This window comes from Chelon labrosus, assembly GCF_963514085.1.
Source record: "Chelon labrosus genome assembly, chromosome: 1".
Classification (NCBI taxonomy): Eukaryota; Metazoa; Chordata; class Actinopteri; order Mugiliformes; family Mugilidae; genus Chelon; species Chelon labrosus.
In genome coordinates this window covers 19,013,736-19,085,824 of record NC_140337.1, presented here as the reverse complement: position 1 = coordinate 19,085,824, position 72,089 = coordinate 19,013,736, and the positions used below count along the sequence as shown (strand labels likewise).

The 72,089-nt window shown below is 43.7% G+C and overlaps 2 protein-coding genes across 2 annotated transcripts; both read right to left on the bottom strand.

Moving 5' to 3' along the window:
- Positions 1-19,513: 19,513 nt before the first annotated feature.
- Positions 19,514-44,707, bottom strand: tmem102 (transmembrane protein 102). The gene is made up of 6 exons (XM_084553083.1): positions 43,887-44,707; positions 42,420-42,631; positions 25,525-25,869; positions 23,094-23,287; positions 22,703-22,915; positions 19,514-22,619 (listed from the first exon to the last, which is right to left on the bottom strand). Exons 2-6 carry the CDS (start codon positions 42,619-42,621, stop codon positions 22,020-22,022), a joined length of 1,554 nt encoding a protein of 517 aa, XP_084409209.1. The 5' UTR covers positions 42,622-42,631; positions 43,887-44,707; the 3' UTR covers positions 19,514-22,019.
- Positions 44,708-52,741: 8,034 nt separating this feature from the next.
- Positions 52,742-57,953, bottom strand: tmem256 (transmembrane protein 256). The gene is made up of 4 exons (XM_084575020.1): positions 57,824-57,953; positions 55,749-55,786; positions 55,173-55,253; positions 52,742-53,413 (listed from the first exon to the last, which is right to left on the bottom strand). The coding sequence occupies exons 1-4, from the start codon at positions 57,903-57,905 to the stop codon at positions 53,270-53,272; spliced, it is 345 nt and encodes a 114-aa protein (XP_084431146.1). The 5' UTR covers positions 57,906-57,953; the 3' UTR covers positions 52,742-53,269.
- Positions 57,954-72,089: the final 14,136 nt, after the last annotated feature.

The window sequence follows — 72,089 nt, the reverse complement described above, 5'->3', positions numbered from 1 at the left end:
TTTAATCCGTACCAAAGTCAAGGAAACATTAGCCTACAATCAACCAATTTTTAACTCAAATCAAACGGCGTTATCTTTAATAGCAACTGACTGTTCAGCATATCTTTTGGAGATGTAGAGTGAATCTCACATGGATAAGGAGTAAGAAGTACCCTGTGAAAGTCGCAACCACAGCTGTCCTTATAGCACATTATATGCCTATAGTGTTAAAGTATAGGTCTGTGTTCATGTGTCCAAGGTCTGTAGTGATTGATGTTCCTTCATTGGCCTCGGGGCTTTGGGGACCACAGATATGACCTCTGCAGAGGTGAGTGGATCAGCAGCCCTGTAAGACTGACTGCCTTACCTGGAGGAACGCTCGAGATGCCTCCCGTGACCTTCTCCTGTATGGAAAACACATGGGACACTTGGTACACGGGGGTGAACTCAGCTTGTGTGTTTCAGCGCGTGCACCCTGACACACGTGTCCCAACATTATGTCAGTTACACACCAGTACACAAACACATCCCAAAACATCTACTAGTGGACATTCCTTATCTTCCTACAAGGGTAATGGACTGATAACCAAAATGCACCGCATCCCTTCCTCTGAATAAATGCCCCTGAAACGCACCAATCCTAGCAGAGTGTGTCCCCTGTGATGTCATTCTAACCCAATCGTTCCGATACATCTCGTGCGCTACCCTTGAGACGCACATGTGCGCACGGATCGTTTGGAGATCCTAAACACGCAGACCTACAGAAAAATATAATCCCTAATTTCTGGCATTTACCACACGTCATGAGTAATCTAGCCCGCACACATGTCAGCATCCCCAAGGTCAGTCTATGCGTAAAGCTTTGTGCGTGCTAGGTTACTTTAGAAGTTGTGAGCCGTCTGCCTTTTCCTTGGGTGTGCATCCATGATAGTAGATAAAAAGAACTTACACAGTGAAGTCAGTGTTAACACCTAGAAAAGGGACACACACACGCAAACCTGGAGGTGTTGGTCCTAAATCTTCATCAGCAGTTGCCGGCTCGCCTGAGGATCAGAGCAGAGAAAACTCACTGACTAATGGCTTTATATTAGAGAATGTGTGGCGAGGAGGTAAGAGTGTGTGTGTGTGCACATGTATGGGTATGTGTGTGTGTGTGCGCATTCATCTGTGTGAGGATGTACGTTAGTAGCAATGTTCCAGCGGGGATTAGCTTCAAACCAATCAGGACAGCACGGTGTGATTAACCCCAGTGTGATTTAACAAACCGGGGACTTGCACATTCACAAAGCAAACATCCCCCTGCGGATGATACACACAAACACGCACACACCTGAAGGTATGACTGTTCACAGTTTGAAACTTTGATATCTGAATCACCACAACCCATTCCCATGCCCCAAAGCTCTGTCAAACCTTTAAAGATTTTTATTCTTTTAATTTTAACCAATTATATTTTAAAGCTGCACTAATCAAGATTTTATGTTTGTTAATTATGGACTGGTTGAATATGTGTCATGTGAAAGCAGTTTCTAGTTGCAATGAGTAAACAGAGAATTATTAACCCACTCTAGAGTACCCCTGGGCTGCTCCGTTTTAGCGTTTTTCAACTCATTGTTTCGGTTTTACGGCTCCGTTTTGTTTCAGTTTCACTGCTCCATGCACCTTTGTGTTCAGCAAGAGAGAGAAGCTCTTGTGGACTCGGTACGGTGGACGCTAGCAGGCAGACAGACAAAGGTAGCGGCCAAATGATTAACGCAGCGGCCCATTTGGCAGCCAAAGAGGCAAATCTTCCCCCAGAATGAGTTGGAAGTCTGCTGGAAGTGTAAAAAGACAACCGTTTGTTACACCAAAACTGCCATTGGTTAAGATAAGCTAGCTGGTATCTGATCATCCATGCACACATGATTTTTTTTTTTTGCCCCACTAAACTTGGATGGGTTCATCAAAGGTTCACGATCAGGGGCCCATGAGCCTTGTAGGATTTGCAAACAAAGGGTTGTCCTAAGTACATATGATGTATATTTTATAGCGCATGGTAGACTGGGAACTCCTCCCGCACTCACTGGAAGCAGAGGGGAAGCCTTACTATTATTATTGGTCTGTGCCCTAGGGTCTGTTGCCAGTTTGCTTTATTATAGCAACATTGCCTTGCAGATTTGGGCAACTACATTGGTACGGATGACCCCCAGAATAAGGCTCAAATCGTAGTATATATTGGTTATCCTTTGTCACAGTGTGATACATCCAGGTTTTCAAACTGAGGTTATTATTATTCTCACATTTGATTCCCATAAAATAACAAAACAGTAAAACACTGAGTGGGCAGATCACTGACAAACTTTTAATCTCCAGTTCCATGGTCTTGTACGTCCAAGTCAAAGGAATCCAATCCATAGATCCCAATCCAGCCTCAAGTCGTTGAGCCACTAGCTCAGCAATAGATTTCAATTGCATTTATTGATCTTCTCTCGATTGTTTGTGGTTTTGTCTTTGTCCGCTTCAACAGATACTACCATTTGCATTTTGATATTGACAACACTGCTTTGATTTATCTGCATGCATAATAGCGTCACAGTAGTCGTCTGACCTTCCTTAGCGCTTTCTCCTTAGCTCAGGTTGTTCCTTGGCAGCGTCCCCCTTTGGCGCTGGCTGAGGGGTGGTGAGCTGTGACAAATGACATTACAACTGATTGGTTAAAATAATTGATTGATGGGTTCGATGATCAAGTGATTGACCTCTAATTAAAACTGGTTCACAACTAGAGGCTAAATGCCCCGAGATAAGGAAAAAGGCTGGTAGATGATTTAATTGTAATCCTGTAACCCATTCAAGACCTGAACACATCTGTCACCGCAACCCCATGCATACTTCAAGACTCGCTTGTTCCAAAGAGGGTCTATGAGCACCCTGAGCAGAAGTTAGGAATTTTTTCTTTATCAGCTTGAATTGGCAAATCATCAAAATACTAGAATAAAAGCAAAAACTGCAAGGATAGTTGCACAAGTCTGACATTGTTAAGTCAACTGGCTAACACTTGTAGTACTTTTGAAAAGTACTTCTGAAAGTGAACCTTTTCACCAAACCTAATCATGAAAACAGTACCAGCAATATTGCAAACTAAGAACTGAGCAGCATCCAAACATGGCTGACTTGCTAGGCAGTACAATCACAACCGAGAGCCACAAATATTATCAATATTAATAGTAGTTTGGAATTTCTGTTCCCCGGAAAGTCTGATATTTGTTGTGCTTTTTGTTTATTATGTCTTTATTTACCTCCAGGGGAAAAAAAAAAAACATATTTTCCACTGTTGATACAAAGACTGTATATTAATCACTCTTTATTTTACTTAAAGGACCAGTGCATGGGATTAGTGACACCTAGTGGTGAGGCTGCAAATTGCAGCCAACTGAGCTTTCCTCATCACTCCCTTGTCAAAACAGAGGAAATCAGGAGCCAGTAGCTACTTGCTAAAATGATGTGATCCTCTTAGTAGAGATGTAAAAACACAGAAGGACATTTCTAGAGCCAGTTTGTGGTTGTTTTTATGTGGAAATTGTAGAGACATGGCGGAATCCATAAAGAAGACCTGCTCCCAATTTAAGACAATGAAATCACAACGATTCATATTTTCTAGTGATTATACACTAATGGAATCATAATTAGGAACACTATATACACTACACCCTGATCTTTTAAGATACAATGAAATGCAATAGGTTCATTTTTGATCATTTTAAAAGCCAGTCCCCTTCGTTTTCAAGTAAACCATACAGGAGAGGTTTCAGTTTGACTTTGATATTTAGTCATTCTTAGCTCTGGCATCAGTGCAGCAACTGTGCAGGACTGCATCATCACTTAAATTCACTCAATAACGCCATGCAGTTTCTATTCATACACTCTGTTCCCTCCCTCCCGTCTGTGACTGGCTGTCTTCCCTCCTCCTACTTTCATTGACAGAATGCGAGGCAGGCATCGTGGCTGCTTTTTCTTTTTTTTCTTTTTTTTCCCTCCCTCAGTGAGTGTATAATGCTTTCTGGCCCTCTGTCACACACTCTACAGCCCCTCTCTGCAGGTGTCCCTCCCCTTTCTGTTTCATTCACAGCGCAGTGCCGATACAAGATGACTCATCCTATATGAAAGACGTGGATTGCTCTCTGTGTTCATCCCGGCACTCGCTTCTCTTCCAGCCTCCCTTGCTCTCACTGTCCTTCCCGCGGTCTCCGTCACTCCCTCCACCCCGCTGCACCCCCATTCCCTACACCGCTCCCTCCTTACTCCGTCTATGAGGCACCGATCCGTGGCTCAGCTCCGTCACATGCAGATGCTGATGGACAGGAGGGGTAAGTGGCTGCGACAAAGGAGCACATGTTATATATGCAGATGGAGCCGTCCGACTGTCACCTCATGTCACCTCGCGGCAACTGCCTGTTACTGAACACATCACTCGACGCCTCAGTGCCAGAGACTGGACAGAAGAGTCAGAGTCCTTTTACTTTCAGGCTTCATTTGTGCTTACATCTGAAATTAAAGCATCTTGGTCAAAATCAAGAAGTATAACACCGTATGCCCATGATATCATTGCGAACGTGACTTGTGACGTTGTTTCTAAACATGATCAGTAGGCGTTAACAAGACACACACATATATTTTTAAAAAGAAGCAAATCAGTATAAACTACTCACTCAGATTTAATATCCATAATCGTCAAACGAGGACCTCTAGTGGAGAGAACATCTAACGGAATCCTTTAATGTGAACAGAAAACACAGAAGAAATCCGATTTGATCTTTCTTTATCAATTATGCTGCTAATAGCTGTGGATAACAGGAATTAATTGTTTATAAAGAATCTGTGATTTGATGATTTCTACTACAACCTTTTCAACCTCTACGTCCACGACTTCCCTTTAGAACAAAATACTCGTAAAGCAGATCGATTGAAACTTATTTTTTCTACAGTTTTTGTGCACCCACACACGTTTGTGATGGAAAACATTGCCACAGTCATCTTAGTTTAAAAACTTTAAAACAAGTGAAATAAATTACCATGTCTTACACAGCATTTCCACTACAGCAGAACTGTTTTGGTCGTGGTTCAAGAACCATTCAGAACATTTCTAATAAAAACAGATAAGACTTGTTCTCTTGGGGAACCAGTTTTTTTTCCTTAACAGGGAAAACCAAAAAAAGTAACTATGGAAAAGTTCTGCAAATAAAAATATTGTACATCTCATTCATACTGCATGTAAGATTAATTTAGTCACTGAAGTAGTACTATGTTGTCTGGCTGAAACTAGTTTGGATTGAAGAAAAAGAGTATTTTCCCACATCTTCTTTTGCTACACTTGGGCTAAACACTGGTATATTCACAGATATCGTTACAAAGCTCCACTTCTAATTATAAGACCGTCAACTACAACATATCTGCACGGTTACATAATTATCATTCAGTGTTACGCATTCTTGTCTGAAAGGCTTCAAAGAGTGTTTTTTCCCCCGGAAGACTCATTCATATTCAATGTGTGAGAAAACGCGTTCCTTTCTGTTTGCGGGGCGTGAATGTCTTCTGCATGAAGGGTTTGATACGCCCGTGTTTGATTAAATGAGCCGCATGATGTTTCATGCTGGTGAACCATCTCAAGAAGTTCTGTTCCTGAATTCAGAGTCGTATGGCGGGATTACAGAAAAATAAATAAATAAATGAAACATTCCTGGGAACTATGATGGAAAAAATGATAAATATGAAGGCTTGCATAAAGGTGCAGCATCTTAAATGGTTTTATTTTGTGACCCAAGTACTGCCAAAACTGCTTAACCATTAATGGGCTCAACCCTTCTCCCCATCCTAATCATTTATCTACAGTCCCTTATATAGTGGAAGCAACAGAAGCGAGATAATTTGCAGTGTTTTCATCGTCTTTCCATTTACATGCTGCACACGCAGATGCAAAAGTGTGTGTCTGTCGCATGTTCGCCGGTCGGTGTGAATAGCTTTCTGCACTTAGTAGGTAGCGTTGTGTCGGTGTGTCCATGTGTCCTTTTCTAATAGCAATCCTGCCGTGGATATCTCCGTACTGCAGTTCTGTTCCGTAATTTATGTTTGTGTTGTAGAAATGTTTTGTGTTGTAAGCACAGATTGTAAAAATGATGGATTGCCCACAATAAAACACCACGACGCTGCGCATGTATGCACGCAGGCACGCATGCATCTTTCTACCTGCCGCTGTGCTGTTTTCATAATGATAGTTTGCGCCACACATAAAATGTAATGGTTCAGAGCATTACTCCATATGAAACCTACATATTCCTTTCCTTTTCGGTGCCTTTCATCTGTTTCCATTATCTCTCCCTGGAGCATTCCACCTCTTCCAGTCAGTCTGTTTTCCTTCTTTCTTTACTTTGCCCTCCCATCCGATTGCCCAAACAACAACAACAAAAAATAAAAAAAAATTGCATACAAAAATTGATTACCTGCCTTCTTAAATCATATCTGAAATGTATTTCATTGAATCCAGATATAAGCTCTGCAGGAGGATGTTAGTGTGTGTGCAAATACATGAGCATGTGCACACACATATGCACATTTCGGGCAAAGAACAATTTTCTAAGAGCACAACAATAAACACATGCACAGACAAATGTCCCACTCCATTAATTTCCGCCCTCCTTCTGTGCCTTTTTAACTCAGTGTCAATAAGAGCTGGGACAACACATGCAGATTTATGCTTTCCCAAAAGTGGACCAATGCTTTTGGTCCTAAAATAAAAATAAAAAAAGGTCTTTTTTGAAAATGCTGCCAAGAAGGGAAGTGATAGATGTCTACCAAATTGCTCCCCGGATGCTACGAATGGATGGGTCAAATGCAGAGAAAGAATTTTCCCATGAAGGATCAATAAAGGAATGATTCTATTCGATTTTAATCCAATTGTCCAGACCTGGATCTTCAAAATCCTTTCTCTGAGAGTTAATACACATACATCTGCCGGTCCTCAAAATTAAAATAAGCTCTCAGAGAGTAATTTAAAGCATAACCAACAGCAGGCCGGGTCCCATGTTGTGTAACACCAAGATCCAGATCCAGTGTTGGAAACATACACACAAAAATAAGGGCATTGTATCCATGTCAAAGACAGAGATGGACGTGCACGGACGACTCACACACAAATCAATTACACCTTTGCTCAAGAACACGTGCACCACGAGCTAAGCGCACACACTCCCCTATCGAGGACCTGCGCTTGCTCAGAATGTGAATGAAATAAGACACGTGGTAAAAGTTAAATGGATTTCTAATGCGATGCTGTGTGCCTCCACTTTCAGGCAGAGCGTGTGTCCTTGTGTGTGTGTGTGTGACAGAGCGAGAGCGAGAGAGAGAGAGAGAGATAGAGAGAGAGAGAGAGAATGATTGAGTGATGCAGGAATCTGTGTGTGAAGTTGTGGGTTACATTCCTATTCATGTCAGAGAGCTCCTATGTGTGTGTGTGTGTGTGATGGTGTGTGTGTGGAGAGGAGGAGAAAGGGAATGGGTGGAAAAGAGGAGATTTCAAAATCACGCACAAACACACACACACACACACACGGGTATTATTCTGAGTCCTATTAAAGTAAGTGCATGAATAAATACAGCTCTGTTGCGGAATTATTCATGTTTGTTCGGTCCTGGCCTGGGCTGGCCTGAGCAGTCCATGTAGGGGGGAGAAAGGGTCGAAGGAAGAAAGGGAGGATGATTAAAGAATGAGGAGAAGATGATGGCAGGAGGTTAGCCCGGAGGGGAAAGATGATAACTGACAGTTCAAAGGTTAATAGCTCAGGCTTGGAATAGCGGAGGGGTTGTGCGCAGGAATGCTGCAGGTGGCCGTACGCGCGTGAAGATAGATGCGACCTCATGGGTTTTTTTAAAGGTCTGGCAATGATGCTATAATAGAATATAAATATGCAAAGCATAGTTTGACTCAACGTGCGTCAGCAAAGCCACAGCTTTACATAGCCTGTAGAAGCTAATGAATCATCCCAATCTGTTTTCGTAAATAAACTGTAAAAGATGCTTTGGGGAAACATTTGCAGTGAGGTCATGAAATGAGGACAAACATCCTTGACATGCTGCAGATCATTACACAATTTTTATTGATCCCTATTGGGGTGTGTGTGGGGGGGGTATATTTTATTCTATAATTAGCCCTCACGCTGGGGTCAGACGCCCCCCCCCCCCCCCCATGTCACTCCAGTGTAACGTCTTTATGTTCTGTCAGTAAACTTTGCTCAAGTAATTTCACTTCAAAGATACCGAGGCCGTGACCAATTTTCCTCGCTGGTCTCCGATTCCCTTCTTGACGACAGTAATTACACACGGATTTAATTAATGTGGGAACAGGAAGGGAGGAGTAAGGGGGGGTCTTTGAACTGTATGTTTGGAGTAGACGGAAAAAAGAGAGCGAGAGATTAGTGAGCGAAGGCTGAGTGGGTTATTTTAGATCACAAATGTGAGCCAGTAATGTGTGGCGGCCTTTCATCTGTCCCTCCTGTCCAGTCACACATGTGGTGGTGGGGTGGTGTGGGGGTTCAGTGTGTATTTGCCTCGTCATCCCACGTGCCTTTGTTTGTTGGCTATCACTCCGTCTCCCGGCCCCTCCGGGTCGGTCTCTATCCTCCCTTTCTCTCCTCTTGCTCCTTCCTCCCTCGTTTCCTTCTCCTCCTGGGCTGCGGAAGCGAGGGAAGAGAGAAGGGAGGGGGGATGAAAAGCAGACGGCGTAAGACAACTCCCGGGGCGCTGCGTCAGCACCGGCCGCCTCTGGAGAATAATAAAACGGCGGGATAATTCAGCATTGACGAAGGGCTAATGAGGGATGGAGGGGGAGACGTCGGGGGGAACGGGGGTTTGGGTTTGGAAGGGTTGCAGGTGGTTTGTCATTCAGGTGAGACCACATTATAGAGAAACAGAGCTGTAATATACGTAAAGTTAATAGAGAGTAAGTTTAGCCATTTTCCTTTCCAGTAAAGGCTTTCGGGTGTGCAACGGCCCTGGCAGACATATTGGATGGCTGCCTTTTATGGATTCAACGGGCAAACACTTTTCTATTTACTGTTTTGTTTACATGTTTGCCGTTCCTGTTACCTGCTCCAGCTAATTGACAAGAAAGAGTCCACATGCAGGAAGCAGGCCTTTCGTCAACTCTCTACCCTAAACTCCTACCCTAGTCTTGCCATCCTACCGGGTGCCCTGGGAAGACTAGAACCACTGTACCATTTATCTGTAGAAACCTATGATTTGGCTTGTTATTAGAAGTTACTCAGTGTTTTGGCCTAGCCTAGCTAAAGTGAAGGGATGCAACATAAACATGATGTTTTTCTTTAAGTCACTCCTGCTCAGAAAATTCACAAAGGGGGAAAAATCAAATCAAATATGCATCCTACCCAATCTAAAACAAGGCCAGCCAGTGCCCCTTCACCTCAGTCAACTAAACCCATTTAACCAGAACCTGATTAGAGTCAATAATAGATCAAGGTTAAACGCTATTTCATATTTGGTTCTACCTCACTTTTGGCTCAGAAGTCCCGGGCCATACAGTTCTTCACCACTGAACAAATCGTCTCTTACGGGGCATTGGTAAAACCCCCACGTCGTTGCTTTACAATATGCGCCATCTGCTCGCAGCATATTTGCTAGTAATGTGGCTGCGAGTAAAAAAAGGAGTGCAGTCATAATACCCCTAATGCGTAGGCACAGCGGAGGATACGTCAAAGCTGGTGTGGGGTTGAGGAAGTGACTGGACTTAAAAATTCTAAAGAAAGGTCGGCGCCCTCCATCTGACAGTAAAACATTTCCTGCAGCCTCGTGCAGCATTTTCCCATCCCTTTCTCTTGCCCCCCCGCCCCGCTTGCCACCCTGTGCGCACACACACACAAATTTGATGCCAACAGCAGCATCTGCAAAGTTAAAAAGAGGAGAGCGAAGGAGAGGAAAGGAGAGAAGAGGAGAGGAGGTAGAGATGTTGATCAATAAAAGTAATTGTGTCCAATGACGGACATGACTGGCAGCATCACAATCAGCTGTGACGTCATCAAGCACACAGAAGAAAGGAAGGTGAATGGACAAAGATGTGACGAAGATTAATTCTCATCCCACCCAAAACAAAGACACACACTCGTGCACAAATAAAGCAGCTCTTCCAGTCGCAGCAAACTCGATGACAGGTCCAGACTAATGACAAGCCCAACAGAAAAAGTGCTTATGTCGAGAACAGCTGGGGAAACACTCAGCAGCATGAGGACGTACTTAGCCAAACGACTCAGTTTCCTTTCTCCCATCCTGAACATAGAGATGAGAAAACTTGAAGAAGGAGGCTTTACCTTCTCCGGCCAAGCCACAAAGTCAACAGTATCGACCACCGTGTCAAAAATCAATGGGCACAAAAATCATTTTGGCGTTTCTGCTTCTGCTCGGAGCCAAACGTACGAGGGCCTCATTTGTGCAAAGCCCCCACACAATGATGGAGATTAGTTTTAGCCTAACGCACACAATGGGTGAAAATGTGAGGCGCTGACGATTCTGCGCATTAAATCGGAGCGGCAGCCCGGATGTGTCACGACGTTGGCCGAGGTGATGGCCGAGGTGTCCAAGGAACTGAAAGAGCGGCTGACCTTTGATAAAAATTGCGAGCTTCCTGGCCATGGTTCTGTCCGAACGGTGTTGATAATCCGCATCAATTGACTCTTTTGTTCGATGCCTTTTCTTCTGGAGTCGTGGCATAGCATTTATTGTATTGCATGCATAATGAAGCAGGTTGCATTTGGATAAAGTGGAAAATTAGCCAGCTTGGCAAAGAAGCCTGCATTTGCGCTGACTGCATTTCACACCAATATGACATTAAATAGGAGTTCACAGGGACAACGTGGAAGCTTGTGAGGAGTAACCAACCCAGATGAAGTCAAGAGCAAGGCAGATGTTCAAAATCAGACAGTCTGAAGTCTAAAAGTGCCTTGGCCATGGAGAAAGCACAAAGTTATATGATTTAGTGACAAGACTTTAGTATGAAGACTGGGACTGGGATGTCAGCTGCCTACTTGGGAAGCTATGCACACAAACTGTTTGTAGTAACATCAACCGTAAGTGGTGAGAACACCTCAGAGGCTAAGGATTTCGCATGCTAATGACCAGGTAACGCTGTACAACAAAATTACAACACATTAACAACCATCCACCTAAATCATTTCTGAAAGCATCACCACACACGTCACAGCTCGTGATCCCTCACTTTGACAAACATTTGTACTTGAGAGATGAGATTCTAACCCTAACCCTAGCCCTCATGAACACGGTAAACGGCACCAATATAAATCACGTTACCTGAGTCACATGAGGAAGTCACATGGGTAGATTTGATTTCACAAAGAAAGGCCTGTCTAACCAACGAAACAAAAATATGAGAGTTGTGTATTTGCTCATTCGAGAAAATGAGCCAATCTGTGAGGCGCAAAGGTAAGTGTGCGTTTACAAGGTAATTTCAAGGCCAAATTAGAGCCCATCTGTTCGGAAGTGTTTCCAATCAATGTAACGAGACTCAGGTGTTGTTCAGTGACCCGTTTATTTGTTTATTTATTTTTTCTTCTTAAATCAGGGATTTGTCATGAAACTGGGTCCCGCAGCAAGACAAAGACCCCAACAACACAGGTCGTTCTACAAAGGAATGGTTATAGAGGAAGAAAATCAATGTTTCGGAACGGCTACGTCAAAGTCCTGACCTTAATCCAATAGAAATGTTGTGGAAGAACGTGAAGCAAGCAGTTCCTGTGAGGAAAACCCCACCGACATCTCACAACTGAAGCATTTCTGTATGGAGGTATGTAGTCATATTCTACAAGTCGCTGCAGGCGACTGATCAGCAGTTACCGGAAATATTTAGCTGCTGTTATTGCTGCACAAGGAGGTCACAGCAGATACTGAAAACAATGGTTCGCTTACTTTTGCAACTCAAGTTTTCTTGAATACGTAAATGTACAAGTATAATATTTCTGTTTCAACTGTTTAATTTGATTCTTTATGTCAGCTGTAAGGACTTCTGCGGAAAATCTGCGGCCCTGATTAAGGTTAACCGTTATTCAACTGCACACCCGTTGGAGAACGCTTGGTACCTACAGGGCAGTGACCACACAAGCATTTACATGGTTAAAAGGGTGCATTTATCATGCATTCTGCCACAACCAGCTCAATGATTTACAACCAGCAAGGAGTTGGGGTTTTGCAGCTCAGCCTTAAAAGGTCCAGCTGAAACTGTGCAGTGGGAGAGAAAAGGCTGGGGAGACACCCACGATGTGTGCTCAGCATGAAAACAGAGATCTCCCCCGGTTGTCCTCCCATGCTCTTTCCCCGCAAACCCCAACACACATGATTCAATAATGGAGATTAATGCACACTGGCACTGGGACAAGTTTAACAGCTCTGTGTATAATGGTGAGGGAGAGGCAGAGAGAGTGTGAATATAAAACAATAGATTGTGTGGTGTCCAGGGCGGATAGAAACAGGGACAGAGATGAAAGGACGCACTAAGCAGTCACCGCCAGAAAACAACAACAACAAAACACACCATTCAGCCATTATTCAGTGATTGGATTTCACATGCACACTCATACAGTCCGTCAGGTGAGCAAAGTGGTAAAGAGGCTGCAGCATCCAGCTTGTCTGCATAAAAAGCTTCCAGAGTAGGTCAAGGTTATGGATTTGTGATTGCTCCGCCGAGTACCGGGGGATTTGTTTTTGCTGGGCGGACACCAGCGCACAGAAAACCTCTTCATTTATGCAGGAAGTTAACGACAGGATGGGTTTACAGTGACCCACCGGCACCGGCTACGGTTACCGCCGCGTGCGTCAGGTGAACACATGTCCTCGTTCGGCCCCAGTTGCTCAGTGACAGACGGCTCAACGGTGTGGAGTTACGGCCTGGCCTCGTTCACACGATTTTTTTAAATTTATTTATTTATTTAAACCGCAAACACGCTCAAAAGATGCTGCCTGAGGGCTGAGGTTACAGTGGCCTATTTACAAGGGAGATAAGGTCGACGGCACTGGAAAGAGATACTGGTGAGGAGATGCTGCACAGGAATGGATGAGGACACGTGGATGAGATGGAGAAACTACTAAACAGGTCATTTTGGTACAGTAGATGTCAAATGTTTGGATACACATTCTCATTCAATGGATTTTTATTATTTAGGAATAGGAATGGACAGAAACTCTTATCCTAGTGAGGAGGTGTGGTTGACCACGTTGCTAGGTATGAGTCATCATTTCAAAAGGTGTGATTGGTTGATCTTAAAAGTTAGATAAAAAATACACTCTTGAGGATAATTGGCATAGAATTGACCGTCAAATAAATTAGTTGTTTGGCTGTTGGTTGGGAAACTCATTTAATTTCATAGCAAACTATAACAAATAAGAAAAAAACTGCGATCCTTTGAACACTGCTGAGCCAACGTGCTGTCTGGCTGTCAATGTGGCATTAAATTAAAACTTTCTAAAGTCTTTAGTCACGCTGGATGCACTGTTATAGATAAAACTTAGCTTGGAGAAGTCGGTGAGATGCGTATCTCGGGAGGCTCTGGCTAGTTGAAATTACCAGCTTCTTGTGCTGCTTTCTTATGAAAGAAATACTGAAACCTGTCGCAGGGGAAGATCTTTCTGTTGCAATCGAGTTTAATTTGATGTAACAAAATACAGTACATCATGTAACATCTCTGCTATATGATGAAAGTGCCTGTGATAAGACAATATTCTTAACAAGATATAGGAGACAAATACTGTAATCTGCTTATATACATCGATCAGCCACAACATTAAAACCACTGACAGGAGAAGTGAATAACATTGACCATCTTGTGATGATACAGTGTTCTGCTGGGAAACTTTTTGACGTGGCATTCATTCGTGTGGATGTTAGACATGTAGCACCCACCTAGACCAGACCAGGCACCCCCACCCCATAGCAATGACACTCCTTATTGGCAGCAGCCATCCCCAGCAGGATACAGCCTGACACAGGAACACACACAAAAACCATTTGGGAACAACTCAACCCTCCAAATTCACTAGATCCCAAACTGGTCAAGTATCTGTAGGATGATCGACAGAGGCCCCTCCCTTCAACCCATAGGACCCAAGGGCCACCACTATCAACATTCTGTTGCCAGACGCCACAGGACACCCTCAGAAGGCTGTTTTGGAGGCACAAGAGAGACCTACACAATATTAGACAGGTCATAATGTTATGCCTGATCGGTGTACATGTGCCAAGAAAATAGCAGAATGGATTTATTCATACACAGATCCATATGAACATACTTACATATTTGATATTTGTTTGATTATTTTAACTGTGCACTGACTTCCTGTCCTGTATGCATTAGAACGCACCAGAGCTATACAGCGCCCTAACAGACACAATGCTGGCGACACTTGCAACGTAGGCTTAGTAAAAAAAAATTTATTTGGACGGCAGACAGGAGAGTACATTTTTTTCAACCAGTCAATTTCAAACGTCTTAATAAAATGAACCTGGTTAGCATACATTAAGATCAGATTAATAAGTTATGTCATTAAAACCAAACACATTTACCCAAAAGGTCATAAAACAAACAGAAATTCCCCTAAATTCAAAACAAGTAAAAATAACAACTTTGTCTTCGTCTTCTCCGGATCCGTGTTGCGGGGGCAGCAGCTTCAGCAGGGAAGTCCGGACAGCCCTCTCCCCAGCCACTTCCACCAGCTCCTCCGGAGGAACCCCCAGGCGTTCCCAGGCCAGACGAGAGATATAATCCCTCCATCTTGTCCTGGGTCAGCCCCGAGGTCCCGAAACACCTCCCAGCTTCCATAACCGAGGATCAGACCGCCAAGGCCCCCGCCTTGGTCTGGTGCCCGATCCACATAGCACCGGACCCTTAATGCTCCTCCTGCGGGTGGTGGGCGAGCCCATGTCTCCAGTTAGGGCTGAGCCCAGCCGGAACCCATGGGCGAAGGCTCGGTGACCAGGCGCTCTCCCACGAGCCCCAGGGCTGGCTCCAGGGTGGGGCCCTGGTAACCCTCCAGGCCAGGTACACGGACTCTTGATTCTCTTCTCCATAAAGGGTCTTCTGAACCATTCTTTGTCTGGCCCTTCGCCTAGGACCAATGCCTTGGGAGACCCTACCGGGGGCAAAATGCCCCGGACAGCGTAGCTCCTAGGGTCATTAGGGCGCTCAAACTCCTCCACCACGGTAAGGTGACGGTTCAAGGAGGAGAAGAATCCTAAAAATAACAATTACAATAAAAAGGAAATACGTCAAACGTTTACTCTTCAACCTTTGAAACAAAATCCAAAATGTCCACATGTGTGAGATGTTTGAATGTCCTGAGGCAGTCCACCTCAGTCAGATCAGTGTTTGTGGGTGAAAATGTAGGTATGTAGGTGACTGATAGTGGTGCGCGAGGAGGCAGAAGTGTAAGAAGCATGGAGAGTTGGCAAGATAACTTAACTGAAGGGAAGTCCACCGTGGGAAACCAAGTCCGTCCTTAAGATCCTCATGCAAAGTCTTAGGAAAGACTCCTGGGAATTCACCGGCAACTTTCCCCCAAAACAGTTTGGGTGTATCCAGCTGGTTTTGGTTAGAGCTCTTCTTTATTTTCTTTGAAATAAGGAATTAATTATTTTCTTTTTAAACATATAATTTCCAAAAACTAGATTTACCATTGGTTATCCTTTTTGTTACCCTCACTTCTCAGTTCTCCTCCATGCTGCTTAGTTGGTTGAGAGAGATTTGGTTTCCTCAGGTGTGTCCAATTTATCTCCTCCCTTCCCCCTTCACTTCCTGTCTAGAGGAAAAGGTTTGGCTGCTCTGTACTCCCAGGTCTCCGCTTTACACTCAAGCACCACGTGTACCTGAAGTTTGCGTGCGTTGTAACCAAATTAATTCTGAATAAATCTCTGAGACTTTTCAACGTAAGGTGATATAGTGTGCATGTTGTTCTCTCAGTTTTTTTTTTATTTAGCCCTTTCTCAAACTTTTAATTAAAAAGTCTGCAGCTACCCAAACTGGATGTTGAGAAAATAATGAAATTAAGACTGATAGCATTTGCTAAAATACGCAGCAGCGTAAAGAGGGCAGAGTGATAACTCCTTGTGAGTTCATCGGTGCAAGAGCTACTTTTTTTTTGCTACGTTCAGACGTCGTCGTTTAACTAAAGATCAGTTATTGATGCTTTAACATCTCCTTCACCTGAGGAGAACGTAACTATCTGCACCCATCAGTCGCTATTTGGCTACCAGTCCTATATAATAGCTGCCGAAAACCATAATTCAGAATCAACAAGGTCAGGAGCTCAACAAGGTGATAATATTTGATTAGTTATCTCAGGTTGGTTCAGATACAAGTCTGAGTTCACTCTAATCCCTATTTAACACGGTATCCATTGTATTTAACAGTCTCACTGACACATGAGGTCAAAGCGTGTTGAGTCACATCTGTAAACTCTCACAATCCACCGCCCCTCCCCCTCCACAGATTCATAATCTGCTTAATAGACATCAACAGATTGCCGCTGTCAGTGCGTGCGTGTGGTCCGGGGCGTTAATGGAAAAGGATACGGTGTGTGTGCACCCAAAATAAAAAACAAAAAAAAAAATAAAACATCTGTGCCATCATCACATTACTAATGGCAGGCAGTCTTGATTTCTAAACGTCGCCCTGGGACACGCTCGCATCATTAACAGTTGTTCTTGTAAAACTCCGTCCTCCTGCATCCGCACGGCACGACAGGTGACGGAGACTTACACAACTTTCGGAGAAAGTCACGTAAAATCAATCATAAAAAGTAATTTATGGACCATTAGCGAGCTAAGTCTCCGGATAATGACCACGGTGTTTGTTCTCTCGTCCTCGTGAAAAAGCACAGACAACGCGTCTCTACTTAAATCAGAGGAAAAGGCTGAGCATGTCCCAGATGTCCATGTCTTAAATATCAAGAGGTGCTCAAAAATATCAGCATGACAGGCTGTGAAAGGTCAAGTTTGGGAATATTAACATAATAATGCGGATCTATGGTAAAAAATAAAAAGAGGCAGTGTTAGCTACTAATATAACACTGTAAAACGTATGACGTCTTGGAAGAGGCTCATGTCTTTTCAATCAATGATTATAAGTCAATGCAGCCAAAAACCTGAACCCGAGGCTGGCTCCAAAGGCTAATTAACACCAATAAACCACCACGTTAAAATGTCCAATTTTACAGCAGAAATAAACACGTTTACGGGGCTTTGTTTTTTTTTCCTTCCTTTTTTCCTTCGTGACAACTGTGCGAAGGAGGAATTATGAGTGACAGGCTGCTAGCTGTCTGCCAAGGTGTCATCGACCCATCTTCCTTCCATCCACTCGCGCTACTCCTCTTGGCCCGGCTTTGAATTAACTAGGCGGTGTCAGGCAGTGCCAAGATGGCGACGGCCGTGGCCACCGCGTTGAGCTTCAAAACCAATAGGAGGTGACGCCGAAGAGGGTCCATTTTTATATTTTTATAAGTCCTCCATTCAAATGTAGCCTAAAAAGTATTAATATATGTATATAAAAAAGAGTATTCATAAATTAGAGTGGATCTTGCAAGGATTTCTTCCAAGTATGTGTTTCGGGCCAATGATAAACCACCAACTAAATAAAAATTGGCTGTAGTTTTTAAACAGTTTAAGGCAATATACTTGTCAAACCCCTTGAATTAAGGCCCACTTAAGTTACAAAAAGATTATGATTAACTTCCAAATCCATTTCCGAGATGCACAGAGCCAAAATTACAAAAATTTGTACCACTGTCCACATATTTATGCCAACAAGTTTAGGATATACCATTTTTTAAATAAACGTTTAATGCTGTTTGATTGTTTTGCAGTCAAACCACCAGTAAAAGAAAATCCATACTGACAAGGCCAGCATGTGTTTGTGTGCAAAACATCAGCCTCTGGCTTCACGGCAGAGCAGGAGTCGGTGCACAAAACCTGTCCTGTAGCGCCCTCTGTTGGCTCAAGCGTGTATTGCAGCACAAATCAAACCCTGCCTCCTTAAGCGTGCAAACAAGATTCACAACCCAAATGTGATCATCCATCTTAAAAGACAATAAAGACACTCACAACCAAAGGATTTCCACGTAATACGATTTAAAATGTAGTGATTTTATTCATGCTAAAGAGCTTGATCAATATAAACGGCAGGAAATAAACAGTAATAAATACAGCAAATGAGTCAGAAAATAATTTGCACTTGTTATTTAATAAAAAAAAAAGAACAAGAAGAAGAAGGAGTAAGAAGAACTCAAGTAATAAAAGAGATATGAAATTCAATTTGTCAGACTGTGGAGTGATTCGGTACAGATGTTTATCTCGGCGCCTCGGAGCCGAGCACATCTGGTGAGATAACAGTTTCCGATTCGCGTTCAAGTAGGGAGCAGATTAGAGGAGACGGTGCGGTGGATACATTCATTGCATGTAAGTCAGCTAGTTATCCACGACGGACTCAGAAAAAAAAATAAAAATAAGAGGAAAGTTTCGGAGCCAAAAAGAAAAACAGAAATGGGTATAAGCAGAGTAGCACGGGCAGGAGCGTAGATGTTTAGGTGTCGCCTGTGCTTCATGCAAACCAATAGGAGAGTAGATAGTGAAAGTAAATCTACAGTGAAGTACAATAAGAGCAGGCGTTGTAGACGACAGGTCTTTCCATAATTTTTGCATATCAAGAAACCGACAGTAGATTTAAAAACTCTCAATTCAGGGAAAAAAAACACTGATTAAACTGTAACTAGGCCCATTAAGGTACAAAGTGAGACATTTCAAACCCCAAAAAAACAAAAGGGCAACAAGAGAGGAGTACCTTTACATTAAATCTGCGTTCTAATAAATAAAACTATGAGGCTATTTAAATCTTAGTAGAGTTCGGGTAGCAATAATCGGCAAAAGTGCTGGAAACACACAATCCTCTCCTCGCGATGCTTTGACATTCCGTCGCGCCTCGACAACGCACTTTGGTTTTTCTTTTTTCTCAGGTTCACACAGACCTCGAGGACCGCAACCAGATAGACGCAATAAAAAAAAAAAAAAATCATTCAGTAGTAAGAAGCAAACATGAAATCCAAAAAAAAAAAAAGACCTGGACATGTGATATTGTCACGCGAGCATTCATTCACCCACGCGAAGGAGAAACATTCCACCAGTGAGATTAATCCCCATCTTCCTGATGATGGTTGTGCTTTCCTGCTAGTGTTTTGTACCCTCCATAGAAATATGGAAAGCAGTCCAAGTATTTTGTCACTAGCAACTCTCACTAAAAGAACTTGTGTAAGTGGGTTAGTTTTCTTGTAGTGTAATCACGACTGTGGCTCTGCAGCAGCGTGCTAACTGCTAACTGCTAGCTGCTAACAGCGTAACATTGGAGTGGTAACAAGTTTTAAGAGCTTTTTGTCGCCAACCAACTCCACAGAAGACCGTAGGGGGACACGTCTCCATCCCTCCCTCCCTCCACGCATCCTCCATCTATCCCCGCATCCCCCCGTGTGGATGACTCGATAAAGCACAGTGACTAACACTCGCCCACTGAGGGGATAATTCAGTGGGCAGCATCTGGGCGTCTGTCTGCATCCTGCTGTGTGGTTCATCTCTCAGCGAACACACACACACACACAAACACACACAAGAACACACACACACACAGCGGCTGTGCACCCACGCGCACATGAAGCTCATTAAAAAAGACCAACCAAGCAGAGGAGACAGGGGACAATTATCAGAATCAGTCAAGTCAGAAGCAGTGTCAGGAAAAATATATAAAAAAAAAAAAGAAGAAAAAATCGAATGAGTTTCTCCAACCGAAAGTGAATAAATGTGCTTACACAATGTGCAACAAGATGTGTGACACGTACCGGGTCCTTTGTGGGAGATCTTTCTGACAGTACCTTGACTTAGTCGTGACTACGGTACACAATAGACCAAAAATCCTTGACTAAACAGCTACTGATTACTCTTCCTGCCGTGCTTTTCAGTTTCTTTTTTTTTTTAATTGCTGCTGATATGACTCATTTCACCCTCACCTTTTCTAAATCTCTTGTTCAGGGCAACGAGCAACATGTCTGGTCAGGCTGGAGTACAAAACGGTTTTCAACATTTCTCGATTGCTGTAACAATACTTACATCGGTGTACAGTACCAGGAAACAGCTGTCTGATCTAATCAGCGTTTTTTTAATATTTTGCTATTCCTGTCCTGTTTAATCGTAACCTTTTTGTCCAACTTTAAGGTCCAGTCACACCAGAAACCGGTTCAGCAGAATGAATCCACGCGTCTTAAAGGTCCTTGCTTTGTTCTCTTTGGCGACACCTGTGGTCATAAGTGTGAACTGCATTATTTTTTTTTTATTTTTTTTTTTATAAACCTCACTTTTCAGAGGAACCAAACAGTTTTCAGTACTGTTAAAACTTTTATATAAATTCATTAGTGGGTCACAATTTTTTTTAGATTGTTAACCAAGAGATAGTGATGTAATATTTGACTCCGCCCCTTTAAGAAGGTGAGAAAAGTGAGTTCTATAAAAAGCTTGTTATATGAAACCGAAGATGACCAAACTGAATCATTGTAGAGAATATCGTTTGTTTTTGTTTGATAAAGGTTTGAATTATCAACCATTGCTAATTCGTTTTCTGTCAATCAGATAATCGATTAATTGACTATTGTTGTACCTCTGGGCTACAGTAGATGACGAGCTAGCATAATTTTACCCATTAGTTATTAAAAAAGGGGAAAAACATAGGTGTTTTTTTTTCACAAGGTCACTTAGCGAGCTCATTAGGTCAATGGGACAAGTTCACAGTCTCATATATGTGCTGTTGACTCTTGTCTCATAACCGCTAGGAAGCATGTCCGCATGAATCCGAACTCGGCCAAGGAGCAAGCCAAACTTCGCAAAGTTGAACCCGACATCGCAGATTTGCGCAAACCAACTCCTGCGTTGATTCCGTCTGAACGATCTGCTGGTGTGACCGAGACTTTTCCGAGGAGAAAAGGCAAATTGACATTCTGTGACGCAGCTGATTCATCAAGTCGGACCAAAATTAGACGTCAAGGGTACACGATATGTAAAACTTCTTTAAGCAAAACAGCCCCGATAAAACCTCTTTGGTACATTCCACTACCCCATGAAATGCGAGTGACGTGAAATGTCGTTAAAGACCTTAAAAAGGAATCGTATACGTCAAAAAAGGTTGTGCACACCTGAGAAAGATTAAGAAAGAAAAAAAAAAAAGTAGTGAAAAATACGCCATAAACTGAGGCGCGAGGATTTTTTTATTTTTTTAAAAAAAGGGGGGACTAAAATGGAGTTGAAGGAGAAACTCTTTGTTCAAAGACTCGGCAGTTCTCCTCACAGGATTACATTCAGTTACATCAGCCATACCTTGTTTTTCCTTACTAATTTATCTATCGCCAGCTCTGATCTGAAATAAAACGGGGGGGAGAAACGCAGCAATCAAGGAGCTTTTCTCCCCTTAGAAGTTGGAGTAATGTGTCAGAACCCTCAGGCCAACATATGCACACGCACACAACAACACACCGAGTTCGTCGTCTCCAGTGGATTCACTTCACAACACGACCAAAGCCGGTCCTTGTCCTTGCAGCACCAGCTGATTAAGTCTCCTTAAGGCCAGCTCGTTAGGAGGGGGCCGTCTCCGTGGCAACAGCTTGGTGACATCATCCCGCCTGTGACGAACATTAACGTCGTTTGTCGGCGTCAGGAAACGTGTGTGGTTTTTCTTTTCTTTTTTCTTTTTCTTTTGGTTTTAAAGTGTCATTCAAGCGGCGAGGCTTTGTTGCATTGTTCTTGTTCAGCCTTAGGATGTTCAACGGGAGGCGTGTGTGAACGTCGAAGGCCCGCAGCGTTCTGAAGGAAATCGCCTGCCTGATTCTCAGTCTCCCTCTGATCTGAGAACATTTTTTAAGAGTGTGCCCGCGAGCTAAACATTTCCGCGCGTCCCCTCCGCAGGGCGTCTGGATCAGTAGAACTTGTCGTCGATGCGAAAGTGCGGCCTGGTGACGTCGTCGGGGTTGAGGAAGACCGATATCGACTTCCCGGGGTTCTCCGTGACCAGCTGCTGCAGCCGCTGCGCCAGCTTGTCCTCCGAAGGCGAGATGATGCCGTTGGCCGCGTGGTGCCCGGGGGAGCCGTGTCCGTTGGTGCCGGCCGTGAGCTCCTTCTTCAGCTGGCCCGCCTGCTGGGCCTGGTCCAGAGCCGCCCGGAGGTGCTCGCTGGGGTCCGAGCGCACGTGGGCGAGCTTCCTGGCCACCAGCAGCGCCTGGCTGTCGGTCAGGTGCTCCAGCATGTTGCACTGCGGCAGGAAGTAGTTCGGGCAGTTCTTGCCCAGGATGCAGTGAGCCAGGTCGTCCAGGAGACCCAGGAGGAGGCGGCCGGGGGTGTCGGCGTCGTGACAGGACAGGTAGGCGGCGGGCAGTCGGTCGCAGGCCCAGAAGAGAAGGGTACGCAGGTGGTAGAGGCTGAGGCCCGTGCGAGGGCGGGCCAGGACGCGAGAAAGCACCGCCTTGGCTGCTTGAAAAGCCTGGGCCATGGGGAAGGGGATGCACTTCTTCAGCTGAACCTGAAGTTAAACATAAGAAACATCAACATACGCGTGACGCAGGAAGAAACAAGAGGTGGAACTACGCTAACAGCTGCACCCACCTCGCTGCGGGAGAACGCCAGTCTCCACTCCCTGTCGGGCCGACCGCCCAGAGGAGAGCAGCAGGGCAGCAGATAGAAGCCAGATATGGCTTCCTCCTCCGTGATTTTACCGTCCCAGAAGTGGTTGGCAGTCAGCCAGCCTTGGGCCACAGCAGGCCAGCCCCGAAACGACACCACAGGCAGCAGGTCGTACAGCACCCGGCTAGAGCCTGCCTGCAGGGAGGAGAGGGTGGAGGAATATTAGTACACCACTCCCTCACCCTGAAATCCAGAAAAATACTTCTCTACTACTGACTACAACTCCCACAGTAATGATTTCACATAATGAGTCCAGGTGTGTGCGGCTCGTCCTCATCCTCATCTCAGCGAGGGAAGACGGCTGTATCCGTACCTGGAGGATGATGGTGGTGAGGGGTCCATTCCTCTCCAGTCTGTCAGGGGTGGGGATGCCCCTCTGGGGGCTGCGCCTCAGCTCCTCCACCGCCTCGCTCACGACACCCCAGAACCAGTCCGTCACCAGGGAGGGGGAGAAGTAGCACCCATCCAGAGACTGGGGAGAGCCCAGGGAGGGGATAGAGCCTTTACCTGAGCAGCAGGGAGGGAGGGAGGGAAGAAGGAATGAATCGGTCCCTCGACACAGATTAATCTGCAGTCACAAGAGCGCAGACAATCTACATTCATGGCCGACGTCCAGCAGGAACCACTTGATGCTACTCTGTATTTTCTTTATTGTGCATTTCACTCCAGAAAGTTCAGATGTGTAGCGAGTGTATTTGATCTGGGGCGAGTGTATTTGCACACACTAAAGCAGTGCAACCAATCAATACAATTCCAGATAAAGTACCCCAGGCACGCTGGGGCTGTAAAGATCCCTCTGTTAATATGTTTAATAGATTATTTCACCGTTTTGGGGGACGTACATTTCCCTTTATTGATGAAATAATTGGGTTAGAAGATGAAAACTGGGGAAAATAATCTCCACGGCTATCTCAAGACACCATGAAGTATTGATAATGGATCAATGCTGGGGTCTTAGAGCGTGGAGTTTTACATGTTTCCATTAAGGACATGTGGAATGGTAAATTGGAGGAGGCACTTCTGGCTGACAGAGTTCACAGGGTCTGTCTGAAGCAGCCCCCAAAAAAAAGTTGGATAGTTGATAGAAACTGAAGCCACAAAAATAAATTCCAACAGGCTGATAGAAGGAACGAAAACAGTCGCATCTATTATAGGAGAAGGAGCGAGTCTTTAATAATTTACCCCTTAATTAAATTCCAGCAGGCTTCTCGTCTACAACATAATCTGAAGTGCTGAAAAGTGGCAGCGCCGCATGCCCGAACAAAAATGCAGTGGTTAGTTTATCAAACGTTCAAAAAATTTCACCATTTTCTAACATTTTTATCATCCGACTGATTAAAGGAGCACGTGATGAATAATTCAAAGATTAATCCATAAAAATAATAGCACACTGTAAAAGACCTCTGGCTGCCTGTAGTACTGCATCTGCCACTAAAGGAGAAGGGAAAGCTGTGCTGCAGAGACTAATAATCTGTTTTGGATGCGGCCTCTCTTTAACCTTTCCGTGGCATTTTGTGGGGGTGAGGATTTGATGTCCGCGCCGTAAACGAGGCCCGACTAAACCGCTCCACAACACGACACCCAGCAGCGGGAAATGTTAAAACGCAGGCAACGCGGTGTGTTTTTCTAAATCGCTGGAAATGACAGAGATCCGTATCGATAAATGTCATCACTTCTGCTCGTCTTGGAGGTTTAACACACTCGTGTGGCAGATTGATGCCGCGGCGTAGTCTGGAGAACCGCCGCGTAACGACTATTGCGTTATTCTCGTGAACGTTGCAGCATTTATTTCCACCGGGCCGGGATTTTCTCGTTACACCTCTCTGAGGAGCGGCCCTGCTGCAGCTCGCCAGGCAGAATGGCATCGTAGCATCATGCATCAAATTATCTGAGTGAAACGTGAACAACATTCAATTGACTCCCGTTGCTTCCTCTCTGCATTGATTCAGTAACTTCATCGTTGTTTATTCCACTCCTCAACGTTCAATTCATGCTCACCCATCCACAGTTCAACCTCAGAGAGATGAACAACCATCTCTCATAGAAGCAATTTGAGCGAAAGGGCACAAAGAAAAGGATTCTCTAGTATGATGAGACGTAACTTGGCAGCAACTATGTCTAGCGTCCACATGGTGAAGCATGGAGGTGGCAGCATCATACTATGTGGGTGATTTGCTGCAGCAGGGACAGGGAGACTGGAAACATTTAAGAAGAGGTTGAATAAAGCAAGAAACAGAGTCTGTGACTGTCCTTAACTGGTCCAGGATGAATTCTATCATTATGCAGGCTCGTAGGAAAACAAAGAAGGAGAGATTGTTGTGGCCAAAGAATGAAATCCCAAATGTATTTTCTGTTGTAAAAATTATGAAAATCAAACAAAGATAGGGGAGCAGTAATAAATTAAACTTTTTTAATTTTTTTTATTCTGTTTTAGCATCGTTTCTGTTTTTCAGTTCACTATCAGTAAAACTAAATATATCTTTTAGGGCAGAGGTTGCGCTAGACTTTGTTGTTGTCTGTCATTTTGACTGACAGGGTCATAAAAATACCCGTCACAATCCATTTTTACCCGTCACTTTAATTTTTTTAAATGATAACAATGAAATATTCAATAGCATTTAATTTTCACTTCATTTTTAATTAATATTCAGTAGCGATGGAAAAAAAGATATAACCAATATAAATTACTTTCCTTCCTATCATTGCAGCTCTACTTTCTGTTTGCATGTTCTTTTTCTACTCACTCATGTCCCCCTCTTCCTCCTCCTCTTCTTCTTCTTCAGCGGGAAGGCCATTCTCCTCCTGGCAGCAGATGTTCCAGCGCGACAGGATGTTGGAGTCGCAGAGGCGAAGGCTGAGCCACGAGTGGCAGGGCGGGGAGTGCCTCATGTCCAGGGTGACGGGCTGGTTGCGGTCGTGGAGCTTCAGGGCGGGCACCAGCAGGGTGAAGTCCAGGTCAAAGTCGGCCCCTTTGGCGTAGTCGCCCAGATCCTCCGGGTTGAGGTCCAGCACGCCCTCTCGGGCGCCGCCTGAGAGCAGCAGGTACTCGTTGGCCACCGGGAGGCGCTGGTCGACCTTCTGGACTAAGCCTGGGCAGGATTAAAGTAAAAAAGAGACTCAGAAATCAAACAAGTTCAGCAACTTTCATGTTAGGAGCCATTTGCATATAACTGAGCGCGTCTCCGTCAGCAGAACTGATGTAAGGAGCAACAGTCAGGAAGAAGCTCCCCCTCATTCACAGCAGTGTATGCACATTAAAATGCATTTCATATTCAGATGCACAGACAAGCTCAGGAGTATGTGCACCGGCTCTGGGAAAAAAACAAAAAAACACTTGCCGACCTGCTGTTTTTCTTTTGCCAGTCAGTCGGTTTCCGGCTTAATTTATTTTAGAAGTGCTGCATATATTTATGAGCCTGAGCCGCAGTAATATTGACACAAGAGAGTGTGAAATTAACAAGCCCACACACACACACACACACACACACACAGACGGTACCCACTGTGCTACACACTAATGATAATTTCAGAGGCTACGTATGTGCTCAGTGGAGGCCTTCATTTAGTTTAAATACACTCCGTACACAAGTACAGCACGACCGGCAGAGGGAACGCTCCTTTTTAAAGATTCACGGGAACCCAACAGAAAGAAATTACTTCATGAATACGACTTGGGCCATGTTTTTGTGGGTGTTTAATGAATTGCTGAGCTCAGACCGTGGCGATGTTTCTATAAGGAAGCTGAAAGGGGGTCAGGTTCTCATTTCCCAGAGTCCTACACAGGATCCCTCTCCCTCCTATCTGAACAGTTTATATGAGAGAAACTAAAACCTCCAAATCCTTTTATAGATACTTAGCCGTGTTGTATACTTCGCATGTTCTGGGCCCACGGGAGCCGCAGTCCTGGAAGTCAAGTAAATTGTGTTTTGCCAGCTCAGAAGCGTGACTGAGAAAGGCTTGATCCCACCGCCCGACCTGTGCTAACTTCTAGCTCCTGAAGGTCAAAAGTGAAAGCGTGGACGTTTCAGAACCTTTCACACGGGAGAGATTGCGAAAGCATGAGGGTTTATCCGCCGCCCCGGGGCAGTTAAGCGGCTGCAGGGAGCTGAAACGGGGGCATCAGACCAAGCCGGCAGGCCACGGCTGGGGGCACAAAGCTGCTAACATGATCCCTCTCATCCCGTTACATGGGCACATAACCTTGCTGGCAGGATGCCATGTGATGTTTCCACGTAGAGGCATGCGTGTGTGTAGCCAGCCACGTGTTTGGATGTGAGAAACTCGTCGAATACACGCGACGCGGCATAAACTGAAAACAATCCTCAAGGATTGCACTTCTGGATAATTAAAGTGATTTAAGGCGGCTCATTATGTTTCTCCTGCACAATCCTGACGTCAAGAAAATGACAAATTGAAACCAACCCGTGAGCAATATATCCCTACGCAGCAGCATCTCCACCCATTGTTTGCCACTTTAAATAAAAAGGTAGAGGAGTTTGATGAATTATAGATTAAAAAAAAAAAAAGGACGGGAGAACATCCAGAGACTGAAAATGAGCATCCGAGTAAAGTGTGTGAGTCAAAGTCAAATGTGCTGACGAGGATCTCTCTGGTGCTTTCATTTCTTAGTAAACGAGTATAAAGAAAGCGCCTCATTTGACGCCGCCGTGGAGATAAGCAGCTGATGAGAGGAAGGGGAGTGTGAAGTCTGTGACGGCTCGTCTTCGGGTCTTCACACATCTCAGCAGAATTAGCTCGTCTCTCTCTCTCTCTCTCTGTCTCTCTCCAGGATCCCTTCATTTCCTGACTCAACTACAGCAGCTCGTTCCCTCTCGTAAGACAGGAGCTCCCACTGGACTCTATCCAGAACAGTGTGGCTCCTGTAGCTCCTTCAGCCCTTCCCCATCCCTCCCCCTCGGGACACTCGCAGGAGTTCTGGCTAACGCCGACATTAAATATGAAAGGAGTGTTTCACTCTATGAAAGCGTTGCTAGTTTTAAGTGGATAACTCTGTCAAAAGCGGTCTTCTGTGCTGTAAATCATGATAAGTAAAAAACTGTTTTAGCCCTAAAACCTTTCTGTACCTCGGCTATTATTATAACACAATGATCAGACTGAGCTTGACAGTTCACGGATGTGCGCCGCTTTGAGCTGCAGCCTTCAAGGCTTGAACTTAGATAACCTGACTTAAGGCTGATACACACTAGGTGCTTTTTCCATCAATCTACATCCAATAACCCCGTTAAAATTGTGTCAAAGCACTGATGAAAGCATCGATAGAATGGCATAAAAATTGCTAAATGGAAGAAATTTGGAACCATAGAGACTCCTCCTAGTGTCTGTCTTCCAGTCAAACTGAATAACTGAGCAAGAAGGACCTTGATCCGGGAGGTAGGATGAGAATCTAATGCTCTAACAGAAGCATAGAAGCAATTGAAGCAAAAGGCACGACAGCACAAAGAAAATGATTCTCTAGTATGATGAGACGTAACTTGGCAGCAACTATGTGTAGCGTCCACATGGTGAAGCACGGAGGTGACAGCATCATACTATGTGGGTGATTTGCTGCAGCAGGGACAGGGAGACTGGAAATTTTTAAGAAGCGGTTGAATAAAGCAAGAAACAGAGAGAAGTCTGTGACTGTCCTTAAGTGGTCCAGGATGAATTCTATCATTATGCACGGACTCATAGGAGTCTTTGAAAACAAAGAATAACCTTCAGGCAGGAAGATTGTTGTGGTCAAATTCTGTTTTAGCATCTTTTCTGTTTTTCAGTTCACCATCATTTAAACTAAATATATCTTTTAGGCAGAGGTTGCGCTAGACTTTTTCGTTGACAGGGTCATAAAAATCCTGTCATAATCTATTTTTACCCGTCACTTTAATTTTTTAAATGATAATAATGACATATTCAATAGCATTTAATTTTCATTTAATTTTTAATTAATATTCAGTAGCGGTGGAAAAAAAGATATAACCGGCCATCAAAGACGACTCAAGAATCATGAATCTAGACGTCTATTTAACCGGCTCAGTTGAGTCCCTACCACGTTTGATTGATATATGATCAATAAACTGCACCATTCAAACATCTCACATCTCACTCGGCAGAGAAACAAAACATACTACCCAACTGGACCACTAGCAAACTAAGGCCCTCAGACACTCACTCACTTACGCGAGAAACGAAACTTAACCGACTCTTACTCGACTAATCAAGAGAGACAAGAACCAATTAATATGCTCACTCGCCACCAAGTGGTCTGGGGTGTGAATTGCAATCTGTCAAAATGACAGACTGCCTTCAGATTTTTCCATCACCGTCTTAAAAAAGCGGTCAGCTTTTAGGGTAAGCAAGGTAATACAACATGTACATGTTCAGGTCTCTTTTCCAATTACTTTTAATTTCAAATGCAACTAATCACATCATGTGTCTAGTTGAATAACCCCTCAACTCTAAATCTAGCTTGCCTCACTAACGGCTCGTTGCCATTTCTTTGAGTCATGTTTCAATCCTACTTTTATAAAGTCGGTTCTAAGCATTCTGATATTACCTGGCAGTTCAAGTCGATATTGACCCGGTGTTTTACTTCCTTACTTAAAGAGGTTAGAATAATCTCAATTCATCAAGATTTCACGTGATGGCTTTTCTAGAGTCCTCTCAGCAGAGTAAAAATATATAATCTAATAATGAGCTGTATAAAGTGACTGAAGGTACAGAGTAAGGGTTGGATACAGAATCAGAATAAACAAGCTGAACTTGTGGATAATGTCTTTTTTCTTTTTTTTTTGAGGATAAAATCCTTCATTCTTAACTCATCTCTCCTTTATTTGAGGTAAGTATTTGTTCATGCAACAAAGTACGACCGATTTATTATCAGAACTTGAAATCTGTTCGGCTGGAAAGATGGAGAAATGGGCCCGAATGGTGGATGGGCAGATCAAAGCAAAGAATAGAGGGGAAGCGACAGCGTCAGAGAGAGAGGAACGGATCAGACGCCAGCCAAAAGGCAACGAGTTTGAAGCCGCGGCTCCTCCGATTTGTTTGGTTTTTTTATCTGCCACTGATAAATTGGGTCAAATAGGCGAGGAGGAGGAAAAGTGATGAAAAAGGAGAATAAAGAGAATCTTATCTCTCCGGCTTCAGTTAGAGCGGGGAGCGCAGAGGGAGAACTGTATCAATTAGCAAGGCCTCTTCAGTCTCCACAGTGGCTGCGGGAAGTCTGAGGTTGTTCCAAAGAAGACAATCTACTTTTTAATCCCAACACTCAAAGCGACGGTCGCACACCGCTTTACTGGGCATCTGCCAGCGAGGAGCGTGCACGCACACACGAACACACTCGGGCGTATAGACACACACGTTCTGAAAATAGAGCTGGAATGGAGTCAGTCTAGGCTGGTTTCACAGCTACGGATTAAACCTAATCCTATAAGAAATGTCTCTGAATGAAGATTTCCATTAACAGCAAGTTTTTTTTTTCTTTTTGCTAAGTGCTATTTCTAAACGAGACCCAGTTCTATGTCTGTGAAATGACTGTATATAACGGCTAGTGGGTTCTTCAACACAATGAGTGTGTGGCAACAGGAAAAACCTACCTCGCTGCATGGCATGTCTAAACATCCAGCTAGTATTTGCAATTGCACAGATAAATATTTTCTTGGGAGCCTTGCAGTAAACTCTGGCATAAAGTAAATCATATCTTTATTTTATTTTACTTGTAATATTGCCAAAAAAGTGAACAACAGGTAAATATGTCTGGGACGGTTCTCAGTCATCCAGGTCATGGTATATCCAAAAAACTTTTAAGAAAGAACTTAGGTGGATACAACAACAGGTAAATCTATTCACTCCTCTAGGAGTAGCTACTCTACATGCATGTATACTTCCTCTTGGCAACAGAAGCTGTGAAGCGTTCTGGAGATTTCCCTACGATAGAGTCAACAAAGAAGTCAACACTGTGCCTAAACACAAAATAAATATCATCAAAATGGCATTAAAAAATATGTATATGTTAATTTATTATGATTTCAAAATTTATACATCGATTCAGTTTGCAAGAGTTCCAATCTTTCATTGTCATCTGTCATGGGACTTGTCAACAAACTGAATTGAAGTTGCATCAAAGCAGTATGGACCATAGACTGTATATAAATATGGACAATGCATCCCCACTTCCTTGCATTGGCCAAATTGGCGCAATTTTCCTGGGGATACATGCGGCGGCATCTCGTGCCTTTGGAGCCGGAGTCTGCGCAGTACAGTCCGAGAGTGGAGCCACGTCGAGCGGCAATATCGATGACCCGCCCACTCTTCCGCCAAACTTACTCATGTTTTCGTTTGCTCTACCTCCACCAGTTACAAGGAAATGTTGGATTACACACTGTACTTGTTTTATTTTGTTCCAACTTTCTCGGTCCTACGGGGCCACTTCACGGAGCGGCTGGCGTGGCAACTTGTAGTGATCATGATGTTGCATCCTGTTTTTTTGTCAAATAACTAACTAAAACAAGACTTCTCAGATAAATGGACACTTCAGTATGCATCAACATTAACTACCTAAAATGACAGAAAATATCCCATGCTCCAAAACTAATTTGACGTCTACTTTAGTGTTTTAGTTTGGCGCAAGTCCCATCCACTAACATGGAGGAGGTGGAGCTTATGACCTATACTGCAGTCAGCCACCAGGGGGAGCTCTACTTGCTTTGGCTTCACTTTAGAGGAGCTGTTCTGTCCATTGTTTTACAGTCTATGGTATGGAGTCACATGCTAAACAGGCAATCTAAATGTAAGGTCTCTAAGTGTTGGTTATGAGTCAAGGCTGAGGTTTTTCTCTTGACTTTATGATGATGATTAACAAATATAGTAGCAGAAGAGTATAATCATATCAATTACGCAGAGATTTAATCCCCACAATTATAAACGAATACAGAGAAGTAGAGGAAGTAAACAAGCCGCCATAACTCGCATCCAGTGGCATCGTCCGTCAATGTCTTTTGCATGTTTGTATGCAAGCCTTCATAAGACCTGTAAAATTCACTCAGCTAAAAGTCAGGCCTCTGCATGCCCTCTGACTGACTGTGTTCTCATTAAATCCCTGCTCAGTTGTCTAGGCTTCGCCCTCCCCCAATCCTGGTTTGAAAAACCTTCCACCGTCAAGATACTTTGACTGAGCGGTAGCAACAGAATCATCATTTCAAACTATAGATGCTTCGGAGAGATTACCTAGTGAGGTGCTCCGAGTGCTTATTTCACGACACCTCAGTGCAGTAGTTGGTGTGCATCTCTTACCTCTGCGTGACCTTTTTGCTATTTTAGACAATAAAACTTTAATATAGCAGCAGAGCGTGGCATTAAGATTTATCTTAAAGCAGCCTTGTCCCGAAAAGAAGCAATTAAATTCTTTACAAATGACTCCAGACTAATACAGTCTCAACCAGATGTTATCGTCGCTTTTCAACCGGCACTTCTCTCAGCCTCGTACACTAATACCAGGATTAATCCCAGACAACCCCCGCTGCTGATAGGTGAGCCATTCAGACGCCGAGCTGTTTATGAATTCATATCAAGGCGGCAGATGAGCTCCAAAATAGACCTTTTAGATGAGGAGGACTGGAGCTAGTCCAGTTCAGTCTGATTGGTGGGGATGTCTCAGATCACTGAGCCAGGTGTGTGTGTGTGTGTGTGTGTGTGTGTGTGTGTGTGTGTCGGTGTGTATGACAGCGTGTGAATGCGTTTAATAGAAGAAACGGGGCTGAGAGTGATGACAGACATGCTGGTAAATCACCTGCAGAGAGAGGGGATGCAAGAAGCTGTCGGTGTCTCCACGCTCCTCGTTTCGGCTTTGATGCCAGTTACACTGTGACGCCATGTCCCGCTAAATGACAGGCAATTATCACTGAAAGGGAAAAAAAGCCTCACTGCAGTTTTTCCATTTTAGGGCAGGAAGAGAAACCACCTAAAGCTTATCGCGACTTTTGATATTCCGCTTAAAGAGGGGCAGGGAAGGTGACAAATCCTCCACAAAGACCAATCAAGTCTCACATCAACTACTAATGAAAGTAATTAACTCGTTAGCTCTATATTTGCGCTGGTACTCGGTGTGCAACGTTATAAGCAATCAGAAAGCAGAGGACCTAGACAACTTGCCCATCACTCCATACAAATGTGCCTTTCTTATACACACACTCAAGACAAACTCTATACGCCTTTTACAATTAAAAACAAATTAAAAAAACTCAAGCTATAACTACACTGACTCCTTGAATCATATTCAAGGTTCCAAAGTAAGCTTTATGCTTCATAAAGACCGTATAAAAAGATGAATGCCATTTGAAGCTCAATGGGCCACCATCTTGGGACTGCCTAGGTCCACCAGAAGTACAATTGACGTATATACGGTACGGTGTAGGTGGTTACGCTGTCGAAAGCATGTATACCTATGCATCGCTATGTCCGTATGGTTCTGTAATTACGCCACTGAATCACTAGGTGATGATTGGCCAAGTTAATGAGAAGTTGCTGTGATTGGCCACCGAGTCATGCAAACTAGGAAATGCATTTTCAGACCAATCACAGGTGAATGTCAAGTTATGGCGTAGGGTCCGGGTTATGGTCCAGAGCTACGGCGTACCTACACCTTCAATGTGCCATGGGACTACAAATTACGCTTAAAGGGGAACTATTTCTAGCATAAAATATGGTCATTTACTCACCCAAATAACTTTTGTGTAATTTGCAAAAAAACTAGCAGTAGCAAATTACAGGTAAACAAGCTGACCGCCGCGGGTGCGCGGGCTGCTCAGAGATGACATCATCCAGGTCAGAAGACATCATCCGGGGCTTTTAGGTCAATCTACAGACCCCGGATGATGATAACAGGTAACTCTGGACTCAACAGGGAATAGCATTAACATATCATAACAAAATATTGGCGAAATGAACGAGTTTCGCGGCAGATAATGTGTTATCTAGAGTCTGTGTTTCGGTGCCCCATTAACTCCCACTATATGGATTTACGCTGATCTAATTATTTCCTAAACGAGTGCAAATGACACAAAAGTTATTTGGGTGAGTAAACGATCGTATTTTATGCAAGAAACAAGGTCCAGGTTGTAAAAAAACAGTAATTCCCCTCAAAAATGGCCAAAAAGATGGTGGATGAGTGGGGCTGAGACAGGTAGGCGAAGGCCTAAACAGATGACTAGCAACCTATGAGGGCACGCCTTTAGTTATGCGTAACTTAAAGCCTTAACACTGTTTTAATGGGTGAATTATATGAAAATTCAAACCTCATACAGTTGTCAAGAACTGCGAGATTAGCTACAGAGTCCAAAACCTTGTACCAGGCTGTAAACATGTTCATGTCTGTTGTAAAGTTGGGTACTTTAACATAGAGGCCTACGGGGAATAGCCATTTGAGGAACTGCAATTTTTGTCACTTTTGTTTTGGATTCAGTTTTCATCCATGGAAGCGTGGCCCACTGGTCTTACAGTCTCTGCTCACATTCTGGATGAGTGGGTGCAGAAAAAAATGACTTCAATATATCTGATCCAGAGATCTGAACTAAATTTTCTATGAATTACATTGCAAAAACTTTAAGGATTACCACAAAGCGTCAACCCTTGAGAGAGGTCTGTGGCAAACATGCAGTTTTTAAAAAAAATGCTACCAACTCAGACAGCTGCACCCTGCTCAGAAAGACGATAGACCAAATTAGTCCTCCCTCTTTGCCTTAAGTGTGATTATAAAAGGAGAAAAAAATAAAAATGACAATGTCAGCCCCGGTTATTACAGTCAGCGGGACGGCAGATTACGCTACGCAATGTCAAAACACTTCTCATTTAACATGACGCATAAAACAAGTCGCATTAAATTAGGCGCCATGAACGACGTGCGGTGTCGGTGGCCGCGTTCACTGTATTTAAATGGCACTCGGTCGTTAGCCGATTTGTTGCAGTCGAGGTCGTGAACTGAATGAGCATCAACAAAATTGTGTTCCGCAGTCATTTTCCCTGACGTGCCGGCTTTCCAGCAATTAAGATTTAAATGCTGCAGCGTGCCAACAACAACAAAAAAAAAAAGGTGTCAGTGAGCAACAATGACCATCATTTATGGCAGTCAAGTGGATGCTCATCTGTGCTTTTTGGCAGTGGTGTGTCTAAGCTAATGAAAACTGAACAGAAACAAAGCCTATCTAATCAAATACAAATATTTCACTCATCTTCTGTGTCTGCAGCGCTATGATTCTTGCCCGGCTGCCAAATGAAGACAAGCCCTCAAATCCAAAACGGCATTAACAGAGAATTAGTCAGGCAGAGCAGCTATAAGGGCCGCCAGTCCAAGCCAACCATAAAAACCAGAGGTGGCATCAGAGCACGGCCTCCCAATAAGGCACAAAGTCCCAGCAGTGGGAACAGTATCCAGCTGAGAATCGGTCACACAGAAGCCCACCAGCATCAACAGACTGTAGCGAGACATCGGTCAGCCACTGGATTGATTCAGACAGTCTGGGCAAGTGAGCCGCTGTCCCAACGGGATAAAGTTGTTATTGTGATGGTTAAAATCAAACCAAGAGGGATTTTTTTTCTCTCCCAAAATAAAATATGCAGCACATCATGTACACGTTTTTGAAGGCGTAAAAAGGGTGGAAAGTTTGGGAGGAGAAACACACAACACAAATATTAAAGCCACAGTGGAGGAAAAAAAGGGATGTTCCACTCTGACTGACATGTTTGGATGCTGCTCCCCGACTGTGAAATAGGAGAACCAGAGATAGGCAAATACACCGGCTTCAAAAAGGAAAGTTAAACCCTGTTTAGACCAATTTTTGCTTCAGAAAAGGAAGCACAAATCACTGTCTGCAAGTCGTGATGCCAAATTCAAGAGACATGCAGCACTTGCAAATCAACGGGAACAGCCAAGTAAGAATTCAAAGAGGTATCGTTGATTTCAAGCTGAGCTCAGACTACTGGGGTTTCCGGACGATTTAACGCTGAATACTCCCCTCCTGAGAACCGCAGGAGAAGTCCTCTCTAAACTATTTTGTAATGTGAGGTGTTTACTGTTGCCTCTTAAACCTCCCAAACTGCAGACACACCCAGTCGGGGGGAAAATTCCTTCCATAACGTTAAACGTGTTTGATACTGAGCATTTAAAATTGGGATGACTACGAGTCAAGTCGAGTCTACAAGTTCAGGGAACAGGTGACAGTATTGTTAAGGCAACAGTAAACATACAATGCTAACTTACCTCAAATTCTGAATGAAGAACTAATATTTTCTCCTCCGCACTCATTTACCCTTCTGCTTTGGTTTTCGCCAACTACGAAGAAGTCCGCAGTTACAGCAAGGGTTTCTTCTTCATCTTTTGGTTTGATCGTGTGCTGGAAACCAGCTTAAAGATGCATTACTGCCACCTACCTGGCTAGAGCGTGGGTCGATAGGTTTCACCAGCAAATTGTTGATGTCTGGTGAAGTCGTTAACTGAGCTATTGTGAGGATTTGGATCGCTCCTATGCTAGCGTTAGCAGATGCCTTTTCAGATGAGTGTGCATTGCTGTAGTACATTGTTGTATTTCAGGACGTCATCTTTAGTGAAGTATTTCCACAAACTAGATCAGGGGTGTCAAACTCATTTTGGTTCAGGGGCCACATACAGCCCAGTTTTATGTCAAGGGGGCCGGACCAATAACACGATGGCGTATTTACCTATAAGTAACGGCAACTCCAAATGTTTCCCTTTGTTTTAGCGCAAAGTAGATTATGAAAATGATTACATTTAATGAACAACTGGACATTTCTTCAGAAAAAGAAGTGCAATTTCTGTTTAGTTCTAGGGCTCAGTTGTTATGTGCACAACTCTTACTAAATCCGTGTGAACCCTTGGAAGAACAATTACTTTTATTAGAAAAATTGCACTTTGCAAATTCAACCCACGGGCCAGATTAGACCCTCTGGTGGGCCGGTTTTGGCCCCCGGGCCATATGTTTGACACGTATGAACTAGATGAACCACTGCTAGTTTGCTGCAATGACCCACTGGGCTCCTCAATTTGTTTCTCGGAGGCGTCCACATCGTTATCATCACATGATCAGTGACTAGTGTTGGGATCTGAACCTGGTAGTGCATAATCAGGTAACCACATGGCTGCTTTTGTCTTGGGAACAAAGGAGCCCTGGAAAAACTCTATTACCCACAATCCTCCAGGTGTGAAAAACTGACAAAGCAGTTCACTGGCTGACAGTGGCATGTGACCTATGAGGTCATCAGGTCATATAAAATGCACCGTTTGGCCTTTGTCTTACTCTCTTATTCTCTACTCTTCCACCTCTTCAACTCCACACCTCCACGTGGAGACCCCGAGCGGCTCAGCTGCAGCTGGCTGCCAGGTAGTCTGCTAACAAAGAGCAACTACTTGCAGGCCTGTTCTCCTTACAGCAGCGAAGCAAGATCCTGCTGAGGAATCTACACCAGGTCTTTTAGCCAACAAACAAAAGGTTTGCAGGCTAAACTCCCAAACAACAGGAGCCACACGGCTAGTTAGCACCGAGCTGCTAACAAGCCACTTCAAAGGACTTCAAGGAGCGGCCAGTTTCCCTCCATTTGCCACCAGGAAAACACAGCAAGGACTTCAACTTTTCCCGGTTTGGCTTTCCATCAGGAACCGCCAGCCACAGGAGCAACACACCAGAAATTGACTTTCCACCAAATCTGGTAGTATGACCTGGGCCTAGTCAAGCTAAGCTAAGCTAAGCATAGAACTTTGATTTGATGTGATATTTGTTTATTTGAGTTGTTTATAGTATATTGGTTTGATGTTAGTTAGATTATGCAACACATAGACTCAGGGTCTTGCATGCTAAACTAACCACTCTTCCTCTAACCTGGCACCTCATAAAACGCTTATCACATTCCACACATCTACTGGCCAGCACATGGTCTGAGTGTCCCCACTCAGCAGCCATTGTTTCCTTTGTGTTCAAGACCTCAAGGCCCAGCGGCCATCTTGACACACCCACAACCGGCGGCCATCTTGGCACGCCCACAACCGGCGGCCATCTTGGTACGCCCACAACCGGCGGCCATTTTGGCTCACACACAACCAGCGGCCATTTTGGCTCACACACACACACACACACACACACCTGTATTGAGTACACTGTAGTTAGCTTGTATGTTTACTTTTATTCTTGTTAATAAATGTCTTTTAAACATACCTGTCTGTTTAATGTTGCACAAGAGTGAATATTGCCAACCTCTACACTGTCAAGAACTCCAAATTCCTTCAACTGTAACTAGTTGTTAACATGGTAATTTTGGTTATAGTTATTAAGTTAATTATTAATCCGAACTCCAAATTGACAATTTAGTATAATTTATGAGACTGTTTTGATTAATTGGCTATCTTTTCCCTTCCTAGAAGGGTGGTGCCCCGAGGTGATCTAGTAATTCAGATCCAATTATTTAATAATAAATAATTATTTTTGATAATTATTAATTATTCATGATAGCCAAACCCCAATACTGAGTGCCTTAGTACCAGGCCCAACACTAGTCAGTGCTTAAACCATCATGCTACAACAGTGAAGATGACAAAATGACTAGTTGACTAGCCTGTATAACCTCGAATGTGTCATGACAAATTGTTTCTCTTTGAAATTTTGTAAACGTCAAACAAGTTTGAGAAATTGTGCAATGTTTAACCATTTATTGTTTGTTTTTTTGAGAATGACAATATATTTCTATCCTTCTGTGTCACAAACTACATAGCTGCATAACAAATGTTGAAGTTCTAGCATCTTTTCCTCACAGATCACGGTTAACTCGGGTGCAGCTTTCTCTTTGCCGTCTAACTGCCGTCACTTGTCTTTGTTCAACCCCTAATGTGCACAGTCAAGGGGTCTAAGTGTGAAAAACAGTTCCAAACAGAGGGAGGCTGATGTAAGACAACTTATGGAAAGGCAAGAATTGGAGGCTTCTGTAGGAATTAGAACGTAAAGGTTTGCTCTGTCAGTCATTGTGATGAATTCTTTTCCTATTTTCTTCAAAATCTTGACGCGAAACTTAAAAAAAATGTCCAAATCTGAGCTATGAGAGAATGACTGATTACACCTGGATCAAACGTGCTCATTTTGACAGCTATCAGGAGGAAGGTGAACCCTGAACTAAAGTCTCTCTAGCCGGCTAACAAACTTCTGAAAAGTTGCCGATGCCTGCCCGGGCCTAGCATCAGATCTTCTGCTCCACCGGCAGCATGAATGTATTCCTGCATTCATCAGCCTTTTGTTCTTCAAAAGATTTATACAGTGGCCCCTGCCACCCTTGCCTGAAGGCAAACCACAGTGTTTGCTCAAATGCAGGGCAAATAAGAGCCTCGGATCTTGGATCTGTCAGGCTGTGAAGAAAATCACTGGGTGTACTGGGTGCGCTGGGTGCGCGCTTAATCTCTTTTCTCCACCCGTTTCCCTGACAGTGAGCAAAGCCCAGCGGGGATTCCTTTCTGCTGCTCAAACTTTATAAAAGCCTGGCACAAAAAAACAGCCACCTGTGTTTAGCATCCACACACCCACACCTCTGCAGCAGATTGCAACGGCAGACCGCCGCGCAGTAAAAAAGGCCCCTCCATCAAGAGGATGACATTTGCCTTTCAACGCTGCCTTTCATCCTCCGCAGGGCCTTGAGAGCCACGGAGCCGCTAATGTACCTACCGCCGCACGCTTTGCTTTACATTCCTAGAATCCAACGCCAACTGTTGAAAGAAAGCGCAAAACTTTTTTTTTTTTGCTTTGCGCACCGTTGGGGCTGTCGCAGCGGGCGGCGAGGAGCGCGGTATGAAAATACCAGCAAAACCGTTGGTGATTATGCAGGAAAAAACCAAGAGGGGGGGAAAAAAATAAGCTGCCATGAGAGTGGGAGCAAAGAGGGAAGAAGAGGGATTTGTGTCAGAATCATGAAAAAATGAAATCCAAACAAAGGAAAAAAAAAAAAAAGGAATATGTGCCTGTATGCGGTGACACAATAAAATGACAGGAACAGGCCTGGATTCCGTTTTGATTCATGCGACGTCTCCCCGGGTGAAGGCGGCCCGTTTGATGGAGCTATTTCAGCTGGGTGAGAAGACTAAAGCGGGAACAGGAGCAGCCTTGAAACTAAGGAGGAGACGTCTGTCAAACCAGGCAATACTAGTGGTTTCACAGGAAGAGGAAAGCTGGGGTGATATTCTGGGACGCCGGGACGAACACGGCGGGCCTCTCTGTAGACTGACAGAGAGGAAGGATTTACAACATTGTATTGTAAAAAATATATATATATATATATATACGAGTTGGAGAAGAAGCATAAAGCAACGGCCTAAAACTTTCAGGAGGACGAGCCCAACGCGTCTCGCGTTTGCAGCGTACGGGGACAGACTGAGAGTGACATGACAGAAGGAGGGTGACGGGACAGCAGGGAGGGAGGAGAGTGCCACCTATTGGAGAAACGAACACACTTCACTCTTTACTCAAGCGGCAGCAACGAACCAGGTTTCAGCCTCGTGTCTCACTTTGCTCACTTAACCCACCCCTCAGCGGCGTGAGGACGCCGTCACTCCGAAACTAATTTGCACGAGATACGTGCACGCTTCAAATCCGCCCGTCTGCTAATTATTACGCTCCGGCGATAACGTGTCTGTCAAAAGGGTTTTAACTAAACACACCGTACCTGCTTCGTCGTTTCGGTGCAGATTAGTTCTGCCGTGTTAATTGTTTTATGTCACACGTTCGTGCAGCTTTGTCCCTCTGGCTTGAATTAAATTCTATTACAAATCAAACAGGACCTTCTCCACTGAAATCTCAAGAGCAGGACGACACTTGAAACATTAAAATGATGCAAATGACGTCCTGAATGGGTTTGATTTAATATCAATTCAACTGGCAATAGTTTTAGTGTTGAATTTGTGGTTGATTTATGGTGTTTCTACAATATTTTACCATAAAGTTGGTGCTCGACGGTGCTTTCAGAGCTTCTGTCGTGTTTTGAATCTCCCTCACACGTCGACTAATCTCGTTGTCGTGAGATAAGTCACACCAAACTAGAGATTTCTGACAAGAAGGTGCAAGAAATGGTGTATATTTTTAAAAATACCCCTCCCTACCCCTGCAACCAAACAGCCCGACAGCAAGATACATGGCAGCGTCAGTATGGAAGAGCCTTTAATCACATAAAACGCACCGCGAGTGCCAGCGCGGGCTTAGTGCATGGTAAGCCAACAGATCATACTGTGATTTCGCTGGGCAGAGTCCAGGTGACAATGTGTCTAATAGCGCGTGTGAGAGCGGAGCAGGGCGTTCCTGGAAACGGCTGCTGGTTCCTCTCTTATCAGTCACAGTGTAAATACACGTGCTCGCGGAGGAACAGGTGGGAGAACAAAAAAACCCGGCGGCGCAGCTGAGTCTAAAAGGAGCCAAGCGACCTGCTCCGCAAGCGCCGGTTATGATTTAGTTATATAACATGTGTTAGTGTTGGAAACATTTTAAGCTACGTACGCGTTTGTTAGCTGTCGATCAGCTGTTTGCTGGTCTGCACTCGCAATGCCGCCAAGTAAAAACTTATCTGAGAGTAACTGTAAGACTAAATGATAACTATAAGACTGGTAAGGGCTGGTTTGACTCTGATTGGCTTTACAGACTATTGCCACTCTGATCACACGTTGAAGCATTAAACTATTATATGATCTTGTTCCACCACGTCTGCGAGGGCTTGTGGAAAAACAACTGGAGACCTGTTCACACCTGGTGTTAACACGCCCATCCGAGGACAGGTGTGAACACGCCCAAGACGCACTGAAGACACATCTGATCACAGATCACGTTTGGAGATGGTCTGAGCTGGTGTTGATTTGGATACGCATCTCAAGAGACAAGCTGGAGACACGTGTGGAGATGCAATTTAACACCAGGTGTGAACACACATACGCCGTCAGGCATAACATTACGACCGCTGACAGGAAAAGTGAATAACATTGACCATCTTGTGACAATTCAGTGTTCTGCTGGGAAACTTTTACACCTGGCATTCATTGGTGTGGATGTTACTTAGACACGTAGCACCCACCTAGACCAGACCAGGCAACCCCACCCCATAGCAATGACACTCCTTGATGGCTGCAGCCATCCCCAGCAGGATGCAGCCTGACACAGACACACACACAAAAAACGCTTTAGGAACAACTAAAACAAAACATGAAGAACAGCACAAGGTGTTGACCTGGCCTCCAAATTCACTAGATCCCAAACTGATCAAGTATCTGTTGGATGATCCGCAGAGACCCGTCCCCTCAACCTATAGGACCCAAAGGCCCCCACTAACGACATCCTGTTGCCCTCAGAAGGCCCATGTCCATTCTCTCATGAGTCACAACTGTTTTGGCAGCAAAAGTGACACCTACACAATATTAGGATAATAATGTTATGCCTGGTTGATGTACTTAAAGCTACACACTTGTGATCCGGTCGCCCGTTAATACCAGATCTGAACTGACAACGGTCTCCAAAGTGAATGGTGAGAGTCAAGACCTCCAGTCCGTCGAGACACCACATCAACTTTCAAACCTGGAGCCATGCAGCATGAATGAAAAGCACTTTTTTTTTTTTTTTACCGAGCATGTTGAAGATGAAGTCCTTGGCCGTGTGCACCTCCAGGGCGGTCTGATCTCCGAACTCCCCCTGCTCCAGCACCACCAGCTCAGACACCTGCGCCGACAGCTGCTCCAGGGTGGCCCCCGAGCGGAAGTCCACCTCTGACAGCTTCTTGGCGGGGGCCGGGGAGCGCGGCGTCACCGCGCTCATCAGAGAATCCATCTCTGCAACCCTGCAGAACGGAGAAGAGGAACGAGACGTCCTTTTAAATTCTACGTGAAGGAGAATAGATGGCCTGCAATGGCTCCCCTGAGGGATTGAGGGATGAATTATGCAGCTCCAGCAATAAGTAGTGGCTTAATTAGCACAACAGAAATAAACACAGGCTACAGTTGGTGTGTTTTCAAGTTTAGAGAGTGCTGCTGAGCCTTTATGATTTGTATAATGGCGGCTTTGTTTTCCAACAGTGAGTCATGAGGCGATCAGGGGACATCGGGGGAATAACATTTCAATTTCACAGCAGAAGAGGTGACAAAATGACGCTTTGATAAACAAGTTTCTCAGACAGTAATAATACTTTTTTTTTTCCTGACATTATAGACTTATCTTGCCTGGGTAACGGAGCATAAGAACCGGGGTGTTATTCGGTGCAGTCAACAGGTTAATATGAACTGCAGACTGAATAGTTTGCATAGTTTGCATAGCGGGGCGAGTATTTAAAGGTTTGCCGTAAAGCGGACAAGGCGTCGCGGTACGTTCTTAAAAATAAACAACATAGAAAGTGGATATTTGTTAATTGTTAGCGTAAATAAATGTGTTAAATTAAAAGCTGCAAAGCCAAAAAAATAAATAAAGAAAAAGTTGCAGTGTAAACAAAGCTGAGTGGAGCGGAATGACAACATGGCCTCTGCCCCAGAGAACTGGGTCAATTAGCGAGCCGGCTTCGACGTAGCCGCTAAGCTATTAGCTGGTGAAATTAGCCAGCGACACTTAACACGGGCTAATTAGATAGTTCGCACAAAAAAAAAAAAAAAAAAAAGGCAACGCATTAGCTTGAGGGAGGGGAGGGGAGGGGAGGAGAGGGGAGAGGGGGTATCTCGATGTATTCACATGGCTGCCGCATCCTCTTATTAGCACACCTTTCAACTTGCAACGGTCCCGGTACCCCCGGCAACGCGCCTCGCCCAGAACAGTCGGCTAATTTCTTTTACTAGCCAACTAGCTTTTATCAAATTAGCATGCTAGCTAACGTGACAGCAGCAGCAGTAGAAAGGGGACGGAGGAGACAAGCGGGGCGCCCCACAAACACACACACACATCCACACTAAAATCTATAGACACACTCAAAGAGAGAGAGAGGGAGAGGGAGAGGGGGGAGAGAGATGCATGCACCCACAGCTCGGATGTCCGCTAGCTTACGAGTGATCCCAGAGTACTGATTAGCTACACGGCTAAAGCTGCAAAACATAGCGAACTAGCACACACACCCTTTTTTTTTTTTTTTTTTTTTTTTTTTAAACACACGGCGACGCGAAGGCAGACACTCTTCGCTATCTTCCACGTTTAGTGTTTTTGTGATCCCCGTGCTGCTTCTTCTTCTTCTTCAATCCGCCTCCTTCTTCTTCAGCTGTCATTTCCAACAGGTCCCGGCCGCCGCCACCACCTCCTCCTTCCCCCTGGCAACACCGTCCCAGAAATCATGGTCCCACTCTCAGAGTAGAGGATCCGGGGGATTAGTGGGGGTATGTGTGGCAAGCACGCCTCGCTCTGCGCACACATACACACACATAAAAAAAAACCACAAAAAAAAATAAACTACAAACGGATTTGTGAGGTCAGGTTTGTGATTAAAATTGTGTGTCCTCGGAAAAGAAGATGAAGGCAGAGCTGCACAGCCAGTGTTTTTGATGCGTGAGCGCGTAAAAGGCAGTCCCTCTGTAGGTCCAGCAGGGCACAGAGAGGCAGGAAGCTGGAGCCTGGATTTAGATTCCACTGTAACACAGGGAGTTTTATATCCGCTGGGCTGTTGTTTAACACTAAATCCTCATATGATCACATGTAGAAATAATCACGGGGATTACTAATGCTGTTAGTAGCCGTCGTTCTGTCTGGGCTTTGTGTAATAGTTTGGGTTTCTCAGGTGAAGATGAGTGTTTGTATGGAGGACCAAAAGCGACAAAATTAAAAATTCATTTTCGCAAATTATGTAAAAGCCAATGAAATGTTAACTCTGTCAAATTTTACCTTTTTTTCTGAATCGCTTCATTTCAAAATGTATTTTTATTCTTTTTGTATTTGTCACTGTATTTATTCCTGTATTAGTTTCCTTTTTGTCCGCCACTTAAAAGTATTCCTCCTGCAATAAAAGTGGAAATCTGATGCCCCCTTTCCAATTAAAATGTGGCTTTGTGAAATCAATAGCTGCGTGCCCCTAGAGAAAATAATTTACTGGATGCAGAAAAAAAGTAAGACTTTTAACAAAATATATGGCAGCTATTTTTAACTTATATGGAAAATCTACCAGCACACTAATCTCCCTGTAATCGAGCTTGGCTTGGCATGATCTGAGTAGTGATGCTACCCTTTGTCTCTCTCTGTACGTTCGATTATTGCATAATGTATTTTATTTATTTACTAATTCATTACTATTATTATTATTATTATTATTATTTTATTAATTTATTTATTTTTCTACTCTATTGTCCTGTCATTGTGAGTCTATTTCATTTTTATTTTTGCCTCCTTGTGGATATTGAGTTTTTCCTTGATTTGTAACTTTAACTTTGTTCTTGAAAAAAAATCAAAAATCAAATATTCAAAAAAAAAAGTATTCCTCCAAATTTTTCAATTTCTGCAAAAAAAACAATGGTTTAAAACATTACTGGATTTTCACACAAGTCCTGAAACTAGGCAAAGACAACCCAATCAAACAAATTAAACTGAAATATTACACTTGCGCCTTAATTTACTCAAGAAAATTAGGTAACTCCAGACTCAACGGGAATAGCACTAGCATATCATAACAAAATACTGGTGAAGTGAACCAGTTTCATGGCAGATAATGCGTTATTTAGAGGCTGCGTTTCGGTGCCCCAGTCACTCCCACTATATGGATATATGCGGCGCTCCACTGGAGCTAAATATCTTCCGAAGGACTCCAAATGACACCAAAGTTATATGGGTGAGTAAATGATCGTATTTTATGCCAGAAATAAGGTCCAGGTTGTAAAAAACGGTAGTTCCCTTTTAAGGTTCCAACTGAAATGGTTTGTTGATGTTTAATTTCGCTAAAAGAAACTTTTACTTTGTTCTTCTAGGCAAATTAAAAAGACTTCCTTACGCCCAAGCCAGCGTCTTTCTGCTTCTTGCTTATGGTCTTGACAATAGTTTACGTAGAAAAATAAACGGTCCAAATTGAAATTTTTGCAGAAAAATTCAGGAATGCTTTATCCATAAGTGTAAAAAAGATTTGATTTGACCACAGCATTTTTCAAATCTTTTTAAAAGTGTTTATCTTGAATATGAACTCTTTAGTTAGGTTAAATATATGAGCTGTGACAAATTTCCTCCCATCAGCTCTTCTATCCGACTTTTCACATCGTCCCTATTCCTCCTTAATGCTACTTTCCTCCTATGCCTTTCGCTCTTTTATCACTTGTCCTCCGCTAATGTTGCTGAACAAGCACCGACTTGGTGCCAGAGACTGAATCACTGGATATCACACCATCACTTGACCTGAAACATTGCCACAGCATGCCTGCAATTTCAGCCTGATCTGACTTGCAAATAGGAATATTTTCAAGGTGGCACCAGTTTGAGACCGATGTGACATATGGGGGGATGTCAGGGGAGATGGTAATGTTTTTTTTTTCCAATTCTCTCCTCCTTGGCTAAAAAAAGAAAAAAAAAAAAAAAGAAAGGGGAAAAGTAGAAAGCAGTGAGTTTATGAGTCACTGGCAGAAGTGTCTGACTACTGGCAGACAGCAAGTGTCACTCCCTCAACTTGCTCATTAAGAGCTGTTTGGTACAGCATTATCTTGATAAATGTTCCATTTATAACACAGCACAGGCTGATGAATCAGACACCACGCGGCTGTGTGTATGCTCACTTTTTCTCACAGTCTGCGCTGTGGTCGTGATCCATCAGCAGGCTAAGAGAGAGGTGTGACAGGTTATTCCAGGTCCTATCAATTCAGTGATATTAATCAGTCATGTCAGAAAATAATTACTTGGAGCGTAATCAAGGAGGTTTAAGAGCAGATACTTAACAGGAAATGGTTTTTACACTGCTATGCAAGTTTCCCCATGCGAGAAGAAATGCCCTAATCCATGTGGAGGGACTGTTCTGAAGACTAAAGTTATAAAATTTCAAATGTGGAACTCAGTTTGTAGGTTTAGATGACGCAGAACAGGGTTTATTAAACTGTGATTGTGATTTTCTTGTGCGTTCTCTTGTTAGTTCAGTGTGTTTTTTCTAGGGTGTGGCAGAGCTGATTCTCTCTCCACCTGCACACTTGAGGCTCATTCACCACCAGTCATCTCCTGCACTTACCCCGGCTCCTCTGGTCTTTCTATGGCATATGGTTCAGTCACCAAAGTGGTACAATGCTATGGCTAGCTTTTTGACCGTCATAATATCGTCTATTTGTTCTGCCTGATGTTCAACTAACTGCAGTTCTTTTCGCTTTGTTCTACAGTAAATAGTCAAAGAAGAACAAAACAAATGTTTTTTAGGGCAACTCAAAGTCCTGACCTTAATCCAATGGAAATGTTGTGGACAGATGTAAAGGAAGCAGTTCATGCAAGGAAACCTACCCACATCTCAGAAGTGTAGTAATCGGCTAAAATTCCTCCTAGCCATTATAACCGACGGATCAGCAGTTACCGGAAACATTTAGTTGCTGTTACTGCTGCACAATATTAAATCAGTATCAGTATCAATACTGAAAGCAAGGCTTCACATACTTAAAGGGGAATTACCGTTTTTTACAACCTGGACCTTATTTCTGGCATAAAATACGATCATTTACTCACCCATATAACTTTGGTGTCATTTGAAGTCCTTCGCCGCATATATCCATATAGTGGTAGTGACTGGGGCACTGAAATGCAGCCTCTAAACAACGCATTATCTGCCACGAAACTCATTCATTTTACCAATATTTTGTTATGATACTCTAGTGCTATTCCCCGTTGAGTCTAGAGTTACCTGTTGTCATCATCCGGGGTCTGTAGATTGATTACTATTCATATAAATTACAGGTAAACAAGCTGACCGTTGTTGGTGCATGCAGCGCTCAGAGATGACATCATCCAGGTCAGAGGTTAGTAGGTCAATCTACAGACCCCGGGTGATGATAACAGGTAACTCCAGACTCAACGGGGAATAGCACTAACATATCATAACAAAATATTGGTGAAATGAACTTTTGCAGCTGATAATGCGTTATTTAGAGGCTGCGTTTCGGTGCCCCAGTCACTCCCACTATATGAATATATGCGGAGCTCCGCTGGAGCTAAATATCTCCTGAAGGACTTCAGAGTTATATGGGTGAGTAAACGATTGTATTTTATGCCAGAAATAGGGTCCAGGTTGTAAAAAACGGTAGTTCCCCTTTAAGATCCATTTTTCCACTAAGGATGAAGAAAATGTTGGTTTTATTCAATTTTAAGATGGAATTGGAAATACATCGAGTTGTGAGGTGACTAATGTGGCAAGATAAATAAAATTCTGTAAAGAAAGGTCAGGATTTCTTCATGTATATGGAGTAACATCCTCATGAAAGGCAGGACCCAAGGGCTCCCAAACCATCACGCTGCCTCTGCTTACTTGCCTTCTTCCCATGGATGCGTAGTTCATCCTGGTGCCATGCATTCCCCAGGTAAGCAAGAAAATTTGATCCATCAAACCAAGCCATTTTCTTCCATAGCCCTGCATTCCAGATCTGACGCTCACATGCCCATTGTTGGCGCTTTCAGGAGTGGGCATCCTGACTGGTCTGCACTGTGTGTTCTGACACATTTCTGTCCTAACCAGCATGAACTTTCTCACCAATCTGCTCTACAGTAGCTCATCTCTTTGGTGAGTTTAGCAGAGGCTCGGACCCAGTCATCCAGGCATTACAATTTGTCCTTCTTCAAAGTCGCTCATATCCTCTTGTCCAGTTTGTCCTGCCTCTGACATGTCAACTCTGAGGACAAAATGTTCACTCGCTGCCTTATACTGTATATCCCATCCAGTGACAGGTGCCATGATGACGAGATGATCATCGTTATTCACTTGACCTGTCAGTGGTCGTAATGTTATGACCATGAAGGTATGAATGGAAGTAAAGCACCTCGAAAAGTTTCTTTCTAATAAATAGCACACATGCCGGAGAACACGTTATTTTTATTCTCACCTGTAAATCTTGCCAGTGTCATTAAAGGCAGTTTATCCACTCATGCGATTTACATAATATAATCCCAACTGGCATCTTTACCAACCCCCCCAGCGGGCTAATAACAGTTCCCAGACATTACATTATCTCTGCTGCCGACGGCCGTTATGGTGATACAGTAACAACGGCAGCTCCCCGCGGTGCCATCCCTCCAGCTCCTCAGATGCGCCCGCCGCCGCCGACTGTGCTGCAGACTGAAGTGAAATGATTGGGTATAAAGCCGTGAAAAGGGGGGGGGGGGGGGGGGGGGCTGCGGTGATGGGGCCTCGGTGTCCACTGAAGTGAGGGAACAATCTCTCAGAGGCTGTGATAGCGCTGACCGTCGTTTAAGAGGCTTGAAAAGGTCAGTAGGGGAAGGCGGGGGGCAGAGATGTTGGAGCTCAGGACGGCCATTACCGTCATTCCGCTTCACTGTGCGAGCCGCCGCGGCCTGATTGATGCCACTGGGAGAGGATTTGGCGCTGCCGCGGTGTGTATTATACGGCATGCACTTTAATATATTGCCCGTGTGCGTCTGGAGGGTGGGTGTTTGTGTGTTTGAGAGCGAGGAAGCTCCGGGTAATCAAGTAAGACGGCCTCAGAGAAGAGTTTCAGTCGGGGCTTTAGACGGAAGATTTGAAGAGCGCACATCCGTCCACCCCATCAGCTCTGATAAGCTCACAATCAACTCACCTCTTCAATGGCCGTCGACGACTCCCTCTGTATCTCTGACCAAAACAGACCAAGAAATCAATGGAACAAGGAGCTGTTTTCCCTCCACAGAGGAAGCTGACGTAATTAAATCCGTCTGCAGGGTAAGAAGAGGAAAGGGCAAGAGAGGGGAGCATTTTTGACTAAATAATGTATTCTTTAGTGGAGGAATAAAGGAGAGGAGCGACTGCGAAGAGCGGGAGAGGTTCCCCGGAGGTGTAATTAACAATATCTACCGTTAGTATCTCTACCGCTTGTTTTCTCTGATGCTCGCAACAGTACAGGCCGAGGCAGAGGCGAAACCAGACAGGGGTTTTTGGCTTCTGTGGACCATCCTGCTTTATGGTGCATTAAAAGGTATTCTCAAAAAGGTTTCATATTGTCTTAAGGCACCAAATCAAATAGGATCAGTCTCAAAGTCCTGGCACATGCTCGTTCCCCATAATGCTGGGAAACTTAAAAAGAAGTAGGTGTTTGTTAATGCTGTTAGTATCAGAAGTGCCTTTTCCTATCAGGATTTAGCACAGTCAGATTAGTCATCAAAGGTGCAGCCGGGTTTCAGATTGTGAAATGTGCTTATTCACTGTTAGGGCAGTTAGATGAGAACACCGATACCTCTGCCGTATCTTTGCGTTGAATGCGGATCTTCAAGCCAGCGGCCAATTAGCTTAGCATAAAGACTGGAAAAGGATAAAGAGCGAGCGAGCGCGGCTCTTTCCAAATGTCCGCCGGCTCCGAGCTGTTGCCTGGTGACCAGCGGAAACTCCAGAAAGTTACCGCGTCTGGCCAAGAAACGGTCTGGCCCGTGAAAAGGTGATTTTGTTGGTGGACATTTACTCATTATACCATGTATCTGTTATACTCTCAGAAGGCCCATGTCCATTCTCTGATGAGTCACGACTGTTTCGGAGGCACAAGGGCGACCTACACAATATTAGGAAGGTGGTCATAATGTTATGCCTGATTGGTGTATGGTACAAACTTGTGGTTTTGGTAGTTGAGGGCTAACCTAACCCTAAGCCTAACTCTTACAACAAGTTGTTAGTGAGGGTAGATGGTGAAACAACTGCAGCTAAAGCATCGATGCTCATTTACTTATGCGTACGCGTATTCGTAGTTAACATCCATTGTGTATTTGAAATTAAAGGTCATCTCCAGTCTAATATTTTTTAAATGCACATTATATCTACTCTTATCCTTGTGCTGCTGATAAATGAATAAATGGCAAGCACTCTTATTATGCAGTGAAAACAATGGATTATACAGTGCGTAGGGGTCTCCCTTTATCTCACTTTTCCATTTCTACCCCTCCCATGTGCTCACACATTAGATGTGGCTGGTGAGAGCGGAACACTGTGAACCAGCTAATGGATTTCAGCGCCGAGGTGCTGCGCTGGCAGCAACGGGATCCACACATGTGAATGTCAGCTGCAGACAGAAATAAATGGCCCTAAAATAAGTCTGCTGTGTGAAATTGGTCGGAGAATCACATGGTTTAGTTTTTTCCCCCACTCGAATAGCTGAAACTTTGATGATAGCTCTTCAAATACGCATCTGGCAGCGAGGAACACCTCGTAACTTTCGGTCAGGTGTCTCCGTGAGCTTGAAAGTTGCGAGTCACAGATACGTGACTGGGTGTCGAGAGCTTTGCGTGCTTTGTGATCTATCAGTCCTGGAAGTGCAGAATACTTCTCAATAGCTACTTAATTCTAATGAGGGTTTTATGAGACGTGATCAAGAGCTCACTGGCAACGCGTTCGGTCAATAGCTCCGTCTCTCTTCTGAGCGGAGCCTCGGCTTATGTGCCGACCCCAGCAAATTGACCCGGAGATTTATACAGCTATTTTGTAAAGGTCCCCGTTCGTGGGCCTAGTCAGGAAGGAGAATGAGTGTTTCAATGGATTTCACTTTCAATTTGAATGCTGAGTGGTTGGAACACGGTCCCGGCTAAAGGGAGGCCGTTTGTAATGAGCTCCATTGTGTTCTGCCGCTGAAAGGATCAAATGCTTGAGGCTGTGAAGACATCCTGCGCTGCAACAGACACGATTTCCTTCGGCTGCCGTAGGTGGTGAATCTTATGGGTTTATCCGTGTACCGAGAACCCCTGTTCACCCAGGACTGACTTTAGCATCAGTTTTCATTTCTGTATTACAACTGTAGCTCCACAAGTGATCTATTGATCCACACACACTAGATATGGAGGTTTTCTGAAATCTATCTACTGCATGGGTAATGCACCCATATTAGTCAGCAGCATACTGCTAGCATACATAATTCTAGCCCAAATTGTAGTGCGCTAGCCAGATTAGCAGTTTAATGCAGATTAGCATTAAACAAAAATGTTTGTTGCAGGTGAAAGTATTGGATAAGCCGAAACGTTGACACGCTCTAGGGCTAGCAGAAAGGCTAAATTTTATGACCAGCGACTCAATGGCTGTTGAGTTATTTCACAAATTGGCCAAACTGTCAATCTCATGGCTCCAAAAAATAAAAAAATAAAAAAGCCAATGACCAGCCATTGGGGACAAAGTTATGGGTCTGCTCGCAGCTCAGAAATTTCAGTCTGAACCACCCAACACTGAGCAATGCCACTAATATGAAGATTCATTTTAAAGGATTAGAAGTTACAATCTCCGGAGAATTACTGTGAAGAATGACCCTTTACCAGTGATACATGTATTAAATTGATGCATTAATATTTACAGTGAATAGCGTCTTAAAGGGGAACTACTGTTTTTTACAACCTGGACCTTATTTCTGGCATAAAATACGATTGTTTACTCACCCATATAACATTGGTTTTATTTGCACTCCTTCAGGAGATAATTAGATCAGCGTATATCCATATAGCGGGAGCAACTGGGGCATCGAGACGCAGCCTCTAAATAACCCGTTATCTGCCGCGAAACTCGTTCATTTCACCAATATTTTGTTATGATACGCTAGTGCTGTTCCCCGTTGAGTCCAGAGTTACTTGTTATCATCATCTGTTTACTGTAGATTGACCTACAGACCCTGGATGATGTCTTCTCGTCCAGGTCAGAAGAATGGTCGGCTTGTTTACCTGTAATTTGCTACTGCTATGGTTCATCCACAACCTCAGAATCGGAAAAATATTCAGCCATGTTGCAAAAAAAACATACGTTTTTGCTCAAATATGTGCAAAGTGCTGACAGTAATCAAATAAAAAAAATATTAAATTTCCTTTACACCTGTCACAAGAAACCATTTTTAATTCTCCAAGTCAAATTATCTGCAATGCTACTTTATATTGACAAATAATATTAGTGAAAGTTGATGTTTATTTCATTTTAATTCCATTTAATTCTTCGCTTCAAAATATACAGACCAGAATAAAGACATACCACTGTATCAGAGCACCATTCATTTCTTTTGGATCATTACTGATTTTCTTTCCAAGTGCAAAACACAAAAGTTTCAAAACAAATTATTGTCGTGATAAAAATCACCACACACTTCATTCATTTACTTATCTAGCTTAACATACAAGTCGGAGGGCACTGGTCAGAAACAGACAGCAAAAGGTGATAATCCAAGCGTGACCTTATCTCCCGCGGACACCCACAACCCGAGGCAGGCAGCAGTTGGATGGGTGACATTATAACTCAGCGCCTGCCTGGCCTCAGCCAGCACTTACAAGCTCTCCAGTTCATCCATTAGCAGTCTGACAGTTTAGTGTCACACAGTGGCCCCGTGGAGAGGATGTGAGCCGTCACAGCTCAGAGAATCATGGCTAGCCAGCCAACGATCAAGGATACGCCTCCTATGGGAGCCGCTTTGCGCATGCCGGGGTCCCCTGTAAGAGCCTGGTGGTACAGAGCGCCGCAGAACATCCCGATGCCTGCTAACAGGAGGGAACCAGCCTGTGAAGAAGAAGCACATCAAGACATAAGCATAAATCTATGGACGCAATCTGACAAAATGCACCCCACTTTACATTATGGTGCTGAAAAGCAGCTGAGCTGGGGGGTGATGAATCAGCACGCTTAAACATTTCAGCTGTCAAGGCCAAATGTTTTGGTCTGCTTTGGTTTCAAACCACCATTTTTGCTCTGACAATGGACCATATTTCATTCCGTATTTGAGTTCAATGTTCCTCCACAGTCCTATTCGATGAGCTGAGGTACCTCATCAATGACACCTCTCACCATTTTCCAAGGTTTTTTCTTTTTACCTCAAACTGGCTGTTATTTAACGAGGCTTCATAAAAGAAGTACTTCTGAAATTATCAGTGTGCTGGTATTCTTTTTTTCCTCATTGAGTTTGCATTAAACTACTGCCTCTTGATGTGTCAAAAGCTGACACCAAAGACTTTCTTCTCGCTTCTCTGTTGATTTTATACAAACAATTGATATAGACACATTGACATCCACATTTTGAAGCCTTGAGTTTTGGCGTTTGGCTATCATAATCTTGGTTTTTCATAGCCAGAAATGGCCACTTCTGGATGAGACCGAGGAGCTGGGGAGGAGCTGGGGTGGAGCGATGGGTCAATCTGACTGCTAGTGCCACAAAACGTACCTTTATTTGAAGCCTAATATCTACTTAATGACGGATATTTTTCTAAAGCACCACCAGCACTCTAATCAGAAAAAAGTGAATTTAGTTACCAACCACTTTTGAATGGGATTGTTTGTTGTTTTTTGAGTCAGACATTTATCGGAGCAAGTCACACCAACCATCTGTGTTATAAATATGTTTAATTTTTTTTGGATTAACTTGCTACATCCGTCTTGTATATGCAGTCAGTGATCTCTCGGCTTGCTAACAGGCTTTTGCAGACATCGTGATTAGTTTTGCGATCGTATCCACGCATTGCTTCTCCTGCTAAACTGGATCACAGTTTTATTTCTTCGGTTCACCTATGACGTAAATGTCTGCATCTTATCCCATTTCTTAATAGTCTAGAATGTCATTATTGGGGATGGAGGATGTGGCGACATGTCATCTGAAAGTGAAAATGTAGAAGTGAAAGCTAGCTCATGCCTTAAACCGACCTTATGAAATACAGATGGTGGTGTTGTTTTTGGATTGTTTCATCAAAAACCTCCAGAAGATGTGATTTAAGGGGTTCTGTCGGAATTGGCTAAAAAGTGGCTGAGCCTTTTCATTTGATAATTGGTTTTTTCATAGTCGATGCCAAACTTTACAGTAGTTCTCTATAGCTAATTTCCCCAGTCATGAGGGGAAATGAGGAGTCATGAGGAGCCTGTTTCCAATTATATCGCAACCCATAGTTAAGCATAATTAAAGCTGTGGCTGCTTTGAGTAACAGTTGGGTCCCCTAACAGGTCAGCCACCACCTCAGCTCCACCTCTTTGCTAATTTTATGAATTAGGTGGGAGTCTGTCAGGCAAGGCGAAGATGGCAGCCGTCAAAGACACAACACCGAGCTTTAAAACTGCTCTTGATACGGTGGTTTTTCCCTTTCCATACACTGTCCATGGTTAACGCATAGCAAATCTTGGTAGCTATAGGGCACCGTTTGTTCAAAACATCATTCAAAGGGAAACCGACTTTTTGTGTGAGGACGGACAGGAAAAGAAAGAATGACATTATCAGACTAGTCCCATTTTAGAGCACATCCAGTCCTAAGAGTGGGCGTTCGATTTCTATACTTACCACAGCAGGTTTGCCACAGTGGGCTGCACCCAGCAGGGCCAGGCTGTGATAGAAATGGTACTTGTTGGCAGTTTCAAACAGCTGGAGAGGCAGACACACACAAACACACAGAGAAAACTTTCAGAGGAAATCTGCACCGTGAATCCTACATTTTCTGCTAAGGCCTGACAAGGGCAACTACTATAGCATAAAAGGTTAATAAAAGCATATTAATTTAGCCAGTACTGTGACAGATGCCTTTTATAAATTGAAAAGGAAGAAAGAAAAAAGTACATCTTATTCTGAAAGAGCAAGCCATTTTCTTTTTTTCTTTTGAAGTTAACAAAGTTTCAAGGTCGGTACACCAATTCAACAAGTGTGCAGAAAAAATTCACAAGCAACTTTTTAGATTGCTCTGAGAATAAAAAAAATAAAAAAATATATATATCACTCCAAGGTCTCCAGAACCAAGTAAACTAGAGTAAAGCTGAAAACGACATAATTAAAGGTCATGATCTCTGGAAAAATCAGTGAAGCAGGGTAAAACAGACTGCAGACTGCATTTTTTTTATTATTATTAGAGAAAAATTTACGTACCACCACCTGGTAGTCATCAGGATCACGATTCTTGAAACCTAAAACAAGAGATATTGAGCAGAACAGTTACACAGTGCAGTGAAATGTGAAATGCTGCTTTCATATATAACCTGAATATGACTCACATTCCAGACTGTTCCCCTTGATTCCCCCCCACACACTATTACAGTAATTATTTTCTGTATGGATCACTAACCCCCTGAAGTTATGAGGGGGCTGAGAGTAGTGTAAATGGGGTTTTGTATTTTTCCCTAGTTTTAAATTTTATTTTGAAAGAAATGTTGTTTTCTTTCATGTTCCCAGAGAAGCTTGTAGGATTTAAAGATGGTAGAAATCTCTGTTGTGAACATGGTTCTGCTGTTTATACACCAATGGGGGGGGGGGGAAAGAGACGTCTCAATGACACACTTTCAGTGACCACTCACTTTTATAATAAAGAAAAAAAATATACATATAAAAAGTTGTTTGGGGAAATGTAGGCAAGATGTAATACACATACATTTATAGTACTACGCGACACAGATGCCGTAACTTACATACGTAGCCCGGTTTGAGCCATTTATACTGATGTGCTCGTCAGTCTTTCTCCTTATGTAAAAACGCCACCAAAGCGCTAGTCGGCGCTGTGTCTTTTTTGCCAGTCGGGTTAATTTTTGTTTCCACTTCCTGCTTCACTTTCAACAATGGCAACTGAAACTTTCGCCAAAATTTCGCCAAAGACGAGTCATACAAATGTTTGATCCTAAACAATCAATTTGAAAATTGCGGAGAAGGAGAAGCAGCTGGAAATACTAAAGCGGCAACACGCTACTACCAAGCGGACCAGTCACAGCTCTTGTGGTCTAAGTCTTGTAGTTACATTTGTGGGGAGGTGTACGTCAGCTACGGCGCAAAGGTCTGCGTAGGGACCTGCGTTGTTGCCGAAGATGCGGCATCAAATTGACCCGGAAACATTTAAAAATGAAGAATTGAAAACATTACATAGACAATTAAGCAGCAAAATAAATAAATAGGGGAACTGTACAGAAATATCATAAGAAAAGATAAGATTCAAAGAGACACAGCAGGAACTTAATAAGAAAAAGTAATGGAAATAAAAATTGCTTACTTGATGCGGTCTGTAAATTTATGTATGTACTGTCACGACCTTCATTTTATATTTTGATTTAAATGACATTACTTTGTAAATGTCAGTTTCCCCTTTATGCGTATGTGCTCATGCCATAATTGCTTATTTTACATTTTATATTTTTATTTAAATTACATTGCTTTGTAGAAATCAGTTTTCACTTAGACAATAAATGTTTGTGTGTGTGTAAATTCTTGTACAGTAAAAGACAAATTATAACATCCAAGTGGGTGAATACATTTTATAGGAGCTTGTACGTTTGGTGTATTTATAAATCTATAGTCTGTATTTAAAAAAAAATGCAGAAAACAGCATGACTGGAGAAAAGACAATTGTGTGTACAATACATGTGCTAGTTTTACAAATGAATTAATGCCTACATTTATTTCTATTATTGTTTATGGTGTTTTTGTTGGTCATTATTATTATTACTTTTTACAATTATGACAGTCTTTGTTCTCCATACTGGTACAGTAGAGTTGAGTGGGAACATGAATATTTAAAGATAGACAGCTATAGTGCCACCCTAATATGAGCCAGAACTCATTTACTCTTTATAAAAGTTGGTAAAACTGCAGCATTGGGTCCAGCTACATGAAGCAAACACCAATCAGTCAATTTGACCCACCACTGCTTTTTATAAGCCTTCTTCCACCATGACACTCAGGAGGCGGGTCACCTTCACTACGAAACTGTTTATTTTCCTGCAACAACGTGCAGTCTGGTGGCTTGTTTGGATGCCGAATTAAGCATTAGCTTGTTAAACATTAGTGGCAGGTAATTGTTGTCCCTTCAGAGCCCTACAGCCGTGGAGTGAGGAAGCAAACTTTAAGTTAGCATATTTTGGTACGGAGGCTGGTGCGGCAAGCGCTCACGTAACAGCCCTTCCCGACTCTCCTGCAGGACAGAGCCATGAAGAAGAAGAAGCAGCTAACGTGTACTCTACCGTGGGCTCCATATGCGCCGGCTGCCACCGCCGAGGATCCCGACAGAGCTGCTAGCCTCCGCACCACAGAAGAAGCGTTCATGTTTGGGAGCTGAGTGTGTGTCCCACAAACAGAGATACGTACGTGACGGCGGTGCTGCCTTCAACGTCTTTACGTCAACTTCGATTTTAACGGAATTTTTGGAATCCCCGCGTCTACCGGTTGAAACCAACATCATCAAGCGAATATATTATAGCGCAACAACACGTGTTAATTAAAGCTAAATATCTACAAACTAACACTAAACAATTATTTAAACTAAAAGCTTTGCCTACGGGCTTTTTTTTATTATTATTATTTTGACTCGCCTATGTGTGGTCATAATTACGACACTCATATGAGTCATTGAAAGCAGCGACACAGTTATAAAAGCACGTGCGTTGAGGAGCTTCCTGTATCTTCCTGTACTGACTGTAGAGCGTTGAAACCCAACCTGTGCACCAAAATGGCGCCTGTCGTGCCACAGTTTCAGGACCACAGGGCAAATTTCACAACCAAGCCAAGCAGATCTGACACTGACACGACAACCCGAGCAGTTGTTGCGTGTTTGCCTTTAGGCTGCGCCTTTTAGAGCACGCGAGCGTTGCATTTTGATGTTCCTATCGCCTGTTAGCGCTGACTTCTTTCATGTAGACGTTGAACAAACGGAGCGAAAAGTTATTTCTTTCTTTTATTTTCCTAATTAAGTGTTAACTCCTGTGGTGACTAAGCCTGGCGGACAGAAACTGACCTCCATTCTGCAAATGTAAAACTAAAAAGAGAGTAATAATCAAACACCTTTTCTATGTTTTACCTCTGCTTTGTCTCAGGCCTCACATCTGAAATCCATTATTCATGACAGAGCTGAGTTATGGTATTGCGCTGGGTTTGTATGAATAATTAATTTTCTCCACACAGGGGTTGCTTGACTTTGTAAAGGGGTTCACGCGGGCCCTTTTTTTTTCTTTTTTTTCCAGCATTACCAAATTGACACTGATGCAGAGGATGTATTAGCGTGCGGGCAGTTCGGGAAACACTGGTGAATTTCTCTGCTTTAGTCAATTACCCCTAATGTTTGCTGTGTTCTCCTGCCAGCGGAGGTGCTGGGGACTAATGCTGACGTTACCCTTTGATGAGAATACTCTAATCCCTTTGGAGATCCTGCCAAAAGGGGGAGCTGCATTGCTTTCTCATGCGCCAAAGTTTGCAGATAGATGGATGTGTGTGTGTGTGTGTGTGCGAGGAAGAGGAAGAGGCGAGGCGAAGGGGGCTTCTTCCAATTATCATATTGAAATTACACAGGGTCACACTGCATTAGCGGAGTCGCCAGACCACAGTTTCCGCCGAGCCTCGTCCTTAGCTGACTTTGACACACAATTAACACAATGCACGCAATTAACACATTTTAATGACCATGTAGCTAATTAAAAATGAGCGGTGTGAGTCGCAGGCGTCCGACTCCAACCCAACCTGTGGCCGGTGTGGGTGAGTCGGCGGCTTTTTGGACGGGGCGTCCGTCGCCATCACGTGCAATCCGCTCGCACGCGCGTACTCGCGGGGTCGTTTTCGTTCGGGCCCGTGGCAGATGGGACGGAGAGGACGACAATAAAGTGTGGCTTTACATCTTGTTTTCGCAGACAAGCAGCAAATTATCTCTAAGTCCCGGCAGCAGAGCCCTACCGGGCTTCTCCAACAGCCAGCATCCATCTCACTCCAGCCGGACCGCCTGGCCGTCCTCTACGCTCCGCTCTCCAGTGGCTGTTCACCGGTCCTCTGAGTATTTGAGTTGAAGTGTGTACATGTACTGCATGGGTCTGATCCCCTCTGATTGATTGCCCCTCGCCGGCTGGTTTGGTCGTGAACGAGCTTCGGCCTGAGGAAACGATGAGCTTATGTGGGAGCTTGTAGTTTGTCTTGCTACCTACACATTTACATAACGGTTTGCTGTTGTCAAACACCTTTATTTATTCCACTGAGCGAGACTTTGCTTCCATAGAGGACGTCAGTTGAGTAGGGCGGTCCGTCAATGTGGCCCGGGACACATTGTGTGTTCACACTACTCGGAAATAATGCGACAAGTGGTCCGGACCACCTCCAAATCAGATCTTAAATGGGTCCTATCTGAAGGACGTGACAAACCCAGCTGCAACACACCAACCTGGCGATTGTGTCATTTTGCCATCGTCAGGTTGTTGTCGAGAATCTGAGGCGCCCAAGTTCTGGCGGTGTGTTCCACCAATGAGTCGGCCACTAATTGGTTGTTCGGCTTAGAGACCCTGTGCTCAAAAGAAGACTCATAAGTTACAAATTCATCTAATTTGAACGCTCAAATTCAGCTTGATTCAGGAGACACCATGTCTGTACAACAGTGTGTAGCTTTCCCTAGCTTTCTTGCTAAGGAGATTGGTTTCAGACGACTTCCACCTTCTGGTATGAAGAGTTATTTCCTTTCACGCCGTAGCAGAACGTGTGTGCTAGCGGCACTTGTGTCCAAGTGACGCTTTTTGGTCCAACTCGGGCAACGTGAGGTTATGCCATAGTCTATCTTGTTATGCTAATAACCAAAAACTTGCTTGTTATGCTAATAACCAGAAACTGGTGCAGCGTATTAGCTGCACAAGTAAGTTTTTTCAGGAGGAGTTGCTATTTAAACCTCAGACTTCCCACCAGTCCACCAGAACTGAAGAAGCTACTCGGATGAGTGGTGAAACGTCCTCTCAAAAAACTCAAGTCCAGTTGCCTTTTTTTGAACCTTTGTTGGATATACCATGACCTGGATGACTGAGAACCTTCACAGACTTACGGCGTAGTCAGCCATCGTTGCCGGTAGCTCTTTGCTGTCGCGTCCATGTACCTTAAGCCACATTCACCCCTGTATTTTAGGCTGGCTACTTGTTGCCAGGTCTGTCCTCAGCGCAACTTGTTCGCAGCCGTACAGCAACGGCGGGGTGCCGAAAGCAAAACAAGAACTGTTTGCTGAAGATGCCGCCTCGGCGTTCATTCCCACACTGAAAAACAAGCGTACACACAGCTGGAATCTCACTTTGCTTTCAACTTAATGTTCCGCCTTGGGTTGTTTTGAAAATCCAATTTCTCGTTCTTGTTAGCTGTACAGTTAACTGTATCGGGCGGCGGTGAAGAGCCTTTGTGCAAGGGCAAATAAAGTGGAAACAAACCATCTCATCAACATAAAAATAAAGCTTCAGCTTTGTTTCTCTCCTGCAGGTAACAAGGCAAACAGGAACGCCGCAGCAAGACCCCACAGACGTCATTATTTCAAGCTGAGTGATTCTCTCTGAAATGGAGAACTTGCATTGTAATACTTTTGGAGATGTCAGAAGTGTTATTCATTTCCTCCACTGTCACAAGTTTCCGAGAAGAAAAGAAAATCCAAACAGGACGGCTGCTCCTGCAAGCAAAGAGCTATCCCCCACTTTTTTTCGCTTCGCCTTCTGGGTGGCTAGCTCCCTCCCTCCCTCCCTCCCTCCCAACGATACGGAGATTTAAAAAAAAAAAAAAACGAGCCCGGCATTTCTGAAATTCTCCATTAACCTTGATGTGTTTTGACGGTTGCAGCCCCTTCGCTGTCTTCATCTCGCTTTGAGAAGCTGCAGCCACGGCCAATTATCTATCCGTTCGGGGCGCTTTCATGTCTCTGAGATGTTTAGCCGCGAACGTGCGCATTGTGCCCCGGTGTCACAGCGTTTCATGCTCTGGCTGTGTCACTCGTCCATGTCATTACATCCCTTTCAGCAAAGAGGAGAGAGAGAGAGAGGGAAAGAGAGAGAGAGGGAGGAAGAGACGGGCCTGTCGAGTGACATTTTGTCTGGACGTCCAGGCTATTGTGTGCTGGGGTTGACAACACCAGTCGCTGCCATTACACTGGCTGGCAGAGCGACACACACACACACACACACACACACACACACACATGCCCTGGACTAAAACGGCCTCAGGTACGACACACTAACACAATAGCATTCGTCTCCATTCTCACGTCAGCGCTGAAAAATATTGCTCGGCGGAGGTTTTCAGCCAAGCGGTTCCAGTTTTCTGTCTTTTGTCGAGCGCGCGTGTCGAGTTGTTTCCCGAGACTGAAGCTGAGATCCAAACAAATCAAATCAAAGCATATTTACTCTTCTTTTTTGTTGTTGTTGTTAATCAATTATATCAAATCAGGTAGAAGAACCAACAGGCGTGCACCAGGATACGATCTCAAATATCCACAGACACACACATAAAGTCGCGGTTGCAGCAGGCTCCCCCACGCCGAGCGAGCATAATTAGCGCACTCGTTAAGCTCATCTGCATCTCTCTTCAAAGGAGATCGATGCAAATGGATGGGATTTAGCCACCGGCAGCAATTAGGCCAAAAAAAAAAATGAAAAAAAGAAAAAACTAGTCCTAGCTGGAGAAACTTGGTTACAGCGAGGGAGAAGTCGGTTTCATCACAGGGAATGCTTTCATTCAAATCATGTCAAATCAGGTTCTGTTTAATCAGTTCAGCAGCAGCCCTCCTGGTTATCGCATAATCCTGGGCTCTGAGGGGAGGGTGAGGTTTCATTAGAGGAACACAGCAGCGGTGGCGGCGGTGGCGGTGGCAGCAGCAGCGTTGCCGCTTTATTCTGCTCACACATATTATACCTGAGAGCTCAGTTGTTGCCCAAAAAAAAAAAAAAAAAAACTATTAGAAACAGAGCAATGAGCCACACAAATTCACCAGCTGCTGTGTTGCATGGTAGTTTTTTTTTATTTAGTACTGTAAATTCATCCACCGTTGAAGATAATTCCCCCAAAAAAATGCAATATTTGGACCACTGTGAGTCCAGATGTCCAGGACACTCTTAAAGGTATACACACACGTTCAGTCCTTTCCCTTCCATCTGGTGCACCTTCAACACATATATTATTATATGTTTATGAGGTTATTCTAAGTGTCTTCCTGTCACTGGCCACATCCACATATGATAAAATAAGCAGGAACCTGACGCTGCTGCTTCAGCGTTACTTTCCGCAACCCAGATTCAATACAGCCCGCTTAGGATCAGCTCACTTTTTCTTTCGAGCACGGCCGTCCTCTACCGTCCCGCTGTCATAAGCGTCCTCTATTGCATCAAATTTGTATTACTTTACAGCTAAAAGAAAACAAAACTCCATCACAAAGTCAGCCTTTTGAATGAAACTCCCGCGGAGATTGCTTTGCCGTTTTTACAAATAAAAACTATTCGTGGCCTGTTTTCAGAGAGCTACATCTTCGGAGAGGACAAATAGGATGAGTGCCACGGACGGGACAGGGAAGTGATAAAGAATTGGGAAATGGATTTTTTTCTGGAAGTGGCTGACAACTTTTAAACCCTCGTATGGGCAAAATCTCAGTTTTAGAAAATGTCCTTCCTAACGTACAAGGTACTTTTTTGCATTATTTTGTGGAACGCTGCAGTACAGGCTTTTGAATCAGTCTTGTCTTTTTTTTACTTTACCGTACGTAAGTAGTAACATGTAACATAAACATACAAAAATGAAGATATAAAACTGACTTCATGCTTGTCACATTACTGAGTTTTACATTTTCTTTGTTCCTCTAGTTTGGGCTTTTCTGGTATATTGCTGCTTTAGTTTATTATTACATCCTGCTTCGCGTCCTTGTGTGTGTCCTGCGATTGGCTCCTTCCCCCATTTTCTGCTAAAAACGTCACAACGTTTTGCTTCCAGCCTTGACACGAATGTGTGGAAAACAATGGTTGCCTTGATCTAAAAAAAAAAATCTGAAACTGCTGAAACTGCCTGCACTTTAAAGTGAGCCAAGCAAGTGATACTGAGGATAGTTAAAACTTAAAAAAGCAGCCACATGCATTGTGGTTTTAGGCCTGGTGTATACTCCCGCACTCCCGCAACTGGTCTACGCAGCTCCCGACGCTGTGGCGGGGTATGCCAGTAAACATTTGGTTAGCATTGGTGCCTCACAGCAAGAAGGTTTTGGGTTCGAATCCATGGGCTGACTGGGTCCTTTCTGTGTGGACTTGGCATGTTCTCCCTGTGTTTGCGTGGGTTCTCTCCAGGTACTCCGGCTTCCTCCCACCATCCAAAGACATGCTAGTTGGGTTAATAGCCCTGCGATGGACTGGAGACCTGTCCAGGACGTACCCCGCCTCTCGCCCGACGACACCTGGGATAGGCTCCAGCAGACCCCGTAACCCTTAACAGGACAAGCACAGCAACACACTGTTGACCTGTCTCCATGCCTTGATAGCAGCAAATCCTAGGCCAAAGCCAGAAGATGAATGAATGAATGAATGTTTCTGTGTAATTCACACAATGTTGGCCGGAACTGAGTGGCTGATGTTGGAGTTAATAACTGTTGAAAAGCAGTTACTCTCTCTGACAGAAGACATCTGAGCAGATGGTGTTTAGGAGACAGAAGGAGAGTTTTTTTTATGATTGTCTGGCTGCTGAGAGACATGGACATCTTGGAGCAGTTGTTGCAGTTGTTGCAGTTTGCATCGCCATGGAGTTTAGATGTCGTTTCTGGAGAGGTGCATTTCACCTCACCATGTGACTCAGTCTAGGGTACGGAACTACATACTATTCATGGTGTAGAAGTGACTCCCAACCATAAATCCAGCTTTACAGATGGCAGCTTTGGTTTGTTTGTCCACCACCAGTTACCAGTTACTTACTTTGGATACCCAAAACCTAAAATCCTGAGTTTTTAGCTAACTGGACAAATGTGTAGAGCAAAAATGTTGTGTTGAAATGACGTAGAGCAAATCGCCCTGTAGCACAGCAATACATTTTGACCCGTCTACATGCCTTGGTAGTAGCAAATCCTAGGCCAAACCAACACCGACTAACTCTTGCAAGTCCCACGTTCACTTTGCTTCTCCAAGTTGCGCCTTCAAGCTGCTGGTGACATTCAGTAAATGTCCGCATCTGTTTCTTTGGAGACATTTGTTCCCCGTGTCTGTTTTCATGGGTTTAATACACATGCACTCATGGTAGCAGTGGTCCTTAATGGAAAAACAAAATCTGAACCAACCTGTTTTGGGATAAAATGCCTGGAGTTGCACCTAACAAGAAGAAGAACTAGTTCTAGGGTGGTCAAGAAGCCCTACTTGTGTCTAGAACTGAGACGGCAACCGTTTAAACTTCTACATGCAATCCTCAAGATCATTGAAATGTGCATTGGCTGCACACACGCTCAGCAATTGTACGTGCTGCATTTGTGTAATTGAATTTTTCCTCTCAGCATTCCTGAAATCTCCCAGGTCATGTGTGTGTGTGTGTGAGTGAAGCAGAAAGTGAGATACCTTGAGGAAAAAGCTCGAGCACCTTCATCAAAGCTGTCAAAGCAACGCCGGTGTGCGCCGGTCACATGGCGGTGTTGTCCTAGGTGCTGCTGCGACTCGGGTCATCCATCTCGTTCACCTCGCCTTGTTTATTCCTCCCATCTTCCAGCTCCATCAGCCTGTTTTTCACACCTCTAATGAGTCCCCTTCTGAATGCTTGTTTTTCTACAACGGCACTCGAATTTCCATGCCGCCGCACTGATGGACGTGCAGTTGCCAGGAGCTAAATTCAAAGCAGAGAGCGTGAGGGGAGAGGGACGGATGTTGATGATGTGACTGAGAGTTGAGCATTATGGAGCTTTTAATATTCTAACAAGGCAAATGTCGGCTGAAAAAGGTGATCAGCGTCCCTCGCAGCCTGAGGAGTTAGATAACAGAATGAGTGTGGCTTGGCTTGGTTCTCTCTCTCTCTTTTTCTATATTAATCATTTCTTTATTGGTGAGTTGAAATTCCCTGTTTTCAGCAGTCTATTAAGGTAAACAGCTCCAATTTATTACAGAAGACAAATGTTGTTTATCTTCTGAAATTGATGCCCATCTCTTCCTCATCCAGTCTCATCCAAACTTATACTGTAGGTATCTCATGCACATCCACAAATAAACACATTTTTAAAAAGAATAAATTTGAGAACTCCTCATTTCCTACCTGGCCTCTTTCAGTTTTACAAAAGACATGACATCTTGAAAATACAAAGATATCTCAGTGCAAATCTAGTCAAGATCAGTCTAAGAGAAAACATCATACTACTTAAGATGAATGGTAAACAGTCCAACTAGCATATGGCAATTGCACAGAACACCCACATGTTGACGAAGACACCAACGTAACTGGTGATATATTTCCTTATGTACATACAAGACGTGTTACTGGAGGATTACATTAGATGAAAAGTAATTAGAAAGTCATTTTTTTGCAATAATGAAATCTATATTCTTGACATGAATACATGTGCTGAGAACAGACAGCTCATGTGCTACATACTGTGCGCTGCAGACTTGTATAGCCTGTATAAAAACAGGCTGCAACTCAGCACCATCAATAGCATTTAACAGCTCCTCTGCTAGCGTTAGCGAATACCTTTTCAGATGAGAGTGTATTGCAGTAGTACTTTTGTTGTATTTCAGGATTGACTTACATATTCTGCATGTCACGGCAAATGGGCTTCATCTTTAGTGAAGTATTTCCGACTACTTGATGAACCGCTGCTAGTTTGCTGCAACAACCCACTGGGCTCCTTCACCTGTCTTCTCAAAGGCGTCCATGTTGTTATTGTCACGTGATCGGTGACTAGTCGACATGATACTTAAAGCATCATGGAACAGGGGTAAAGTCGAAAAACAGAGTAGTCTGAACAATCCCTAGTGTGAACTAGCATCTATTGCTGTTCTGTGGTTCACGTACCGGTGTTCTGTACATGAACTTTCAGTTTCATCAAGCGTGCTGCCAGACACCTCTGTTGGGTGTGAGGTCTTCCAAGGACGCATCAGGTACACTACTAGGTTATATAACTATAAGGGTAGTTGTACCGATCCGTGGGTAACTCACAAGCCCAAACAAACCAACCTGAGTCGGTACAACAACCTCTAGTGTGAACGCACCCTCACACTGTGTAGAACTGCCTTCATTATATTGTGGAAATGTTCTCCTCAAAGTTAAAAAGTTGCTTTGCCATCTCAGGGATCTGTTGACTGACATTTGCACCTCCCCTGCTTTTGTCTTTCCGACACTTTCGCATCTCGGACTGACATAATAGTCTCAGACATGCTTCTATTTGGTTTTCCTAGTTCCCACTTTAAAACCTGTACTGATCTCTCGCCTACTATCTTAACAAGCATATTTCTTGCCGTCCAGGTGAAAAGACGGTTTGTATACGAATGATCGTCATTCATCTCTTTGGTACCCCTACCGTTCATATGTATGTTGCATTTTGCGGACGTGTCAACGTCTTACACAACTGATGTTCCAGATGGACGCAGCCATTATGTACAAGGAAATACCTTGTTAGTACAGTATATCAGTGTTCTATGTTTAGGGTCCATGTCCCAAGGTTTCACAGGAGGTACAAAGGGGTATTTAGAAAGAAAGGAAATTGTATAATCTAGGACCTGAAGAGAGGGTAATAATTTGAATGATGTCAAGGTATAAATTCAGTCAAGAATCCTGTGTAGCTACAAAAGATCTGTATATAGAGTGGCTTGGCTTTTTCTGAGGGTTTCTGAAGGCCCCAGAGAAACAACGTAGACTGCTGCTCATTGGCGGTTAAGCCTTGGTGGACAGCCAGTATTAGAAGTGAATAAAGATTATAGCAGCGTCAGGGCTTCTACAGACCACACAACTAACTTTGCTCTGGAAGAAAAGGCAATGAAGAGGAATAGAAAAGTCTCTGCAGAAGCTTCACGGCCTGACTTTTTTATAATTCTGGGCTCATTAGTCACGTACCTGGAGACATGCTGGAGATTGGTGGAACCAAAGAAAACAGCATTTTCACAGTGGGATGACTTCATTTATTGGCAAATTGGCTTCACTGGTTTCCTTTTTTTACATTTCTAGTGAGTTCCCAGCATGTTAACAACACATGCTAGCCCACACTTCCCATTGTTTGTATTAGAGCCTGTATCCATATAGCCACGATCTGCCTTTTTTGCATGCTCCTCATGGTTTATTGATCATCTGGACTTCTTTCTTTTTTTACGCTCAGTCAGCTTGTAAATAAAGCTTGCCTTTTCTTCCTCTATCTGCCTCCTGTGTCCTTTGTTCCCACGACAAAAGGTTTCATAAAAGCTAAAACTTTCCTAATATTCTCTGGAGGCTTTTTACTACACTGAAACGCGTAGCTTTAGGTTTCTCATTTCCTTACAACTACATTCATTTTAACAGAACGACCCGACCAAATAATCTGTCAGCCATTATGCTCTCTCTTACAAACTGCATGTATTATTATCTTCAGTACTTTTTGTTTAATTCCAGCCCAGAGCCAGTTCCCCCACAGGGGCCATTAAGGTTTCTAATCACCTAATCTAATAATACGTCAAAGCTTTCAACTCTTCCACACGTCACCAGCGAACTCTCGCTCTAAGACGAACATCACTCATCTGGAACAACGACATCGCTCGCGATAGAGTCGTCCCGATTGCCTATCATCTGGACGTCCCTCCCAGAGGAGCCACGTTTCTGTTTTCATTATGTTGATTTAGTCCTGCTCCTTTACGCTGCCTCATCTCTGGGCGTTCGGGCTGCTAGGAAAACAAAAGAAATGCAAACAATGGATGAATTAAATCAAAGACAATTACACTCAGCAGAATGTCAAGCCAGGATAAGCCTGCCTAATAACCTGTAAAATTGCGTCTCCTTCGGCTTATTATTCACAATGTGAAGGTGCTGAAACGCAGACACTGAGGCGTGCTGGACAAATAAGCTCATGGTGTTGAATATTAGACAGTGGCAACATTTACATAGTAAAATAAATTTAGTAACAGATTCCAACTTGACTGTTTCCATGAATAAATTCATATAGTATTCGTTTGTATTTGTTTAATACTTAGATTATGACTTTACTGAACGGAGAGGTTTTAATTGATGTGGAGCTTAAAATCTGTTTACACTGAAATCATGAGACAGACCCACAGTGCTGTCTACGTTGATTCCTGATTTGGGCTTGTTTGGTTTTCCTCGATACTTGTTTTATCTTTAAATACACCCCTACCTCATTTCTTTCAGTTAGTTGTACTTCCTGTCTTTATCTATGGTTTCACCTGTTTCCTCATTAGCTCTCAGTGTGTATATACACCAGTCAGGCATAAACAGAATGGACATGGGCCTTCTGAGGGTGTCCTGTGGTGTTAATGGGGGGCATAGACTGTATAAAGATAGATGGACGGCGGAACTGCTCCTCAAAAGTGAACCCAAAGCAAGTAGAGCTCCCCCTGGTGTCTGGCTGCAGTATAGGTTACAAGCTCCACCTCCTCCATGTTAGTGGGTGGGACTTTGGCCGAACTAAAAGACTAAAATACACATCGAATATACAACAAATCCTTTTTCAAGGATGGTTTCAGTCATTTTAGGGAGTTGATATAATGCTTCTGCATGTTCAAGTGCCAATTGTTTGGAAAAGTTATGTTTTAGTTTGTTATTTGACGCTATAGAAACAGGACGTGACATAATGGCGACCACCAGTTGCCATGCCAACTGCTCCGTAAAGCGGTCCCGTGGAACCGTGAGAGTTATAAAAACAATTAAATTTAAAAAATAAGAAGATGTTTTATATTTTAATACTCCAAACATTTAAACAAGACACGGGTAGCTGTGTGCGGTGATGATTCATGTTGTTATTAGCTATGCAGAAACAGTTTTCAAGATTTATATCTGTGATTTTATCCCAGACTTGCTGTTGAACTAGTACTCTACAATCCCCACAATCACTATTGACTTGTTATCAGGGTTTATGCAAATAAATAACTTGAAGCAAACAAAAAAATAACCACTTACTGTTATTTCTTTTTTTTTTTTTTTCAGTGCAAAGGGATCATGAAAATAAAACATACACATCACCATCCATCTCAAGGATGGCAGAAAGCTGCACACCAGCAGACAAACATTAATTGCAAGAGCTAATTTGTGTATTTTAACACTAAGAAAGAGTTTTTCCTGTATAGCCACTCTAATTCCACCACTATCAGCAGTGGGCACTGGTAAAAAGTCGCTGTTGTTTGCATACTTTTTATTTGAGGTCCCCAAAGGAGGAAGCTTACAAAATAAAAACAGGAAACACAAAGAAACCAAACAAAGTTACAACAGAAGGACAAAAACCACAAGATCATGACAGTTCTATTTGTCTATTATCCGGATCATTAGCAGAATACTAGTACGCGGCATGACGCAACTCTGCCTTGTGACTACATTTTTTTTGTGTGTGTTTTGTTTTGCTTATCACTCAAATCCACAATCAATTCCACGAGTAATCAGTTAGTCTTAATCACTCACTTACTCATAGAAAAAGCAATTACACCGCTTCGTTAATTACTCTACAACTCCGGGAACCGAGCCAAGCAAGCAGTAGTCTTTACGGTTACGGCGATGAGCACGATGAGATCATAATCGGTTAAGATTAAAACGTGCAAAGCAAAAAAAGAAAAAAGAAAAGAGGAACAACGAGACAAATTCGATCATATTCTTCAAGAGTTAAAGTGACAGAGTGAGGTTGAAATCCAGCTGGGGTATCTGTGCAACGCTGACGGACTGCAAGACAGAATATACAGCACGAGTCCTGGTGTGTTTGTGTGTATACGTAAGCTGAACATCCATCACCACTAAAGAGGGGGACGGATCCTCCATGCCTACATCAAACAGGCATATTCTCACTTTATGTGAGTTTACCGTCTCCTTACCATGAATAATACAACAGTCCTGAGCTCCTCTATCTCTCTCTCTCGCTCTCAGCAGGGTCTTTCACGCGCATACATCACGCATGCATGGGCCTAAAGTACAGACGTATGAAGCTATATATGTTGAAATGACTACATGGGTATGAATGATCACAAAACCATAAATCTAGAGTTTCTAGGGTAAAAAGCAGTCACACTTAGCAGGTTTTTTTCTTTTTCTTTTTTTTTTTTTAATATGTCAGCCTGCATCAAAAGGACATGTGGCGCTGCAATTAGCACTGGCCCATCCATGGATGTGGAGCCCACGCCAGCGCTCAGATGGGTACAATTAAAAGCAGATGCCACTCCGGCTAATGGGGTGTGTGCGGCACTGGAAGGCTGAGTTATACACACACGAGGAGAAAGGGGAAGGAGGGGGGCGGCGGCGGCGGCGATACGATGGGAACCAATGCGAGTGCAGCTACTTTAGTCCTAATCTGGAAGGCTCCCCGCTGCTTCAGATCAGAGGAGGAGGATACGATCCCTGACCCCAAGGGGCTGAAGGCTTGCTGAGGAGCAGAGATACAGGAAAACAGGGCGTGAGGGGAAGGGATGGAGGAATGCGGACTTAACAGCGGTAGCAGAGGATTTTCCGAGTGAGCCTAGGAAATGGAAGCTCAGGTTGAGGGGAGGGGAAAAAATAAAAAATAAACGCCACGAACCACAGCAGGTCATGTGCGCCTGCTGAGGAGAGGAATGAGGAGAAAGAGGAGGCTAAAGGTTGTAACAAAGGAGGAGATGTAAAATAATGGGGAAGGTGGAAAAGGAAAAGAGTCCGAGGGGAGAGATTTGCCGAGGGCTGAGATGCTGGCGGTGAATGAGGTGGAGGAGGAAGCAGTAGCGCTGGTTCCTCTTAGGAGATATTCACGCTCGTAAAAATGATTGCATCTTTGGCGGCGTAATGTTGTTGGTTTAATGAGTGTTTAGGGTGCGTGCGGTGTGGTAAATTTACCTTTAGATCTCACTTGACCTCAGATTTATGAATGATTTAGCAGCTGGGGAGTGTGGAATTATCCTGAGTCTTTAAAGCAGCTATAGTCGATAATGTTTCTAATAACTTAAAGTTATGGATTAAAGTGTGACGGTCTGTTTTCCTGTTGCTGCCACAGCTATTTACCTGTGGGGAGGTGGAGACCAAAAATGGAGGTAAAAGAGTGCAAATATGGAACTTAAACTTCTAAGAGGATCACAAACCTGACTCTAAATGTATGATAATGTTCCTCCATAGAAGCTATATGCCATGTCAGCTGAAAAGGTAATACAGTAAGATGTCTGAGATTGGGTTACGACTTTTTATTTGACATCTGCCTGAGGCTTAATTTTATCTTCACAAACCTTTCACAGACATGGCCTATGTGTGTCTGCCCATCGGCAACATTAAGAACAAGTAGCCACCCTTGGTCACGACTAGACCTTGGTCTTAAAAGGATAGTTGAGCCGGGAATTACTGTGATGGTTGACCCCTGCAAAACAGTAAGAC

Excerpts from the sequence above, each read along its gene's own strand:
- tmem102 (XM_084553083.1), bottom strand. The coding sequence starts at position 42,621 with ATGGATTCTCTGATGAGCGCGGTGACGCCGCGCTCCCCGGCCCCCGCC. Across the intron at positions 25,870-42,419 it reads CTTCATCTTCAACATGCTCG|GCTTAGTCCAGAAGGTCGAC; the intron begins GTAAAAAAAAAA and ends AATCCTGCCCAG. Across the intron at positions 22,916-23,093 it reads TCACCACCATCATCCTCCAG|GCAGGCTCTAGCCGGGTGCT; the intron begins GTACGGATACAG and ends TCCTCCCTGCAG.
- tmem256 (XM_084575020.1), bottom strand. The coding sequence starts at position 57,905 with ATGAACGCTTCTTCTGTGGTGCGGAGGCTAGCAGCTCTGTCGGGATCC. Across the intron at positions 55,254-55,748 it reads CTGATGACTACCAGGTGGTG|CTGTTTGAAACTGCCAACAA; the intron begins GTACGTAAATTT and ends CTGCCTCTCCAG. Across the intron at positions 53,414-55,172 it reads ACTGTGGCAAACCTGCTGTG|GCTGGTTCCCTCCTGTTAGC; the intron begins GTAAGTATAGAA and ends TCTTCTTCACAG.